This window comes from Gymnoscopelus microlampas (genome assembly GCF_963454915.1).
Source record: "Gymnoscopelus microlampas genome assembly, chromosome: 1".
NCBI classification, from domain to species: domain Eukaryota; kingdom Metazoa; phylum Chordata; class Actinopteri; order Myctophiformes; family Myctophidae; genus Gymnoscopelus; species Gymnoscopelus microlampas.
In genome coordinates, this window is record NC_139962.1 from 4,897,480 (window position 1) to 4,969,568 (window position 72,089).

A 72,089-nucleotide genomic window follows, 5' to 3' on the forward strand; every position below is an offset into this window, starting at 1 on the left:
ACGCATCTGTGTCATTTTAAGATTTCTTTGGCTCTATATAAAAATGGCTGATATACAAGCTCATAGCGCGGCACCGAGTGCCGCGCTACGAGCTTGTAGATCTGCTATTTTTTTTGTTGAAAAATCGCGATAATGTGTGCAAATCTTTAGTTTGAATATATACTGTATATATATATATGCTTTTTTAAAGCGAACGTTTTTAACTCCTCTTCCTAAAGTTCTTATTATTATTATTATTTTTTAACTTATGTTGCTATATTTTCAATGGTTTTCAAACTTTTTTCATGTCAAGGACCCCCAAAATAATATGTATTTGTCCACGGACCCCCTCCCATCTAAAAAATATTTAGTTCCAGGGACCCCCAGAAGCAAAGGTTTGAGTTAAAAATGATTTGCAAAAATGTTCAAGATTTTTCTAAAAATAGCAGATCTACAAGCTCATAGCGCGGCACTCGGTGCCGCGCTATGAGCTTGTGTATCTGCTATTTTTGAATAGCCAGAGACATCTTAAAATGACACGCATGCGTTCCCTTCCCGGCCTTAAAGGGTTAACAGCAGTACCCAAGAGGTTTTAATTATATCGTCACTGTCAGACAGATAACCTCATAATTCCATATTTTCAACTTGTGTGCGACGATTGTGAACACACCTGGCGTCCCAGTCGGGTTATAGGAACAGAACAGGAGCTCCACCGTCCCTGGGGGGGCGGGGGATGTGTGGGACCCCCTGGGGACGAGGCCATTAAGAGCCACAGATAGTCCCAACCGTGACACCCTATAGGCTGGGGACACCAACTGGAGACAGCATGGCCCTTATGTGAGGCTGTACAGTATGTTGCATCATACTGTCTGCAATGTTCTGTGTGTGTGTGTGTGTGTGTGTGTGTGTGTGTGTGTGTGTGTGTGTGTGTGTGTGTGTGTGTGTGTGTGTGTGTGTGTGTGTGTGTGTGTGTGTGTGAGTGAGACTGTGTGTGTGTGTGTGTGTGTGTGTGTGTGTGTGTGTGTGTGTGTGTGTGCGCGCAGTTTCCATACTGTAATTTTAATTGAGGTGGATATTGTTTTAACAAGAAAATGCCATTTTTATCACATTCTGTATAATGTTGTTTTAATGAAAGATTTGGTTTTAATGACAATGTATTACTTTTTAACACATGAGGTGTTATTGTAATGGTAGCTGATTTTGTGTTAACAATATCCTCTTTTTCATCACATCCACATAATGTGTTTTAATGAAAGAGGATGTCGTTTTAACCAGAACATATGTTTTTAAGACAACGTTTTAATGAGAGTGGGTGTCGTACGGTGTTAACGAGAAAATGGAGAGAGAGAGAGAGAGAGAGAGAGAGAGAGAGAGAGAGAGAGAGAGAGAGAGAGAGAGAGAGAGAGAGAGAGAGAGAGAGAGAGAGAGAGAGAGAGAGAGAGAGAGAGAGAGAGAGAGAGAGAGAGAGAGAGAGAGAGAGAGAGAGAGAGAGAGAGAGAGAGAGAGAGAGAGAGAGAGAGAGAGAGAGAGAGAGAGAGAGAGAGAGAGAGAGAGAGACGTGTCAATATGTTTCATTGGTTCAATATTTATAAAACCCACAGACAAACTTAACTTACCCATTTTCACTTTAACTTAATACAAAAGGACAGCAGATCTAAGCATTGTGAGCTTCTAGATCTGCTATGTGTGTTACTTTTGTGTGACACCGTAGAATGACAAAGTAGTACATTCATTCATTTAGAAAGAAAAGAAACAAACACAAAAAAAGTCCTTCCTGCAGCTGCATGACCCGGGTTCGAATCCGTCCGCACGTGTCTCTGCTGCTCACCTAGCAGCTCTGTGCCTCTATATACATCACACATCTGTCTGGTGCAGTGGTGGAAAGTACATTTACTCAAGTACTGTACTCAAGTACAATTTTGAGGAATTTACTGAAGTTTTGTAGACTTGTTTGATTATTATTACAAAACGTACATTAAACACTTCAGCCGTATGTACACTTTTGCTTTTTGAAAATAGACGATCTACAAGCTCACAACGTGTCGCATGGCGACACGTTGTGAGCTTGTTGATCGGCTAATTTCAAAAGCCTTTTACACATTTTAGACAGGACATTCTGCGTAACTAGTAGCCTACTTCTACTTTTGGTACTTTAAGTAGGCAGATCTACAAGCTCATAGCGAGGCACTCTGTGCCGCGCTATGAGCTTGTATATCTGCTATTTTTGAACAGCTAAAGTATGAAATATGGTTAAGGTGGTTAAAAAGACTGTAATGCTATATTAACTAGTAAGTAAGGAAGTACATTTTATTTATATAGCACTTCTCACAGAGATGGCTCACAAAGTGCTTCACATACAGTACATAGAGAGAACTAATTTTGCTGGGGATCCCCTGGTACCCAATAATTACACCTACATGAGCAAGATTAAGTTGGTAATCAGTTATTGGTTCTACATTTTGGCCTGTCAGACGGGTTCTCTCTCTTTCTTTAAATCAAAAAATATCTAGCACTGCACTGTGCATTGCCTTTATTAAAATGTAAATTCAAAATGCAAGTCAATGTGGAGACGGCTAAGACTGTGTTATTTAAAATGACATCCAGCTGCTGCTCATCTGGAACTGAACTGTCACATGACAACGTAGTGACAATGAGACATCCTCTACACCATGGAGTCTAAATGGGAATAAAATTCCTGTGTGTGTGTGTGTGTGTGTGTGTGTGTGTGTGTGTGTGTGTGTGTGTGTGCGCGCGTGTCCGTGTGTGGTAGTGAAATATATTCAAGTTTGAAATATATTCAAGTTAAAACCAATTTATGTTAATTTACTGTAGATCAGTGCTTTTCAAACATTTTCACGTGAAGAACCCTCAAATTGTTAGGCCACACACACCCATCGGAAAATATTTAATGGCAGGGAGGGATTTTATTTTGTGTCAAAAATGTCAATTAAAAAAGAAAATCAATATATTTTCAAATGTAGCTGATCTACTCACCATGCATGCGTCTCACACACACCAATTACCAGGATTTGGAATTCATGTCGCTTAAAAAAAGTTAAAGCAAAGATGAGAGAGAAGTCTCCTTAAGTAGTCCAAACAGTCATGTATTCCAGTCAGGTGTGTGTTGTCATGTCTGCTCATTATACGTGACTTTGGTCTTGTTTTTCTGTAAAGTTCTGTAAATTATTGATAGTTGCGGGTTTTTGGGCTTGTTTGTAAAATGTAGCTTGATTATTAGGGCTTTTTCCTCGAACCTTTCCACGTCAAGGACCCCCAAATGAATATACATTTGTCCGCGGACCCGCCATCTAGAAATATTTTGTGCCAGGGATGAAAAATAGTCAAAATGTTTTTCTTTTTAGCGTTGTTTCAAAATAGCAGATCTACAAGCTCACAATTCATGGTGACATTGCATCGTTTTGAGCTTGGTTTAGAACAAGAGCCCAGCATCCGCCTTTGATATTGAGTCTATATAGGAAGTGACAGTTCATATGAATGGCCTGAAAGTCTTGCTGTTTTACCCCTGCTGGTGTCAGAAGAAATAACGCTCTATTCAAGCGGATACGTTTTTGCCAAACTTTAGACTTTTCAAGCATTTTCATAAATACTATATGCTTCCAGTTGCTAGTTTTAAATCTTCTTTCAATCACCATGATATGAGTTATGGTAAATTATGGTCCCATTTATTTTATGTAAATTGATGATAAAGTAGGAGGGGCGTGGCTACCGTGTGATGCTTTAGATTGACAAGCTACACAACCCATAGCAATCATTCCCCACCCCCGCTCGGGTCCCAACCAATAGCATCCATTTCTGAGTGCATAGGATATAGAAAGATGCCGGATTTGAAATCGTTGAAAAATAGACTTCATTTACGGTCTGCAGAGTCTATGGGCGTATATTTTTCCATGCTTTGTACTGTATATGGTCTAGACCAGGGGTCTTCAACGTTTTCAGGCCAAGGACCCCCTAGCTGAGAGAGAGATGAAGCAGGGACCCCCCTCTATATTGTATACAATTGTGTTTCAGATTAAAGTTTTTTTTTTACTTTGTCTGCTCTTTTTTCCCTCTACACATATACCTCTTTGCCAAAAATAGCCGATCTACAAGCTCTCAACGCCTCACAGCGCGAGGCGTTGAGAGCTTGTAGATCGGCTATTTTTGGCTAATGTTCCCCTCAGAAAAGGAATTCTATAGTTTAAGTGTGTAAAAAACTAAATACTATCACGCAAAGATTTGGCGGACCCCCTATAGTAGGCCTGAGGACCCCCTAGGGGTCCCGGACCCCCTGTTGAAGACCCCGGCTCTAGACACACAGACACAAAGAAGGCAAAAGGAATGCCGGCCATGCCAACACATCAACACATGGAATGTCAACAAAGGTGCTACAATAATAAACTTTATTTGTATAGCACCTTTCATGACATGAAATGCAGTTCAAAGTGCTTTACAGTGCAAGAATACAATTACAGTTACAAGTAGCTCTAGTGTACAGTGAAGCACCTCTGTGGACATTCCATTCCATTGGTTGAAGTGTTGTGTTGGTACGTAAGCAGCATTGCTTTTGCCCTCGCAAAAAAAAAAAGACACATTTTATACGTTGCACCTTTTGTACCTGTTTTGTACCTCTGTTTGTGTATGTAAGCTTTGTTTTCCCTGTGTAATGTAATGTACTGTACTCTATTGTCTGCTAGTTTTCATGTTATTGTTTTTTTTGTGGGGGCTGTGTGTACTTGGACCTACTAAAGTTCTGCCACCTGTGTGTCTTAAAGGGATTCTAGGCAACTTCAGAGATGAAAAAAAAAAATGTTTTGTCAAACACCGGCCCTCCACTCCAAAAGTGGCACTCCAAAAATAATAGAGGCTCAGTTACACGTTCTTCTTTTATTGAGAACGTAAGCGAACATGTTTCGGCCTCAGCCTTCCTTCAGAGCATGTTTGAAAAGTGAAATCAAGAGGAAGTGCCCCTGCGTGTTTCTTAGCTGTATATATTATGTAGATATCTTAGAGTTTTGCCTCTCCTTGATTTTTTTCCTCTTCCTGAAAAGAACAAAAACGATGGAGCTTATTAAGTAGAAACACCTGCAAACCTGTGATGTAACAATAAAGATGATTCTGTCGCGTTACTCCACAGATCAGCAGGAACGAGTTGTTTTAACACGCGGTCTTAACCAGTGGTGTAAAGTAACTAAGGTACTCAAGTACTGTACTTACTTGGGTAAGAAAATCATTTTTTTTAAAAGTACTGTACTTACAGTAGGTACAATTCTGAGGTATTTTTTACTTTACCTTAGTATTTCCAGTGTTCAGTACTTTTACTCCTACTCCACTACATCTCGGAGGCAAATTGTGCTTTTTAGTCCACTACAATTATTTGAAAACTTTAGTTACTTTGTATATTTGAATTATTATTATTATTACAAAACATACATTAACCAATTCAGCCCTACATACATTTCGACCATTTTAAAATAGCAGATCTACAAGCTCACAATGTAGATCTGCTATTTTCATAAGCTTTGTATACAATTTATACATTTGACAACTTGTGAAACGGGACATTCTGCATAACGAGTACTTTCTACTTTTGGTACTTCAAGTACATTTTTTTTTACTAATACTTACGCACTTTTACTCAAGTAAATTTTGAATTCCAGACTTTTACTTGTAACAGTGTTTTGCTGTATTGCAGTATTGATACTTTTACTTAAGTAAAACATGTGAATACCTTTTCCACCACTGGCTTTAACATAAGGATTGAAGCATTTTCCCAGGTGATCATTGCTGTTCTGACCTCCACAGGAATCAGTGAGTGAATGGGATTTCACACACTGGCTCCATGTGGTGCAATCAAAACCTATTCATGTGAAAACCAGCAGCACGGGGTGCAGTAATCATATCATTTTGAAAATGTCAGTAGCTTAAAGAGATAGTTCACCCCCAAAATGACTTTTTTTTCCCCCATCGATTAGTCACCCCATGGAGACTTGAATTCATGTTTTTTTTTCTTTTTTTCACATTCCTAAGCCAACAATTTGATAACCAGCTCCGGGTATTAGACACAAAGAGTCTCCTTTGTGTCTAATACCAGAACCGCTGCCTACCCGTCCGCTGGTCATCCAATGATTGGCTTGCGACAAAAACAAAAAAATATCCATGAATTCAAACTTTAGTTACTAGTTACTTTATAGTTTGATTAATTTGATTATTATTACAAAACATACAGTAACCACTTCAGCTACATTTCGGCCATTTGAAAATAGCAGATCTAATGCGACGCATTGTGAACTTGTAGATCTGCTATTTTCAAAAGATTTGTATACATTTGAAAACTTGAAATGGGACATTCTGCACAATGAGTACTTTTACTTTTGGTACTTTAAAGGGTCTACACCATGAATTTTAAAAATAATAATAATATTTGATATCATATTGTTTATGTCCCTCAAACGTTTTTCAAAAGGTTTGAGCCTAAATCAAGCCTCAGATATACTCATTCCAACTAACTTCTCTCTGGCTTATAAAGCACTTTCACCTGCAATACCACATTGTCCTGTTTGGCACGGGGCGCTATTGAGACAGTTTGTATGCATGTTATCTCCTGGTTCTGTGTGGAAAAAGTAAAAAAAATAAATAAGATTTTTTTTTTTTAAAGATTTATTATTTTCCCCTGACGTGACGTAGGGTGGGGGAACAAATCTGACGGACTGTTTTCAGACCAATTTACATGAAAACCACAGATAGCCTATGAAAGCCTGCATGCTCGAAGTCGGGTATTTTTTGGAACAGAAGAGAGGTGGGGGAGACCAAAAACATGGTCAAATTCATGGTGTAGACCCTTTAAGTGCATTTTGATGCCAATACTTTTGTACTTTTACTCAAGTACATGTTTGAACAGAGTATTTCTATATTGCAGTATTGATACTTTCACTTAAGTAAAACATTTTGAATACTTTTTCCACCCACTGCAGGGACCCCTAGAAGAGAAGATTTGTGTAAACCCCAAAAAATCTAACACTTTCAAGATTTTACAATAAAAAAAATAAGATTGCAGATGTACAAGCTCAAGCTCGTGTGAGCTTGAAAGCAGAAAGTAGATCTACAAGCTCACAACACGTCGTGTTTTGCGACGTCCTGTGAGCGTGTCTATCGGCTATTTTCAGCATCTGTTCGGCAAGCAAACATGGTCATTGGTGTTCAATTAGCTTTCATAACGTAACCTTCAACATTCATTCACACATTCATGGAATTCTCAAACCTTAACGGAGTCCAGCTTGCATTTTTTATAAGGTCGTTCTCTGGACAGAAGTGGAAATGACACTGTCCACGCACACGCGCACGCACGCACGCACGCACGCACACACGCACACACACACACACACACACACACACACACACACACACACACACACACACACACACACACACACACACACACACACACACACACACACACACACACACACACACACACACACACACACACACAGGAGTCATTGACGCCAGTGACTCATGGGAGATGTGGGCCGGTTTGAAGGGAGGAGGCGTGTGTGTGTATGTGTGTGTGTGTGTGTTGCTTGCGTCACTGTGGTGAGCTGTGGCGTGCACCCCCCCCCCCCCCCTTCAGGTGGAAAGCTGAACACAGATTAGCCAACATTGCGCACGCACGCACGCACGCGCACACACACACACACACACACACACACACACACACACACACACACACACACACACACACACACACACACACACACACACACACACACACACACACACACACACACACACACACACACACACACACACACACAGACACACACACAGACACACACACAGACACACAGAGGCAAACAAGTGCTAGCAGTCATGAGCTAAAAGTAACGCTTTTAGAGGTGGGAATAGAAGGCGAAAACGTGGAAATTGTGTCTGATATATTTCATGGGCTTCATTTTTACTCGTGGCATATTTATTTATTCCGCCATGATGTTATTTGCATGTCTTCAAACAGGGGGTCCGGGACCCCTAGGGGGTCCTCAGAGCTACTGAAGGGGCGGCGCCACATCTTTGTGTGATAGGAACTTCTTTTTTTTTTTTTTACATTCATCACTTGAGCCCTAAGATCCCTAGTGTCTGTCTGTCTGTCTGTCTGTCTGTCTGTCTGTCTGTCTGTCTGTCTTCTGTGTCTTATTGTAGTGGAGTAAAAAGTACAAATTTACCTCTGAGATGTTTAGATTGATTGACTTTATTAATAGTTTGTAACAGTTTGTTAACACCGAGGTATACAAATACTAAATCTAACCCAAATAAGCCCAGGGCTTTCCATTAAGGTCCTGTGTATTCAATTCATCAAGACATTTAAAGACAAACAATAATGCACTGTAATATGCAAAAACATCATGAGTAGTAATGAAAAATAAAGATATGTAGGGGAGACACGGGGACAAAATTAACAGGGGGCAAAAGTAACACACTCAATAATTCTAATTAGAAATAAGCTAGAGGGGTGAGACTTCTTGTGCACATGCTCAGTAGGGTCCTCTCTCTGCCTATGTAAGGATAGAATGTTCAACAAAATTTGAGGTGTAAGCGTAATTTATTTTAGTGTACAGTATTTTCCTTCTGCTGTCTAAAGATAAGATGTCAGCTAATTTAAACTTAGATGAATTGTATCTCTATGTTATTGGTCACAAATTAACGTCAGCAGCCTATGCTAGTATAGGTGTTTCTAGCTAGAATTTGGGATTTTATCATGGTTGCCCCATCAATTGTGGGGGCAATTGTAACTGTTTTTTCTGTGTGTTTTCAATGCAATGCTTTTTGTCTGGGATTTCATACTTTTATGTTACCATAGACCAATTATTTGTTTACCAACATTGAGACTGGATGCACAGGTGATTGTTTCATACAATCAATTCTCAACCTGTTGTTTTGGGGTGCGCTGGTTTCAGCACACCCCAACCCCCTCTTGTGTGTTGGCTAGTGCTGCGCGTCCTAGCGAGACCTGACAGAATGGGTTTGACGCTTGCGCAGTATGACGCTTGCAACCAGTGTGACGTCGTCTGTTAAGAGGTCTATTGCCCCCAACCACTGTTACAACTGCCCTCATCACTGGGGCAATTGTAACACTGTGACTCATTGCATTCAAATTAGTATTTTAGTCTTGTCCTTATTAGTGAAAGCTTACAAATTGTATTACTAATTAGGGCATATATTTAGGTTTCTTATGGCAAAAGATGACTAGGATATTTCAAGTAGTCTGTGAATTATGAAGGCAAATACAAAAAGTGTTACTTTTGTCCCCGATCTCCCCGACACAGTAAACAGTTGAGGGGTGGGCTGGTGTCCCTATTTTGGTCACATCCTTATTAACACATTCAGTTTTATTTGTCTATTATGCTTTTCTTTTAAATGAATTTTAAATTGCATATTGGCAAGGGCCCACTTGAAAAAGAGTTTTAAATCTCAGTGTGGATTTAGCCTGCAATAAAGGATGAATTAAATGAGGAGTTCACCCAAAAAAATACTTATTTTCTATCAATTACACACCCCATGAAGCCTTGATTTCATGGATTTATTTTTGTTTTTGTAGCATTCCTAAGACAATAATTTGATCACCGTGTTTATTTTCGGTAGGAGACCCAAATAATCTACTTTGTGTCTCCTACCGGATACATTAGCCGGTAGGAGACGGGAATCAAATTATTAGCTTAGGAATGCCACAAAAACAAAAAAGAATCCATGGATTCTAGGCTTCATAGGGTGTGCAATTGATAGAAAATAAGTAATTTTTTGGGTGAACTCCTCCTTTAATACAAGAAACAATAATAATTCAGGGCTACAGCGTACGCTGTTCCATCTTGATTATCGCCTTTCAACAATGTATCGCAACGATTATTGCAAGAATGCATGGCCGATCTACAAGCTCACAGTGCATTGTGAGCTTGTGGATCTGTTATTTTGCTCATTTTGCTCATAAAATAAGACAGACCATAAGACAGACCATACAGACCATAAGACAGACCATAAGATGAACCATAAGCCAGATTTCCATTTTCTGTCATACATTATTTACTACCCAGAATACACCTCTGCCTCCTCCCTGTCCTACATAGTGACTCAAGGCTCAATGAAACAGAGGTGTTGCATGGGCTCCTCGTGTGTGTGTGTGTGTGTGTGTGTGTGTGTGTGTGTGTGTGTGTGTGTGTGTGTGTGTGTGTGTGTGTGTGTGTGTGTGTGTGTGTGTGTGTGTGTGTGTGTGTGTGTGTGTGTGTGTGTGTGTGTGTGTGTGTGTGTGTGTGTGTGTGTGTGTGTGTGTGTGTGAGCCCTCTGGCAGACTGCGCAAGAACACAGCATGATACCGCACACCACAACATCACAGCACAGCACGACACAACACAATGTGCACGTGAATACAAGCGCGCGCACACACACACACACACACACACACACACACACACACACACACACACACACACACACACACACACACACACACACACACAGCTTTTTAGTTCATATGACCAGAGGCTGCATGTGTTGGACTCATTTTTTGGAGTCCAAGAACTAGATTCTTTCATGCATTAACATTTGAGTTGCAGAACCATAAGGTTCATGTCTTTTTATAGCTATATGTATGTATTAGGGCTGTGAAAAAAAAAAAGTATTTTCTTTTTACAGCTTAACTTTCCAGTCTATCGTCTGTATTATTTGAATATCTTGTTGTCTAAAGGGTGAGGTGCATACCGTCCAAATGCATTAATATTACAACACACATACATAATGACTGGGATGGCACTTGTCAGTGGGGGATATTTAACGGGAAGACCAAACATGGAAGAAGCAGGAAAAAGGGAGTATGTATGTATATATATATATTAGAGGTGTAACGATATAGTAACTGCATCGAAAAATAGTTTTGAATTTTCTACTATATCGATATGCAAACATCAAAATATCGTATCGTTTGACTTTGTATCGAATCGTTTTGCAATGCAAATAATCAATTTTATGCAATAATAAGTACTTTTAAGAAGAAAAAAGAGAAAGAAGGGTTTATATCCAGTATCCAGGTATTTCTTTTTCACATAGAATTTTTGGGTAAATAAATAGTTACTATATCGATTTTAAATCATTGAATCGAATCGTATCGTTCTAAATTAACCTGTCCTGTATCGTTCATGTATCATATCGACTAAATCACTGAATCGAAACTTATCGTATCGTTCTAAAGTAACCTGTATCGCTCATGTATCGTATCGACAACCAAGTATCGTGATACGTATCGAATCGTTGTTAAAACGTATTGTTACACCCCTAATATATATATACACTGGGTGGTTCCAGTGGCCACTCCAGGTATAGTATAACTCTGTGCTATTATCACCTAGAAGGTTCTGATAGTTTGGCCAGGTTTGTCTTTTTCTGCTCAAACTAATTTAACCCCATAACGACTCCTTTTATTTTTCTCAACCTTTATTTATGCAAAGGAGGTTCGCTGAGGACAAACTCTCTTTTTCATGACTGCCCTGCTGCTTAATTCACACTCACACGTTCAAACCTGAGAACTGCCACGGTCTAATACCGTTGGCCACTGAGCAGCTCCACTGGAGCAGTTGGGGTGGGGGGGGTTCAGTGCCTTGCTCAAGGGCACTTCAGCGATGTTGGGAGAAGGAAGCTGGGTGGCCCTTCACTTCCCCATCACCTTCCAGTTACAACCGCGCTCCTCTATCCTTAAGGCCAGGGGTCTTCAACAGGGGGTCCGGGACCCCTAGGGGGTCCTCAGAGTTACTACAGGGGGTCCGCCGAATCTTTGTGTGATTTTTACATTAACCACTTCAACCAAGCATCCCTATTCTGAGGAGCACTTTAGCCAAAAATAGCAGATCTACAAGCACACAACGCCTCGCGCTGCGAGGCGTTGTGCGCTTGTAGATCTGCTATTTTCGGCAAAGTGGTTTGGTATAGGGGGGGGGGGAAAGAGTGAAAGTACAGAGTGAAAGGTCAGGTATACTAAGTATTGTTTAAGTGCATGGTTAAATGTCTGGAAATACACATTAACATGAATCCAACATGATAAGTGCTGTGAAACAAGTCTATGAAGCTGCCTATGAAATCTATGAAAAAAAGGAAAAAGTATACAATATATAATTGGGGTCCCTGCCTTCTCTCTCTTTCAGCCAAGGGGTCCTTGGCCTGAAAACGTTTAAGACCCCTGCTCTAACCTTTAGGCCATTGGTTCTTAAAGTGGGGTCCGGGGACCCCCAGGGGTCCTTGGGGGGGCGGGTCCCAGGGGGTCGCCCAGCAAAATGTGTTAATATAGCATCACAATAATTTTAACCACTTTCACCATTTATACTTTGGCTATTCAAACAAATAGCAGATCTACAAGCTCATAGCGCAGCACTCGGTGCCGTGCTATGAGCTTGTAGATCTGCTATTTTTGAAAAATCGTGAAAATATAATATTTTTTTAAAGCGAACATGTTGAACACAAATCTTAGCTCCTGGGGGTCCCTGGAACAAAATGTTTTGACATGGGAGGCCAAATACATAATTATGATTTCGAGTGGTCCTTGACATGAAAAGGTTTGAGGACCACTGCTTTAGGCCACCGCTTGCTCCCCATGTGCCACACAGCACATACCCCCACCCCACACCCCACCCTTAGCCCGCTTATGACTTAATATGAATAATAGCCTACTATCTACAGTTTCTCTACATCTAACGACGTGATGCAGATAAAACATAACCGCTTTCTCATTTCCTTAGCGTCCCAGGACACACTGTCAGTGTGTATAATAAAAGGTTGAAATCCACCGCCCGGCCGTCACCAGCCAGCTGTCCTCTGCCTATTTTTCATCTCTCAGAGAGCATATTTGTCAAGGTGGCTGCATTCTGGCTCACAGAGCGCTGGATTTGTGTGGAAGGAAAAGCCGGTTTACGTTCCAGGGGATTCAAAAACCTCTCGCGTGTTTGGTTGGTTTTCAGGTCACTCCTCCTGACGGTAACAGCTTGTGTGGAGGCTTGATATATTTAGAAAAGCATGACGAGGGGTGATGAAAAGCACTCTCACTGATGCGAAAGGCACGCTGCGTTTACTATAGATTATGTTCTGTGTGTGTGTGTGTGTGTGTGTGTGTGTGTGTGTGTGTGTGTGTGTGTGTGTGTGTGTGTGTGTGTGTGTGTGTGTGTGTGTGTGTGTGTGTGTGTGTGTGTGTGTGTGTGTGTGTGTGTGTGTGTGCGTGTGTGTGTGTGTGTGCCTGTGTGTGTGTGCGTGTGTGTCAGGGTGGCAGATGGGACTTGACGATCGATACACAGCAATAGGCGTGCATTACATTCAGAGACAGACACAAACGTAATCCAATATGGACGTACTGTATGAAATGTGAAAAATGATAGAAAAACAGAAGGCAGAGTCCTTCAGATGAAAGAGAATAATGTTACAGCTAAACGGACTGTGGTGTGTGTGTGTGTGTGTGTGTGTGTGTGTGTGTGTGTGTGTGTGTGTGTGTGTGTGTGTGTGTGTGTGTGTGTGTGTGTGTGTGTGTGTGTGTGTGTGTGTGTGTGTGTGTGTGTGTGTGTGTGTGTGTGTGTGTGTGTGTGAGTGTATGCGCATGTGGGTGTGTGAGGGCCAAATGTCCCCACAAGTATAGTAGTATTTGAGAAATATCCATTGTGAGGAACCATTTTCCAGGTCCTCACAACAGAAATAGTTGTGTTTATGACTCTTCCATTGCCAAAAATAAAACATTGTGTGGTAAGCCACTGCCAGCGAGTTTTTGTTTTCCTTACCTTTTCAACTAGTCACAGAATATTTATCTCTCCAGTATGATCGTTGAACACAAAGGCTATATAGTCAGTTTGGCGCGGACCCCATCGCAGCTGAATCTGATCAGATCCTTCTGACCAGCAGCGCCAACGTTGAAAAAAAGATCAACTTTGACACTGCCGCCGTGTGGCGAGAGAGAGAGTGACAACCACGTAAAAAAAAGTCCAACTCTCCCCATCTGTCTCTCTCTCTGCAAGTCCCAGCCGCACGCATGCACTCACGCACGCACGCACGCACACAGAGAACAATTAGTCCTATCAATTAGGGAATGTGGGTAGCCTATCGCGGCGGTTCTCAACCTGTGGGTCGGGACCCCGAGGGGGATTTTTTGAGGGGTCCCCAGATGACAGTGAAGTCATGAAAAAAAAGAAAGAAAAGACAAAAGACCATTACTGCATCAAAAGTAATCAACAAACTACTATAAAAACTGTTCAAACATAAAAAATAAAAAATAAAAATAAGAAAGAGGCAATTACATAGCCAATCTACTGTACAAGCTCACAACGCCTCGCGTTTGCGAGACATTGAGAGCTTATAGATCGGCTATTTTCATAATATTTATTCGTGGAGCGAGTGAAACAAAAATTATAATGCCAATTCCAAGTGCTTGTCAGGGTGGGGGGTCCCCATTTCAAATATGATTATTTTGGGGGTCCTTGGGGGGGTCCCCAGTTCAAATATGATTATTTTGGGGGGGTCAAGTCCTGAAAAGGTTGAGATCCACTGGCCTATCGGTCCTGAAGCAAAAAGAAAACTCCACATCAGCTGCAAATCAGAGAGACAGAGGATATACAGAACAATGAAGGAAGACAGAGTGGATTTGGTGTTCTCTGTTTCATGAACCATATGTTCAGCCTGAGGATACACTACCCACAACACACACACACACACACACACACACACGCACACGCACACACGCACACGCACACGCACATGCACACGCACAGGATGCAGGCTGCACACTGAGTGAGGGCAGTGGTGGAAAAAAGTACTCAAATGTTTGTATTTGAGTAAAAGTAGCAGTAGGAAGTATATCAACAAAGTATGACCCATAACGGTAGTTGCCAAACCTTTTAAATATATATTTTTGTGTTGTTTTTTGTTGTATTTTTTTGTGTGTGTGGATGTTCACTTATTTATAATAATTTAAAACATATAATAAAAACTGACATATTCACTCGCGACCCATTAAAACGGTTCATCCGCGATGCTAAAAATAGGTCTGGGGCGACACACCGCTAGAGAGCACCTATATATGGTTTAAGTGGATGTTAATGCAGTAGCACAGTAAGCAGGGTTCAGCTTAGGGTTAGCATAGCATGAACATGGAGCATCCATCCATGCTCTTAATGCGCTTGACGCGCGCCTGGTGGGTTTCAAGCATTGGGGTCTTTTTCCTCGGTAAATCCAATGAGACAAGGACCACCCAGCTGTAGCTTGCAGCAGCTGATCATGCCGCGCCGCTCTGATGTTAATCTACAGTAGGCCTATATGCACTGTTGCACATAGTACACACCGCACTACACACATGTACACACCATGTGTGTTCTGCAGCCACCTTTTGCAAAGATTCTAAGAGAAAGTCAACCGAACCAAGAACTTGCAAATAATGCACCAACAGATCACTATAACATACATACCAGTGTTGATTTCGTACCGACTACCTTTTTTTCACTGACGAAAACGAAATAAAAACTAAGCTATGATGACTAAAACTAAGACTAAATATATTGACAATTTCGTCAGCAAATAAAAACTAAACTAAAATGTTAGTGAGGGATCTAGTGGAGAAGGGATCCAGTAGAACTAAAAGACAAGTCATTTTATGTTTGGTTGTGCTCGGGCGTTGCGCTCTGAAAATAGCAGACCTACACAACGCTGCGATGCGTTGTGAGCTTGTAGATTGGCTATTTTCAGCATGCAACCAAATGTAAAATCAGCCATTACAGTGCCATCAAGGCGGCGCCAAAATACATTTTAGTCGACTAAGTCAACTGTAGATTTAGTTGACTAGAATCTTATGATATTTAGTCAACTAAAACTAGACTCATTTAGTAAGACATTTCAGATGACTAAAATATTACTAAAACTAAATGGAATTTGGAATGCTTGAATGCTGAATGTTGAATGCTTCTGATTGGTCAATCAGAATTCAGCGGCATAAATTAATGGAATATTTTCATTACCGTAAGCAAGGAAATGCTTCATTTTATTTATTTTGTTTTTTGTAATGTATTTATTATTAAGTAGCCGTGTAATAAGCCGGGATAATTGACGGCGAGCGGGTCATTAAATTCCTCCACAATCGCGCCGGGATTTAATCACCCTGCAATTATCCATTGCATAATAGACTATAAAGTCCTTATCCTTGTGCACAGGCCTTGGATTGGTATGTAATTGAATCACTGCTTTTTTTGGTTTATATTATTATTATTATTATTATTATTATTATTAGTATATACTTGACCACTTTTGCTTCATTAGATCATTGGTTCTCAAAGTGGGGCACAGGAACCCCCTCTGGGGGTCCCCAACAAAATTATAAGTAATTATAGCTTCAAAATCGGTTTAATTCTTTTTGACCCTACATTAGCTAAATAGCCAACGTGCCATTAGCTAAATAGCCAAAATAGCTAAAAATAAAACTGTGAACGATTTGGAAAAGGAGGTCAGAGTGAATGGGGGGCATGTGAGACATGATGGGAATTGGATTTGAACTACCATCCTTGTGACTCAACAAAGACTGATAATATATCTAGAGAACGGACGGCCCGCTCCAACTATTCATTTCATTGACAGTCGCTCACCAGCGTGTGAAGCACCTGGAAGTATCTCTACACTTCCTGGATAAAAGAGCAGGCGTACTATAGCGTTCTAAATGCGGAAGTCTTGCAATACCATGTTTTGGCCACCAGGCTTCTATGCATGGCTTCAATAATCCTCCGCGGTCCTGGGGACTTGGAGCAAACTGTGCTGCCCTCCTGATCGATAAAGAAAACATCTCATGCACAGTAGATCAGAGCAGTGGTTGTCAAACCTTTTCATGTCAAGGACCCCCAACACGATATGTATTTGGCCACGGAACCCCCCCCCCCCCCCCCCATCTTAAAACATTTAGTTCCATGGACCCCCAGAAGCAAGATGAGTTGATGAGTTGAGTTACAAATGTTTGCTTTTAAAAATATATATTATAAGAAATGCAAAAAAAAATCACGATTTTACAAAAATAGCAGATCTACAAGCTCATAGTGTGGCGCTCGGTGCCGCGATATGAGCTTGTAGATCTATTTAACCAAAGTATAACCAAGTATAACCAAAGTATGAAATATGGATAAAGGGGAACATGATTTTGACGCTATATTAACACATTTTGCCCGGGTACCCCCCCCCCCCCCCCATGGAGTAGAGTACAGTAGAGTACAGTAGAGTAGGCTACAGTACGCTATACGCTACATGACTCTGGTTCTACAGCGAGAGAGAGAGAGAGAGAGAGAGAGAGAGAGAGAGAGAGAGAGAGAGAGAGAGAGAGAGAGAGAGAGAGAGAGAGAGAGAGAGAGAGAGAGAGAGAGAGAGAGAGAGAGAGAGAGAGAGAGAGAGAGAAATGAGAAGGGAAGAGGGAGAGATGGGGAACAGAAGAGAAAGGAAGAGAGGGGGAGAAATCGACAGTGAAAGACACACATGTGCACACACACACACACACACACACACACACACACACACACACACACACACACACACACACACACACACACACAGAGGTAATAGAGCTGTAGCCTGCAGCTCTGCAGTGAGGAGGAGGATCAAAGGGTTGTGGTGCTGCATGTCAATGCATTTCAATAGATGTCCGTCCACTAGTCTGCAATACTGATGAGAGTCACAGTTAGCATGATGCTACATTCACCATCAATACTGATGAGAGTCACAGTTAGCATGATGCTACATTCACCATCAATACTGATGAGAGTCACAGTTAGCATGATGCTACATTCACCATCAATACTGATGAAAGTCACAGTTAGCATGATGCTACATTCACCATCAATACTGATGAGAGTCACAGTTAGCATGATGCTACATTCACCATCAATACTGATGAGAGTCACAGTTAGCATGATGCTACATTCACCATCAATACTGATGAGTCACAGTTAGCATGATGCTACATTCACCATCAATACTGATGAAAGTCACAGTTAGCATGATGCTACATTCACCATCTATAGTGCTTGCCAACGTGTCACCACAGGGGGCGTGGCATAGTAGCTGCAGACATACTGGTGGGGGGCAATGTTAAGTCAACCTGTTTATACCCCACTAAGATGTCCGCCGCTACCAAATGACTCTTGTTGACACCCCCTTCAGGATTTTTGGCACGCACTATACTGATGAGAGTCACAGTTAGCATGATGATGCTACTGTAACAGAGTGGTTCATCTACCTCAGCCTGATGGCCTGAAAGTCTAATATCTCCCCCAGGCGATGGGGATATCCCTTTGGCTTAGTGGTAAAGACTTTCCACACCGGAGACCCGGGTTCAAATTCCGGGCGTTTCACTACATTCACCATGCTGACTTTCTGATGGGTAAACACCAGGGCCAATCACTTGATGGGACAAATGAGCTCAAAATTTGATTGGAAGGGGGTATATACCCTCTGGCTAACCTGGTAGCAAGTAACGCTTGATTAGTAACCTCAACCTCCCGCGATTGTATCCCATCACGGGTACTACTTTTTTTCTCTTTCTCCGCATAGTTTTTTTTAGGTTAGGGTTAGGATTAGGTCAGGTTCAGGCATAATTATTTTTGAGGGTTAGGTTTAGGTACAGGTATATTTTTGTGAGGTTAGGTTTTGGGTTAGGTTTAGGCATAGTTTTGAGAACATGTGACGTAATTTTGTCAAAACTTGACTTTCAGGGCGTCCCGTCTTGTCAAAACTTGACTTTGAGGGCATCCCATCATGTCAAAACTTGACTCTCAGGGCGTCCCATCATGTCAAAACTTGACTCTCAGGGGGTCCCATCATGTCAAAACTTTTCGACGTTTCGGGGCTACTGACAGAGCGGCAAAATGTAACGCCTTGGGAGTGATACTGGCGGAGTCTATCCTGAGCAATCAAATTATTGGCTCAGGAATGCGACTAAAACAAAAACAAATCTCAATGAATTCAAGGCTTCATGGGGTGTGTAATTGATAGAAAATAAGACATTTTTTGGGCGCACTACTCCTTTAAGTATTATGACAGTGTCGTGCAAAAGTAGTGAAAATAACCGATTGGAACAAAAGGTCCTTTTTTTTCATTTCCTGAAAAGTAACAGCTTTGGGCATCAAATGTTTTCTGCCCCACAGCTATAGACTTTAGTTTCCACAGTTACAGTCCAGGCTCCGTTTCCCATGCTGTTCAGTTGTGTAGTTATCTGTTATGACGTGCCAAAGAGCTATTAGACAATTCCCAGAAAAAGAAAATATAATCCAAATGAAGGTTTGAAATTAAAATAAGAATGAAAAGACGAAGAGAAGGTAAGAAAACGGCAGAGTGAAGAGCAGTTTAGGGAGAGAAAAACACACTGGCATAGTTTGTGGGTGTTTTAGACCAGTGGTTCTCAAACTTGTTCAGGTCAAGTACCCCTAAATGAATGCAGATTTGGTCGCGGACCCCCACCTGAAAAGAGTTCCAGATGTGGTGTTAAAAATGTAAAAAATATTCAAACATTTTCAAAGAATAGCAAGATTTTTGGAAAATAGCTGATGTATGTAGGGCCCTGGGGGTCCCCGGACCCCACTTTGGGAACCCCTGCATTGGACCACGGACCACCATAACTCTGAGAGTGTCCCGTAAGGGTCCATTTGGTTCCATTTGTACACTCTCAGAGTTACAGCAACATAAGGGTCCATTTGGTTACTAACTATCCAACATTTATCTGGGTACCCCCTGGAACCCACACAAGGACCCCTGGGGGTCCCCGTACCCCACTTTGAGAACCATGGTTTTAGACAGACTTTAATCGACACGACAATGTAGCCATCATGATAAACACATTTCAACTCACATCTCTGAACAAGAATACAGTAGCTTCCAAATATAATCTCTTATCTCTATATTTTAAGTTTTTGTTTTATTTTGTAAATTAATGCCCTACTTCGTCATACTACAGCGTCACACAAAAGTAGCAACATTTTGCCGATCTACAAGCTCAAAACGTGTTGCGTCACCACTTGTTTTGAGCTTGTAGATCAACAATATTTTCTATTTTGGGATCTTTATCCTGAAAAGTTACAGTTTTGGATATATGAGGTTTCCGCCCGAGGGCAACGATATGAAACAATGTTTTCTCTCTCAATAATAATTGTGGAGGAAACAGTTTTTTTCAATATCAAAGCCAGGGGGAAAAAAATGTCTGTTGTGCTTCGTCAAAGTAATAGCAAAAATGTTTAACAATCTATTTATTATGAAAGTGCCAACATAATACGAGTGAATGTCATGAAAGAAATCGTTTAAAACATACTATTGAATTCCTCCTAACTGCCCACACATTTCTGTGTTGTCACTGCTGTTGTATCCTTACTGACTAACCTGCCAGTGAGGAGCCCCCACCGGGAAGACGTAGGGCCTTCGTCCTGCTCCTCCCGCCCAACACTCCCTGCTGTCAGACTCCGCCCCCCAGCCTGTAAGACTACGCGCAATAACCATTATCACCCTCCCCCCCACCCGGCTTCCCTCCCCCGAACACGGGCCAATTATGTTCGTGTCATAGACAGTCAAAAGTATGGACAATATTACGCCCATAGACCGTAAATGAAGCCTATTTTTCAACGATTTCAAATCCGCCATCTTTCTATATCCTATGCACTCGGAAATTAATGCTGTTGTTTGGGACCAGAGCGGGGTTGGGGAATGAATGCTATTGGTTGTGTATCTTGTCAATCAAATCATCACAAGGTAGCCACACCCCTCCTACAGCATACTATACTTTATCATACATTTTTTAATACATGGAACCATAATTTACCAACACGCATATCATGGTGATTGAAAGAAGACTTTAAGCTAGCGACTGGAAGCATATAGTATTTATGACAATGTTTATTAAGTTAATATAATCAAGTGTAAAGTTCGGCAAAAAAAACATCTGCTTGAATGGAGCCTATTTGCTTCTGACATCAGCAGGTGTGAAACAGCGAGACTATTCATATGGCCATTCATATGAACTGTCACTTCCTATATAGACTCAATTTACAACTGGGAAGCTGGCCTTTTGGTGCGGAGGGCCAACAAAGCCGGACCCACCACGATGGATTCAAAGGGACTGCGCCACCCGAGCACACGTAATAACTGTTTAATGTACGTTTAATTGTTCGCTAAAAATAATATGTGCAATTCTTATCATGAACATACCACAGTACATTTGTAAGATAACTACAGTATGTTCCATGCATGTTGTGAAGCCTACATAATTCACACCCACGCGCGCACACACACACACACACACACACAGACACAGACACAGACACAGACACACACACACACACACACACACACACATTTTAAACAGGGGACTAGACAAGAAAATAAGCTTTTCCCCTCCATATCCCTGCTGGTGCAGTTATAATCACTGTAATCTTCTGTTTATAGGATAAGAGGATGTAAACATTGTGCTTCAAGCCAGTGTAGCCCAGTAAGGCCGGGAACGCATAGTGTGTCATTTTAGATTTCTTTGGCAAAAAGATTTGCCCGGCCCCCTGGTAGTAACTCTGAGGACCCATGTGTTACCTTGGCTATTCAACACATTGAGTGCCAGGTATTATCATCCAAATCATCCTCAGAGTGCCAGCGTTTTTTACCCTGTCTTGGCGATGTTTAGACGGCTGCAGAAGCCACAGCGAGGACCCGGATCTAAAAAAAAAATCTGTCTATCCACTGGAACAATAACATTTCTACCGTGATCCACCATTTTCGAGATTGGCCGTCGAAAATGGAGATAGAAGTGTTTTTCTCAAGATCCTATCATTGGGGCGGATGGACGTCCGTTTTTTTGGGATGACGTCACATCCGTCCATATGTTTTTACAGTGTCCTAGGGTCATTCCTAAGTTGAGTTAGAGCGCTCTCTTGTGGAATTTCTTTTTTTTTAAATGCAAAAACGTATATATCTACATTTTTGGCCCCGAAAATAGCAGATATACAAGCTCACTGCGAGTCACTTTGTGCCACGCTGTTGAACATTTTCAGTCTTGAAACAATGTGGAAAATGTGGATATGTCTGAAAAATCTTCATTAAAAAGTTTGAGAACCACTGCCCTAAGGGTCCCAGAACCCCCGTTGAAGACCCTACGCCCATATCACTAACGACCAGGAAGTCTGGCAAAAAGATCAGCCAAGCCATCGACCCACATAAACCCAAGTGGTACGGCCACAACACCGGATCCTCAGGCCTTACAAAGACCATTGTGCAAGGCAGCGCACAAGGTGGCTGGAGACGAAAAGGAAAAGATGGGAAGATAGCGTGGGAGAATAGACTCACTGGGAACTCAGTGAGGCAGACAGAGAGCTGCAGAGGACTACTCTCGCTCGCGTCCAGTGCCGGCCCTGAGCAATTTGGTGCCCTAGGCAGGATTTTACCAGGGTTTCCACCGCGGAGGTATTCGCTCTAGAACAAGCCGATTTAGAAAAATAATTGTGGTTCCGGTTGGTGTCGCATTGTTTTTGTTCCCCACATAATGCAAATCAATCAGTTAGTCTCGCTAGTCGCGCTACGAGTTAGAATAAAACATGGACCAAACTATTATTATACCAAAAGAAAGAAAATGATTATGCCAAACTAAACAAGTTTTAAACTAGGGGAATCATTTTGGAGATGCATGGCGCTGGTGGTTCCGGTCATGGGTTCCGGCCACCTCATGACTTAACGTTATTTCCACTTTGACCGGATCAGAAACCCGAAAGTGGTATTGATGCAGGCTAGCCGAGGACAGAGAGTAGTTAGTGGTGGACAAAGTGTTCAAGTCAAATTGCTGTCGGACAGAAACCTCTCCCATATTTAAACCTTTTGTGTTTTTTCGTACATTAACGACTTACTTAATCACTTGGTCTCACACAAAAGCTCCAAAAGTAGCAGATCTACAGGCTTGAAAAACCCGTTTTGAGCTTGTAGAGCTGCTACTTTTGCTATTTTCGAATTTTTAATCCTGAAAACATGTATGAGGTTTCCACCCGACAGTCGACAGAGACGAGATCGTCAGCAAGCTTCCTCTGCCATGAGGACACGCAAATACAATTCATCTGTAACAATTCATGATTCACGATGTGACAAGGCGTATAATGTATGTAATGTGTAGGCAGTTTACCAGAAAAAATAATGTATTTCTCAGAGTTATTTCTTTATCTGAATTCATCGATTTATACATTGATAATGAGGTAATGGTTTTGAACCCTTCAAACCTCTATATACTGCACTGACCAGAGTCCCCCAGGGGTCTATTCTAGGCCCCCCTCTTTTTACCCCTATACACCAAAGCTTTTCGTCGAAAATAGCCGATCCTCAAACTCACAACCTGTCATTGCGACATTGTGAGCGACGTTGCATCGCTGCAACATATCGCAACGCTTTGTGAGCTTGTAGATCTGCTATTTATATTTCGACAAATGTTGGCCACAGAATAGGGGGCGCTAGTGTTCATGTGGCTTGTGACAGTGGTTCTCAAACAGATATTGTGCTACGGTAGGGAAGATTTGTACTGTATTTTTTTCCTTTTATCGTTAAAAAAAATTTCAATTAAAAAAAAAAAAAATTCAAAATGTTTAAAAACTAGCCTAAGGATAGGGTTAAAGTGATTAAACTGATTGTGATACCATATGAACTATGTTCAGCTGGAACCCCACTTTGAGAACCACTGGCTTATGACTAACGGGACCACGCTCGTTAGTGTGGCGTGTCCATCACAGATGATTTCAAATATATTGTATATGTATATATAACCCCTGACCCTTCCACTAGAGCAGGGGTCTTCAATGTTTTCAGGCCAAGGACCCCCTAGCTGAGAGAGATGAAGCAGGGACCCCCCTCTATATTGTATAAAATTGTGTTTCAGATTATACATTTTTTGTTTACTTGGTCTGCTCTTTTTTCGCTCTACACCTATTACCCTTTGCCAAAAAATAGCAGATCTACAAGCTCACAACGCCTCGCGCTGCGAGGCGTTGTGAGCTTGTAGATCTGCTATTTTTTGGCTAAAGTTCTCCTCAGAAAAGGGATGCTAGGGTTCAAGTGGTTAAGGTAAAAAAAAAAATCATATCAATCATATCACACAAAGATTTGGCGGACCCCCTGTAGTAACTCTGAGGACCCCCTAGGGATCCCGGACCCCCTGTTGAAGACCCCTGCACTAGAGTGGCTGTTCATCTGCTCCATTTCCCTTTGTGGTGTGATATCGCCGCTGTCAGGCAGAATCCTTGTACCTTCAAAATGTAACCTTTTTATGTTTTTTTTTGGCGTAATTTAAAGCTCTACTTTGTCATACTACTGTACTACACAAAAGTAGCTACGCAAGTTTACGTAGATCTGGGAACAAAAACATTGTAACCGCGATCGTCCGTTCTGTTGTTATCGGCAGTTGAATATGGCTTGTTTTCACCGAGAAACGCAGTCTGGGAGAAGAAATCCGAGCTAGACGTGTTTATCTAAATCTGATAACATTGGAGTGAACGGGGTGATTTTTTTTTTATGGCGTCATTTCCGCTTCCATCCTTCTCTGGAAGTCAAGACATCATTCATAGGTTGGCGAAGAGCGCCCTCTAACGTAATCACTAAAAACAAGATTCTGTTTAATGGATGCAATATTGCGTCTTTGGCAGTCAATGAGTTAAGAGCTTGTGACTGAATAATAACTACATTGCATCCATTTGGAACACAAGTTATTTTTTCCAAATTATCCCCGAAAACTGTTTTGGAAATACGAGGTTTCCACCCCCTGACTGCGATGGTGTAGCTGTCAGACACATCTCCTCTGTTCTCAGGAGGACAGAAATGCCACAGTGGTAAAGGTTCATCTGCGACATTCACTATTTATTGCACAGTAGGGCTTTACAGTCCATTGTAATCACAGGTTCTATAAAAAAACAAACTCATTCTCTGTCTGCCTGAACAGACCAACAACAGCTTTGAATGAATGTACACAAAATGGACGGAGACAGTGCCTTGTCTTGGCTCTATTTGTGGAGACGAAAACGTTTTAAAAAATCCTTCAATCAGATGTTTTGTCTTTTTTTTTTTTTTTTAAGCTCATTTGTACTTAAAAGTGTGCTATTTCTAGAACAAAATGAGAATCATCCGTTATTCCCATATGGTGCATTCAAGGATCTTTAGTTTAGTGCAAAGTTGAAGAAACAAACAAAAAAAAAAAAAATACAGAAACAATAACTGAACTAAGGAAATAAGGCAACATTTATAAATATATCAAAAATAGTCTTTTTCCCAGAACTATCTTCGTTTACAAAAAAGGTACAAAAGTTTTGTCCTGGACGAGCGAGAGGGACATGTTTTTCAGTTCCTCCGCCGATCTCACAGTTTTGTACCCCAGCTGGTGGAGCACCTTCTGACACACCACCTGTGTGTACTCCACCATGTCGTACGACAGTTTCAACCGCCAGCTCTCTGCCGTGGCCGCCGAGTCCCTCACCGTGCCGAACTTGTGTTTGGCCGACGGCTCGCTGCTGCCCCTGGTGCTCGCCTGTATCCAGTCCTCCACGTTCTTGTCCATGGGCAGCCCCAGGTAGTCGTAGATCTCCCTGGTCTTGAGGAGCGGGTTTTGCGCCAGGTCCTCGTAGCGAACCAGCATGTACTTCCCTTTGAGCCAGGGCGGGTGGCCGAGGCCGGTGGACACGGAGCTGAGGAAGTCGTCACAGACCATCGTCAGCTGGCTGAGGTCCAGGTTGTAGGGTCGGCGACCCGTGGCCCGCCAGATGCGCCACAGGCGGTACGTGTCCCTGAAGGTCTCGATCCGCGACGAGAGGATCCCGCGGGGGTCCCTGACCAGCTGGATGACCTTGAGGTTGAGCCGGGGGTCCTCCACCAGAGCGCGCAGGTCCCCGATCTCCGGCACCCGCACGATCTTGATCACCACGTGCCTAGGAATCAGAATCAGAAGAATAGACTTTATTGTCACATCACAGGTTTACAGGTGTAGAAAAGAGGGTGAAATTTGTTTTTGTGCAAAGGGTCTTCAACGTTTTTCAGGCAAAGGACCCCTTAGCTGAGAGAGAGATGAAGCAGGGACCCCCCACTACATATTGGATACATGTTCCATGTGTGTTTTCAGACATTTAACCACTTAAACCTTCAATACTTTGTAAACTTGACCTGTGGCTCGGTACTTGATCTGCTCTTTTTTCCCTCTACATCAAACCTCAGAAAATAGCCGACCTATTAGCTCTGTAGTGAGCTTGTAGATCTGCTATTTTCAGGCTAATGTTTCCCCCCAGAATTAGGATGCAAGTCCTTATCACACAAAGATGTGGAATCTCTGAGGACCACCTAGGGGTTCCGGACCCCCTGTTGAAGACCCTTGCCATAAGTGAAGAAGTAGAGGGGAGGGGGGCAAGTGGGGAAGAGAGATCAATAAAACAAATATCCACCTCTTGTCGCGGCACGCCTCGGTCGCCAGGGTCATGTTGAGCGCCGCGCACTTCTTGACACAGTCGCCCTCCTCCACGTTGACGTCGGCGGGGCCGAAGGCGTCGCACACGGGCTGCTGGCACAGCGCCCGGCTGGCGCCGCGGCGGAACAGCTTGTCCGTGGTGTGGTTGGCCGGCACCGGCTTGATGTAGCTCTCCAGGAAGTAGAGGTCGCAGTCGTACAGGCTCCGCAGCAGGTCGCGGCTGGCGCCCAGCATCACGCGGCGGTCGGCCGTGTTACGGCTGTGGGACAGGCGGGGGATCAGGGTGGTCTGGACGTGGTAGAGAGGCTCGAACAGGTAGAAGACCTACACAATACAATAGATACTTTCATTGACACAAAATCCAAAGCAATATAATCAACGGCAACTCGCTCGTCTGACGTTCTTTTGCCGCATTCCTGGAGTGTGGAAGCATAGACATATAAAGGTAGACGCCTCCTCCGGCTCTGAGGTGTCTGTATCTCGGGCGCACACCAGCTTCCGCCCTCCCGAAGTTTCCACGTTCGTCACAGAAGGGGACGTTCGGTGGGCCGATCAGAGGCCTACCGAACGTCCCCCTCTGTGACGCACACGGAAACTTCCCAGAGGGAGGGCGGAAGCAATACAAGGTATTGTGATACAGGTCGCTCTAATGAACTGCAGAGGCCAATGAGGTATCTAGGTTTCTACATCTATGTGTGGAAGAGCCCGGGACGGCACCGCATGACTGGAAGTGGGTTGACGTTTGCTCACATTTGTCCCAAGAAGTCACAATATACATTTTGGCTTCATTAACAACTTAAATGTATTCTGGGAAAATGGTGAATGGGTAAATGATGTCCCCCTGGTCCCAGTTCCCACTGCATTAGTTCCGCTCAGTCAATTATTGTCTCCGCCAGGAGACTTTGTTTTCACTTTCCCCCCCCCCCCCCCCCCCCCCCCCTCGGCCAAGCTAACATTGGTCAAGCCTCACGTGACAATACGGTGAAATAGTGTGATCTGATTGGCTAGTGACGTATAACGGCCTATAAATACATAATGTCACTTTGAAAGAGTCTTAGCCTCTTTCAAAGTGAGGTAAGACAGGAATAATCACGAAATGGCTGAGAAATGGCGGAGCAATACATTATGTAGACACACTGGTGTCATCACAATATGTAATAAATAGCTTAGACAGGATTAATCAAGAACAGTACATTCCAGTACAAACTGAGATCACAGTTAATGACACAGTGCAACTAACTCTTATTATGCAAACTGAAGAAGCTAATCAGTTTCTGCAAACCGATGAAGAACCAAAGGCGCAACGCCAACAGGAGAAGGACCAAGCTGAGAAACAAAGACGAAGAACACTCGCATCTGAAAATGACAAAGAACGAACACGAGCAGCTGACACCACAAGGAAAAGACAGGACGGATAGGACACTTATACAGACAGGACGGATAGGACACTTATACAGACAGGACGGATAGGACACTTATACAGACATTGTGTCATGTTACTATGACACAGTAACATGTTCTATTTTTTGTAAGAATTAGAACATAAGAATTAGAACATTCCCAACATTCCCAACACAAGTCTGCTGGCGGACTCTAGTTAGAGTTGATTCTACCGGGCTCAGACCAAATGTCATTCCTGCTTCAAATATCAACAATAATACGTTTTTAAATCACCTGTCTGTCGACACATGCCATGACACCCACATATCCCCTATTTCAACAATAATTGGCAATAGAAAGCATTAGCTGCCAACAGTGCCCCACCACCTTCTTAGACATGTTGTTGGACACCGCCACCTTCGCCTACTGAGTCGTGCAACACATCTTCTCCCACTGTTAAGGTAACACTGTGTATGGTTTTATAAAATGTCAGGTCCATAGTTCATAAATCATTTATCCTTAAGGACTTTTTCACCTCCCACAAACTGGACCTCATGTTCCTGACAGAGACATGATAGGTGACTCTTCATCATTCTCAGAACTCCTCCCCTCTGACTGCTCCTTCTTCAGTTCCCCTCAAACCACCAGCACTGGTGGAGGCCTAGCGTCAGATCCAACCTGATTTCAGATAAACCTCCTCTCATGTGTTCTGTGCAGTGGTTTATCGGCCTCCAAAATATCATGCAGAATGTATTCAGGATATTGTTATGGTCTAATACGATCACATCCTGATTTTGGGAGAGTTTAATGTACATGTCTGCTGTGAATCCAGACCTTTAATTATAAACTTTAACTTAAATCTTATCCACTCTCTTAACTTAACTCAATCAGTTACCGGCCCGACCCATGACAGGGGACACACCCTGGATCTTTTTTTATATCCCATGGTGTCACTGTTACGGACATTTGCACGTCATTTTGCATCTTCCCTATTTTATTCACTGCCTTAATCCCCTGTTAAATAGTTCAATCGGATGCCCCTGCCCGCCGTCGGCACATTATCACCTCTGCTACTGCCTCTCAGTTTTCCCTCAATTCCGCAAGATGTGCCCTTGACAGAATGAATTACACTTTGAATGCCGAGGAACTCCTTTTGATGACGCTTGCACTAGCACACTGGACTCCGTCGCACCTTTTAGGCTTAAAAATGAAAGCACTTTCCGAGCCATATGACTTAACAACTCCACTTGTGACCTCAGATGCGCTGGCAGGCGCGCTGAGGAAGCTGCAAAAAGACATTCATGAGACTTCATGTCTCATTAGAGATTATCCACGGCTGCTTCCGGGAGTATCAGAGAGCTGTCAAAACTGCATAAACAGATTACATTTCTAACCTAGTATCTAATAACAGCCATACAACAGCCCTGTGATACATCCCCGGTTGTGCCTTCACCTACTCTCTGCGACAATGTCCTTAGTTTTTTCACAGACAAAATAACTGCTCTTTGATCTGCCCACTCACCTACTCCCCTTGTACCCATCCCATCCATGCCAGTTGCCACCCTCGCTCAGTTTGAGGCATTGTCAAAGTTCGACCAGTCGGCCCTGAGACTGCAGCTCGAACATAACGCTGCCGCTCACCTCTTTACTGGCAAAAGGAAGCGCTATCATATCACTCCGTTCCTCGCCTCACTTCACTGGCTACCCGTCAAATTTTGAATTTATTTTAAAGATTTTATGGTTTGTTTTTAAAGCCCAAAATGGGCTGGCCCCCCAGTATCTGTCTGATCTTATAGAGCCATACACCCCAGCCAGGGCCCTGAGGTCGGCTGACCAGTTGCTCCTGATTGAGCCTACAACTAACTACGGGTCCAGAGGTGACTGAGCCTTTGCTGTAGCCGGCCCCAGCCTCTGGAACAGTTTGCCGTTACATGTCAAGTCCGCTCGCTTCTTAGCGGTCTTCAAATCCTCACTTAAATCTAATTTCTTCTCCTTGGCTTTTAACTCTGTTTGATTGCGTAACCCTGGCCCTTACGTTTGGCTTACGTCTTGGCCTATTTGTGAAATGCTGTCTTTATTCTTTTTTGTTATCTTTGTTGTTAAATTGTGTTATTTGTTTTTCTGTTTTCTTGTTTTTAATCTGACTTGTACAGCACTTTGGTTGACCACTGGTCATTGTAAATGTGCTTTAAAAATAAAGGTTGAGTTGAGTTGAGAATTTTTGGGAGTGAGAGTGTGTTGGCTGCCAACTCAAAAGGCGTTCTCTGTGGACACGCCCCCTAAAGGATAGCGTCACAATAAAGCCGAAGCGTGTTTCCTTTGGTCTATTACTCCATACCTCCTGGTGCTGGTTGAGCAGCTGGCCCACGAAGGAGGAGCCGCTGCGGGTGGTGGCCAGGACCAGGATGTGGGTCTTCCTGGCCGTGGCATTGAAGGAGACATACGGGTAGTCCTCACAGCCGCCGCCGCCACCACCGACGCCGCTCCGCTCGAAGGGCGGCTCGGTCTCCTGGGCGCCCAGGCCGCAGTTGTTGTGCGTGCTGCTGGGCAGCGGACACAGCTGGAAGGGCTTGGAGGTCAGCGTCCGAATGGCCGTGTACTGGATGGCGATGGAGACCAAGGCCAGCAGGATGACCGCCTTCCAGGAGCATTGCATGGCTGAAGCACTTCATCTAGACACAGTGGGCCATGCCAGCTTCTCCCTGGGAAAGTAAAGTAAAAAACATATACTGTCACTGTCGGTTTGGAAACATGTCTAAAAACGCTACTTTTTAGTAAATGGAACAAATGTTTTCTGAAATAGTGAGTTCCAGAATATAGCTAATCCAGGGGTTCTCAACCAGTGGTCCGGGGACCACCAGTGGTCCTTGAGGGGGTTCCAGGGGGTCCCCGGCTAAATGATAGATATTTAGGAACCAGATGGACCCTTATCATAAGGGTCTTATGTGCCTGTAACTCAGAGAGAGTACAAATGGAACCAAATGGACCCTAACGGGTCCATTTGGTTCCATTTGTACACTTTCTGAGTTAAATTAACAGTGGGGGTTCTTGAAATTAAAATGGTTGAGAATCACTGCTAGAACAAAAAAAAACGTCTCTTATGGCGGTCCCTGGTGTATCTTTTCAAATGGGTGGTCCGCAGGCTAATAAGTGTCAATTTGGGGGTCCTTGACATGAAAAGGGTTGAAAACCACTGAGCTAATCTACAAGGTCACAGTGCATCGCAGGAATGGGTTCAGTCAGGACAACTCATGAACGGATAAAATATGTTTTATTGAATATTCAATGAGCAATATATTTATTTTGGTTTGGCGATGAATTGGATCTGCTTTTAGGTACTCTGAGAACGCACATTACATCTTCTTACCAACAGGGACTCTGAAGCCCTCAGTACGTAGAAGTAGATCTAAAACGACAGGTGGCGGCTGGGGTGGTGGAGGGTGAGCAGTAAAGTTTAAAGCAGCACAGACAGCAGTAGGCAGCGGAAAACAACAAGCAGGGAATGAGCAATGCAACTTCCCCATTTAAATGCGATGCTCTGTTATGAAGTGAGTATGTGATTGGTTGAGAATAGAAGCATGGTCGGCCAGCAACAACTGCACTGATTTCCCTGACAGAACTTGCTCTTTGCATGTACCAAGTGCGACGCACGTTTGTTTTAATACCCAGGTGATCATTGCTGTTCTGACCTCCACAGGAGTCAGTGCATGAATGGGGTTTTACACACTGGCTCCAGTGGTGCAACCAAAACGTGTTCATGTGAAAACCATGTAATTTAGTCATGTCACTGCTGCACGGGGTGCAGTAATCCTATCGTTTTGAAAATGTCAGTAGTTTAACTGGAGCCCTCAAGTTGAATAGTGGTTACCTGTTCACAGACCATAACAATTTGTGTATATTTGTTAAGATATTTGGGCTTTTCTGCCTTTAATTGACAGTGTACAGTGGAGATGGACAGGAAACGGGGAGATGGGGAGAGACATGCAGTAAAGATCGTCGGGAACGGGACTCGAACCTGCGATGCAATGTCAGGCTACATTAGAGCCTAGGGGCTCTATTAAGGATGTCTTAGTTACTGCCAGGTCTCATTCCTTAATTTAAGACGTGGAGGCGTGACCAATGCCATCTTGCTATTATGGGTGCGGTAATGTGCACACTGCACCAAGGTGCTAAGCGGTAAAACCGCCCTGAATTAGTCATGGGTGTGTTTGAGCGTTACTTTAATCAATCCAATCAGAGTACCCGCTGCCATTCCCTTTAAGATCAGCGCAAGACGCAGTGCTATTGTCCGTGCATTAAAGGAGATATCCGGGCATTTTAAGTGTTTTCTTTGATGTGTCGCAAATCACTCACCACGATAGAAAAGCCCATTGAGTTCATCCATAGAATCCCCTCTTGGCCGTTCTGTCGACCCCCTCCGTTGGCATAATGGGAGCCCGTGGAAAGCAGTAATTTGCCTATTTTAACAAATGCAAAGTCTGTTTTTTTTCTCCTAGTACTCATTGTGGAGTCTCATGAGACCCTAAGAGGCGCTGAAAGTTCCCGACGAGCTAATGCTAATGCAGAACGAGCTAACGTTGGTTGCTTGTTTCTCTCCCTGGCAACACCGAGTTGCCAGGTTGTCTCCATTAAGCGGTGAGACCAAAGAGAAAGAAACCTCACATTGAAAGGAGAGATGCAGGCATGGCCATCATAGCCACTGTAGCCTCTGTCTTATTGTATGACTTTCTCATGTCCAAAACACATTGATATATCTTGACAAACCAATATTGTTATAATAATAATAATATCCACATTCTCAGTTGCCTAAGCATCACCCCCTTCTATCTCAGCGCAACAAGTGGACACATCTGTATGTTTCACACAATTGCTCAATCCTGCTACTGCTGCCCAACATATCTGATCTCCAAGCAAAAACAGTCGTTGTGTGACGCGTTGTATGCTTGTAGATCAGATCTGTTTGCGCAGCATTATGTGAAAGTGAAAGTTACAGAAGAGAGCAGTGTTGCCAGATCTTGCGAGAGAAATACGCAGCTAGGTCTATGAAAACAAGCCCAAAACTGTTTATTGGCCTATAGTCATGTGGCGACTATATATATATATATATATATATATATATATATATATATATATATATATATATATATATATATATATATATATATATATATATATATATATATATATATACATCAGAGTATGTTAGGTCGTAAGGACACCGGCAGTTTAACTAATCCGTGCTCAGTCAATTCTAAACTGATTGTTATAATTTAAAGTTCTCTATAATCTGTGAACTGTCTATTTTCATTAGGTGTATCAGTCATGATTGTATTGTCTCTCCATCAAACGGTATCAAGCAAAAAGGAAACATCGGCCGGGGACAGCCACGTATTATGCGACTTTAGCGACTTTGGACTTGTTTTTCTATGAAGTCTTTCTATGAAGACGTGTTGTGAGTTTGTAGATCGTCTGTTTTATATATATAAATATATATATATATGCAATCAAATGCTACAGCTTGGAATGTAAATGTCAGACTGCCTCTCTTCCGTGGGCAGAGAGGGTGAGTGTTTGGGGATAATCCTGCTCTTAAAGGCAATGGCGCCTGGCATGCTGATTGGTTTGATTAACGTAACACGTAAGGCTGGTGGCGCACGATAGCGACACGCCCGTGGTCACGGCCCACGCACAAAGCATTATGCCGCATCTTTTGCGGGAAGATAGCGCCCTAGGTTTGCTACACCAAATATCTTGGCTGAAAAATCTAAATGTACTTAAAGTACCAATATTAAAAGTACTCATTGTTCAGAATAATGCCCTATTTCACAAGTTCAAAATGGTTAAAATAATTGTTTGAAAATAACAGATCTACAAGCTCACAATGTGTCGCATCGCAACGAATTGTGAGCTTGTAGATCGGCTATTTTCAAATGGCCGACATGTATATAAGGCTGAAGTGGTTAATGTATGTCTTGTAATAATAATCAAAATCTACAAAGTCACTAGTAACTAAAGTTTTCAAATAATTGTAGTGGGGTAAAAGTACAATGTTTGCCTCTGAGATGTAGTGGAGTAGAGGTAAAAGAACTGAGAGAGAGAGAGAGAGAGAGAGAGAGAGAGAGAGAGAGAGAGAGAGAGAGAGAGAGAGAATATATCCCAGGTACTGAATGCACAAACGTAAATGGTAAATGGTGCATTTATATAGCGCTTCTATCCGAAGCGCTTTACATTGATTGTGCCATTAACCCATTCACACACACATTCATACACCGATGGCGGAGGAAACCATGCAAGGCACCAACCTGCTCATCGGGAGCAATTAGGCGTTCAGCGTCTTGCTCAAGGACACTTCGACACTAACTCTAGGGGAGCGCCCCAGCCCGGGATCGAACTGGGAACCTTGCGGTTTTCCAGTTCACTCTACCCAGCCACTCTACCCCTGAGCCACTGCCGCCCCAAACGTACTTGGCCAATACCCCAACAACAACTGTAACAGGGACACATGTATTATTAATTGTGTTTGGTCACATATCAGCACAAAGACATTCCCTGTCATCTGGTCCATGACAATGTGTCAGCATAGTTACACTGTAACAACAACAGTAAACTGTCACACTGTCATTCTATTCAGTGTCAAAATGTCTTCATCTTTCTGCAGCCTGTCCTGTCCTGTCCTGTCCTGTCCTGTCCTTTCATATCCGGTGCCCTCTCTATTATGTTTAACTCTATGGGACAAACGCCTCAACTTTCCTGTATTCAAATGATCAGACAATAGTCTTGAGGTCTGGAATAAAATGAAATACCTCGGTCACTTTGTTACTGATCACATGACTGATGATGATGAGGACATCTACAGTTGAACGTATGCTTAAGCAAACATTATTGCTCTTAAGCTACTAAAGTGAAAGTGTCATTGTTTAAGGCATATTGCACCCCGCTCTATGCTGCTCACCTGTGTTCACGTTATAAAAAGATCTAGTAGCCTATCCAAAGGTTGCAAGTTGCATATAATGATGCAATGAGAATACTCCTTAAAAAAAACCCAGAGGAGGCGGTGCTAGTCAGATGTTTGTCACTGCGGGAGTGAGGACTTTTAAAGCACTTCTAAGAAATGTAATGTTTAAAGGAAAATTCCAGACTACGTTTTTCTTATCTTTTATATGATATTATTATGTCCTAGGATGAGTGGTACAGTTGAAGAAAATCATAACTCCATCCCGAGTCCACCACACCTAAAAAAAAAACCGAGCGCATGGTCCATGCGCTAGATCGCATATTTGTATCGTGATGTTATATATTTTTTGGTTCATATCTGACGTTCATGTTGACATAAAACTGTCCACAGTGTTTATTTAAGATGCTCCCCTCCGGAAGACTGACAAAACGAGATTTCACCCAGCGTCAGCTTGTATACAACTACAGCGGCCCATTTGGGACAAAAAACACTGTGGACAGTGTTATGTCAAAATAAACATCACATATGAACAAAACAATATGTATAAAATCGCGATAAAAATACGTGATCTAGCTGGTTTTTAGCTGTGGTGGACTCGGGATGGAGTTATGTTTTTTTTTCTACTGTGCCACTCGTCCTATAGGACAAAATAATATCATATAAAAGGTAAGAAAAACATAGTCTGGAAATCTCCTTTAAGTTTATGCAACAGCTGGATGTATATGCAAACAGTGTCATTGTGGCCAGTGGCGTGCACAGACATTTTGAGGGGCAGGTGCTCAAGTAAATTATACTTTTTTTTGTTTACTTGGTCTGCTCTTTTTTCCCTCTACACCTATACCTCTTTGCCAAAAATAGCCGATCTACAAGCCCACAATGCCTCGCAGCGTGAGGCGTTGTGGGCTTGTATAACGTTATTATGATATCATTTACATTATAAATATATCTGTATATTTCAGTTATTTGTCATATCTGCCCAGTGCATTTTTTTGATTGCGAGGCAAACAGAAATGTATTTTTTCTTCATAAGTGCCAATATTCAACGCAGAATACACTAATTAAATTGTTAATCGCAATAGGCTCTATGCACAGCAGCCATATTTTCACTTCCTTAACAGGTGTTACCAATGATACTAATGAAGGCTCTGTTCCATTTAGTGTAGCACAGTGGTTTCCACGACTCCCATAACTCTGAGAGTGTACAAATGGAACCAAATGGACCCGTACACACCTGTAAGGGGCCATTTGGAACCCCATGAATCAGAATCAGTTTTATTGTCACATCACAGGTTTACAAGGTAAAAAGTGGGTGAAATTCGTTTTTTTTTTTACATCATTCCCATCGCAACGTTAATTTCCATAGAAAGAAGAGGGGGGGAGGGAGAAGAAGAAGAGGGGTGGGGGGTAAGTGGGAAGGAGATCAGACAAGAGAACAGCAGAAAGGCCAAACAAGTTATCTACATATTTACAAGAGTACCTGAGATAAGAAACAAACTAAGGTGCCTGAGCATAGCAGCAATGTACTATGTATACTGTGCATGATATACTTATGGACGTTAAGGTGCTTAGAGAAGAAAAGAGCACAATAAAAAAAGACAAAAGTCAGTGCGTTATACATGGGATTAAGGTGCAAAAGGTCAGTGCGTGTCCCTGAAGGTCCCTGGGCCCCAACTGTAGACCCACTGGTGTAGCAGAGTGTTTCCAGTGAGCCAACATGCAACAACATCAGCACCCTGACTCTGTTTGACCAGAATGGAACAGAGCCTTCATTAGTATCATTGATAACACCTGTGAATGTCTTCATAATATGGCTGCTGTGAATAGAGGCTATTATTTGAGTGACAATTAATCGTCAACTTAAATGTGTAATTGTCACAGCCCTGGTAGAAAGCCAGCATCATAACACTATAGCCTAAAGGGGAATTCTCCTTTGGCCAGCGGAGATATTAGGCTTTTGATCTGAACCACTAACTGCTACATACATCATGCTCACAGTGTGTAGCGTTGACACGTGAACGTGACAAACTTTCAATCATTTTAGACGTTTTATTATTTTTTCAACACAGATCTTCTATTATGGGGGGTCCCTGCATCCATCAATTATTTTCAGACGGGGGTCCGGTGGCTGGCAATTTGAAAATAGCCGATCTACAAGCTCACAACACGTTGCTTGTATCTGCTATTTTCAGAATATTTGTATACATGAAATGGGACATTCTGCATAATGAGTACTTTTACTTTTGGTACTTTAAGTATATTTTGATACCAATACTTTGGTACTTTTACTCGAGTAAAATTTGAATACCGGACTTTTACTTGTAACAGAGTATTTCTACAGTGCAGTAGGCCTATTGATACTTTTATTTACATAAATAATTGCAGTACTTTGTCCACCACTGGTGAGCAGTGAGCACAAGTAAAACCAGATGAGTACTTCATGGTCGTACGACGGTGTTGCGTGCCAAAAATAGCCGATCTGCAAGCTCACAACAATGGCGCGGTGGACGACGCATTGTGAGGTTGTAGATCTGCACGACGTCAGGGCATATGTAACAAGAGAGAAGATTAACATCAGACACCTTTATAAGAAACAGGAAGAGTGGGCACTAAGGAAGAGTGGGCACCTCCATGTAAAATTGGCTATTTGGTCCAAAATGTTAAAACGGAAAACAGTCCTAAAGGGATATTTCACTTTCCACATGTTTGGGACCGTTTTATTGTCTACTCAGGATTTTGTGTTTCAACTCAGACAGTTTTTAAGTTGCTTGATTCAGTATTTAGATGTTTGATATTAATTTGATCAGACACGCCCCCTTCCTTATAAACACATTGTAACTTCAAACTTGGATTCATTGAAAACACCCATCCTATGTTTTTGTGACTTTTTTTCATTTCTTTTTTGTAATTTTGGGGAAAACTTGAAAAAAAAAATCAATACAAAATAAAAATGAAAAAATCATAAAAATCATAACGACCCCTCACGTATTAGAAGAACAATATCAGTCACCAAAACCAAGGAGTTTGAAGTTACAATGGGTTTGTATGGGAAGGGGACGTGTCTGATAAAATTAATATGAAATATCTAAATACTGAATCAAGCAATTTAAACACTGTCTGGGGTGAAACACAGAAAAGCCTGAAATCACCCCAAACATGTTTGAAAGTGACATATCCCTTTAAGTGTAATGTAAAGTATGATTAGAACATGATTGAACATTTCACAGTTAAGGTCTAATATTTCTACAGTTGCTACAAATAGCAACAAAACCTTTATATCCAATCCTTTTGGCCAAGTCAGTAAATGTTGGAACATTTCAAGAGGTGTTAAAATGTTACAATTATATCAACATGCTCCAACCCTAACACCTTTGTACACTCTGTACTTTTTTGCCTTAGCCTCGGGGCAGTTAATACGATTAGGTATTACCTATTATTCCAATCAGCGTGCAGGATCCCTCTGTTAGTCATTTAAACTCCAGGGAAAACGTGAAACATGCAACATAACTCAAGGGATTCGCCCTCAACCATGTACTCTCAAGGGAGTCGCCCTCTCTAGTACTCAACGAAAATTTAAAAAATCCATATTTAACCCCAGAGACAATAATCAGTATAGAGTACAGAAGTCCTGACGTCACTCGTTCATCCCCAGGTTCGTAAAGTAATTTCTCTATGGAGAATAACATTGGGTCATCATAGAATCGTCTCGTATAAGAATTGTGGTCCAAAAATAAACAAACAGTCTCGGCGATATTGTCAGAGAAGCTCTGTATCGTTTATGATAGTCAGTCACTTATATTTGATACAGTCTGTTTCTGGCGAAAATGTAACTAATTCGGCGGAAGTAACAGTAGCGTTTTCTCACCGTCAGTTGATGCTTCATATCCATAGGAGTCAAACCGCCGGGTCATTTGTTTATTTTTGGAACACAGTTCTTATTTGACGCGATATTAAATACGTCTATGGGGATTCAGAATGGCGGTGGAAAAGCGCGAACCAGGTAGACAAACCTGGGATGTGTAAATTACGTCAAACTTCGGTCAAACACTCCTATGAAAGGTCCCAAAACCGAGTAAAATAAGCATTTTTTTGGCTCCCAGCCTTTTAGCTCCTAAGTCAGTCAATTTTGGAAAATTTCAAGAGGTGTTAAAATGTTACAATTATATCAACATGCTCCAACCCTAACACCTTTGTACACTCTGTACTTTTGTGCCTTAGCCTTGGGGCAGTTAATACGATTAGGTATTACCTAATTCCAATCAGCGTGCAGGATCCCTCTGTTAGTCATTTAAACTCTGAGGAATACGTGAAACATACAACGTAACTCAAGGGATTCGCCCTCAACCATGTACTCTCAAGGGAGTCGCCCTCTCTAGTACTCAACGAAAATATAAAAAATCCACATTTAACCCCAGAGACAATAAACAGTATAGAGTACAGAAGTCCTGACGTCACTTGTTCATCCCCAGGTTCGTAAAGTAATTTCTCTATGGAGAATAACATTGGGTCCTCATAGAATCGTCTCGTATAAGAATTGTGGTCCAATTATAAACAAACTGTCTCGGCGATATTGTCAGGGAGGAGGCTCTGTATCGTTTATGATAGTCAGTCACTTATATTTGATACAGTCTGTTTCTGGCGAAAATGTAACTAATTCGGCGGAAGTAACAGTAGCTTTTTCTCACCGTCAGTTGATGCTTCATATCCATAAGAGTAAAACCTCCGGGTCATTTGTTTATTTTTGGAACACAGTTCTTATTTGACGCGATATTAAATACGTCTATGGGGATTCAGAATGGCGGTGGAAAAGCGCGAAGCAGGTAGACAAACCTAGGATGTGTAAATTATGTCAAACTTCGGTCAAACACTCCTATGAAAGGTCCCAAAACCGAGTAAAATAAGCTTTTTTTTGCTCCCAGCCTTTTAGCTCCTAAGTCAGTCAATTTTGGAAAGTTTCAAGAAGTGTTAAAATGTTACAATTATATCAATATGCTCCAACCCTAACACCTTTGTACACTCTGTACTTTTGTGCCTTAGCCTTGGGGCAGTTAATACGATTAGGTATTACCTAATTCCAATCAGCGTGCAGGATCCCTCTGTTAGTCATTTAAACTCCAGGGAAAACGTGAAACATACAACATAACTCAAGGGATTCGCCCTCAACCATGTACTCTCAAGGGAGTCGCCCTCTCTAGTACTCAACAGAAAAAGAAAAAAAAAATCCACATTTAACCCCAGAGACCAGAAAGTGAAAAAACATCCTCACATAACACTGTAACTCACGGCAACCAATCGCTCCGTAGTTTATATCACCACTATCACAAAAAATACATTTGTCCTGCATTCTTCAGTCCTGTCCGATAATGTCGCTTCTCTGTAGTCTCCCTCAATGTCATTTCCTCACCTCAGCCCCGCTGCTGAGTGTTGTTCCAGGCCTCCAGCCAACAGATAGCTGCTGTTCTCACAACATTCCCCTCCACGAAGAACTTCAACATCGCAAGTCCTACGTTCTGCCGTCTTCACAGCAGAGCGCTCTAATGGCGATCGTGAGAAGATGTGTCGTGTAGCCATCTTAATTCTGGTCATGAGGTCCCCTTCTTGTAGATCGTGGAAAAGTTGTCGTGCCGATGTCCACAATGCGCCTTCGCGGTGGTCCCCCCGCGTCACAGGAATATAACATGGTCCTTCCACCCACCGCAAGGCAAAAAATCAGACTTCCCCGCCCGAGCATGTTCTTCCGACGCCTGGCTCAGCATTCCTGGCGATTGTCGTCCCCAAATTTCCAAACCAACGCGACTGTCGACTCAACGCCATGTTGTGGTATCTGAACCACTGACTTATGTTTTGGTAAAAAAAAAAAATGTTTTGGACTTTACTACTGTTTGCCAACAACGTCATATTGTACTTGGTAAAATGTTCCCGAGGTGCGTATGAATGGTTGAAGAATGGATTGAGGCGTCACTCCAGTCAGTCAGGTTACTTGCATGATCCGATTTATTTGATAACAACAGAGTAGCCTACAAACAAAGATCTATGGAGCCTCAGCTCCCACCGTCGGCTCCTCTGAGTGACACACATACACAGTTACATTTTAGTCCATCTATCCTATATTACATTGGGAAGATGAAAGGCTATCATTTTCCCATCTCATTGTTTCGCGCTAAACACAACAACAACATACCACATGTCACTAACAACACAAGCCACAACGCGCGCAATTAATTTACGGGTGGCGTGGGCTACTTTTCATTGCTCACCACACATTTGCCTCCTCGGAGCATAAGGAATTGCGGCCAGCACAAACTCACAACATTACGGGTCGACCATGTTGTTCCTTAACGTCAGCACCGACCACCGCCGAGCGAAACCAAAACACCGCAAGCCAACGCTGTGCTCCATTCACACACACACACACACACACACACACACACACACACACACACACACACACACACACACACACACACACACACACACACACACACACACACACGCTTTTGTGGGTCTTTGCGAAATCCCGAAGTGGAGTTTTGGTCATTGGAATGGTGATGCACTTCACCCCTTTGTGAAGTGGGTATTTTCAAACCCTGGAGTGGATTTAGGGGAGCGTCACAGTGTTTGTGTTGGAGCGCCTCAGTGCGGCTGAAGAGTTCATGTGCAACCTCTTGCATGCGTGGCTGTGGCTTTACAGTTTTCCACTTCCCTTCGCGTGTCTGTAGGTCTCCAGGGAACCACCAAGGGTCTCGCGAGACCCCCAAGGGCTCCGCTATTTTTCGCGGGGGTCCGAAGGGCTCCACGATGTTTCGCGGGTGTCCAAAGACTCCAAGGGGTCCGCGGAAAAAGAGGGGAGCACAGGACACTCAGCGTTGCCATGTCCTCTGATTATACGCGCATTTGCCTTATTTTTCACCACAGCGTTGCCATGTCTGAAAATAATAAGCGACTTTGCCCTACTTTCACACAATACTCTCTCACACACCGTGAGGTGGCTGTAAGGTGGATCTGCGATGCGAAGTGGACGACGCGTCATGCTAGATGTTCGGGCCGCGTAACGGCCCGAACTTCTAGTATAGTACATTTAGAAAAAGAGGGGGTACATGTGTGGCTGGGTCAGCCTTGAAATGTTAATGTCTCTATCTGGAGAGGTGATTGCATCACTCATTGACCAACTTGCTAATCTACAATTCGGTTGGGCCCGGAAGGAAGGCATGGAGACAGTGTCTTGTGGCTTTGTTGTTCCCTGTGCCATCCAGGTAAAACAAAGAGAATGCTAATTGTACCCCCCACCCAGGCTAGGGCCAACAGTCACCACTATGAATCAACTCTCCTGTCTGTACTTGTGAAGTGAATTAATCTAACATATGGCTTAGATTTGTATGTTATGTACATGAAATATACAACACTATATACTAGCCTATATACTGTTTTCAAACTGTTAATAAAGTAGGGGAGACCGGGGACAAAAGTAACACTTTTTGTATTTGCCTTCATAATTCACAGAGTACTTGAAATATCCTAGTCATCTTTTGTTATAAGAAACATATGTATATGCCCTAATTAATAATAACATGTTTAAGTTTTCACTAATAAGGACATGGCTAAAATATTAATTTGAATGCAATGAGTCACAGTGGTGCAATGCTTTTGCCCCCAGTGGTTGGGGGCAATTGTAACACTGTAAAAACACTGTCATATTAACACCCTTTATCTCAAATGAAAGCACATCACTACATAATATGTATTTTTATAATTTAACATTTTTACTTACAAATGTTTTATATACATAATTACAATTATTTTGTATTTGTATTCAAATTATTTTATTTTTCAATTTAGTTTTTTCAAATGTATGTCTATTTTTCATTTAAATGTAGTTTTACTTCGAAATGTAGTGACATTTAGTGAAATATGTTCATTTACTAACATCAAAGTATGTAATCCTAGACAAAAAATCTGCTTGCATTGAAAACACATTGTTACAATTGACCCCGGTCACTGTGTTACAATTGCCCCCGATGGGGCAACCATGATAAAATCCTATATTCTAGCTAGAAACACCTATACTAGCATAGGCTGCTGATGTTAATTTGTGACCAATAACATAGAGATACAATTCATCCAAGTTTAAATCAGCTGACATCTTATCTTTAGACAGCAGAAGGAAAATACAGTACACTCAAACATTTAAGTTTACACCTCAAAATCAGTTTTTTGTTGAAAACTTCAACTGAGATGAAATGATCATTCTATCCTTCCATAGGCAGAGAGAGGACCCTACTGAGCATGTGCACAAGAAGTCTCACCCCTCTAGCTTATTAGAATTATTGAGTGTGTTACTTTTGCCCCCTGTTACTTTTGTCCCCGGTCTATCAATCAACCATTTCATTTTTACATCTACATCCTTTGGGATTGAAGAGTGTCGTCTATAGCAGCGGTTCTCAAATGTTTTCATGTCAAGGACCCCAAAATGATATGTATTTGGCCGCGGACCCCCATCTCAAAATATTTTGTTCCAGGGACCCCCCAGAAGCAAAGATTTGAGTTACAATTGATCGTTTTAAAAATTTATTATATTCAAAGATTTACACACTTTTTCAAAAATAGCAGATCTACAAGCTCATAGCGCGGCACTCGGTACTGCCTATGAGCTTGTAGATCTGCTATTTTTCAATAGCCAAAGTATACAATAGCCTATGGTTAAAGTATACAGTTAAAATGATTGTGAAGCCAAATTAACCAATTTTTTTAGGGACCACAGGGGGATACCAGGGTGGTCCCTAGCAACATTGGTCTATAGCCTATTTGATATGGAATCATTTAAATATCTTTGATGACAATTTTGAGGGAATATTGCTGCAAGAAAATACATATCCTCATTATTATGAGTATGATTATTATTAGCTTATTATTGTTATTATTAGTATTATTAGTATTAGTATTATAATTACCACCCTCAACCTGATCCTATGTGAATGAATGCAGCCCTATATATATATTTTGGATTGAAGTGCTTATTCTCAGCATTAAACCCTGCTCTTTAAATAGCCTTTAATAACATTATAACGGGTTATTGTTATTCATTCCGACTCCGCGACGCACGATTTGTGACGCTTGCCGACGAGAACAGATCTTAAAGCTCTAAAAACTACAGAACACATCACCTACATATAAAATGAGCTCATCATCTATTAAGGGTTATAGACTGTGATTCTATAAAAACCCTCAAAAGGGACAGAATGATGCGTCAGGGTTATAATGTCTCCCTCAAGTTCATATTAAATCATGCAGATCAGTGCTATTTAAAAAACATAATAATAATAATTAGAATCATCAAAAACACACTTAGCCTTTACTCGTCAAAACTGAGAATGTATTATTTTTTTCCTCTATCTTAAACCACATGTCTGATGAGTCTAAATGTAATGCTGCTCGTCAGTTTGGAAAGAAAATAAGCCTTTCCTCCCTTTAACAGAATGCTGACTTTATTGCTGTATATGTTGGCAAGTGAGACTTGCATAATGTGCCTTATTAATAAGGACCCTATAATATAAAGGTGAATTATGCAGAATGAAGCCTAGATACTGCAGCTTCAACGCTTCTTCTGACACATTTCCCACGATGCAGACATTGAGCAACACAGTGAACCATCCATCTATCTATATATCTAATGATATACATCTATCTATATCTATATCTATACATATAACATCCATCTAATAGCCAATATGTAGAGCTGCAAGTCTTCATCATCATTCAGATCACAGTAACAATAACCCATGCATCATGCAGTGCATAACTTAAGCCCTATATATAATAACAGAGTAACAACACAACACCTGTTCTAAACCTCCACACCATCATCATTACCTTCTTATAGTTGTGGTGTTCTTCTCATGATGCCACTGTGTATCATAATGTTGTCACCGTATCAACGCACTGATACATTATAGATACATTATATCCACAGCCCAGCGGTCCTCAGTGGAACGGGGTTCCATGCGTAACGCTTTATTTCTCAGCTCCTCTTCTGGTGGTGAAACGATCATAAAGCTATAAACCTGGTCCATATAGAATGTATAGAAGACAATCCTCCAGTGGATGATGATGATGATGATGATGATGATGATGATGATATAAAGAGTGAGGGAGGAGATCCAGTAGATCCAGAGGAGATCCAGTAGGCTCCCACGCGGAGCGGAGCAGAGAGCAGCAGAGAGCCGGACAGACAGCCTCTCAGCCCCGCAGGCTCCAGTGGAATGATGCGGTATCTCCTCCTTCTCCTCCTCCTCCTCTACGGAGACACTGAGACACTGTCTGTCTGTACAGCCCCGAGTCTGGACCACCCCCCATACCCCCCCCCCCCCACCATACCATACCCCTCCCCCTAGCTCCACCTGCCCCTCTCTCTCTCTCTCTCTCTCTCTCTCTCTCTCTGCCTCTCTCTCTCTCTCTCTCTCTCTCTCTCTCTCTCTCTCTCTCTCTCTCTCTCTCTCTCTCTCTCTCTCTCTCTCTCTCTCTCTCTCTCTCTGCCTCTCTCTCTCTCTCTCGCCTCTCTCTCTCTCTCTCTGTCTCTCCCTCTCTCTGCTTCTCTCTCTCTCTCTCTCTCTCTCTCTCTCTCTCTCCTCTCTCTCTGCCTCTCTCTCTCTCTTTCTCTGCCTCTCTCTCTCTCTGTCTGTCTCTCCCTCTCTCTGCCTCTCTCTCTCTCTCTCTCTCTCTCTCTGCCTCTCTCTCTCTCTCTCTGTCTCTCCCTCTCTCTGAGTCTCTCTCTCTCTCTCTCTCTCTCTCTCTCTCCTCTCTCTCTCTCTCTCTCTCTCTCTCTCTCTCTCTCTCTCTCTCTCTCTCTCTCTCTCTCTCTCCTCTCTGCCTCTCTGTCTCTCTCGTTCTCCCGTCCCTGTGCCACTAGCGCGCGCGCACGCGCACACACACACACACACACACACACACACACACACACACACACACACACACACACACACACACACACACACACACACACACACACACACACACACACACACACACACACACACACACACACACACACACACACACACGAGAGTGTGTTTCCAGTATGAATTCACACAGTCTGCTTTCCACCATAAATTAATAATTGTGTTATGAGTTATGATGAACCCTGCATTAGGTTGAAGGTTGGATTCAGGATAAAAAATAATAGCAGTAATTGGATCCTGGTCAAATATTACTCCAATACGAGAGCTAATCTGTCAAATTTGAGTTTAAGTACTTGAATATTCAATACTTAAAGTACATGCTTTTACATATAGGCTACAAAATAATATCATCGGCAGAGGAATGCATTTTTTTAGTAGCTTGCATCACCAAGGCTTAGATGGTGGCTATTATGGAATCCTGTGGGCCAATCAAGGGGCTAGCATCAGGGTTGTAAATTGAGGCTATATAGGAAGTGACAGTTCATATGAATGGCCTGTAGTCTCGCTGTTTCACCCTGCTGGTGTCAGAAGCAATAGGCTCTATTCAATCTTCTAGTTTAAAGTCTTCTTTCGATCACTTTTAAGATCGATGATCGATCTGTAGGAGGGGCGTGGCTACCTTGTGATGATTTGATTGACAAGCTACACAACGAATAGCATTCATTTCCGTGTCCATTTTTCGGACCGGATATAGAAAGATGGCGGATTTGAAATAGCTGAAAAATAGGCTTCATTTACGGTCTGTAGAGTCTATGGGCGTCTGTCATACTTTGTTACAGGCTATGGGGCCACTGCAGCGTTGCCACTCCTCTGCACCGGCTGTTCTGCTGCAAAGTGCAAACTGGCTGGCGAGAGAGGTCAGCATCTTCAGTATATTCCCGGTAGCGCCTCGGTCTGTCTCTCTTTTAGTTTGGTTATCCCACTTCTGACTAGCCTGGTAAACCCTCCCTCCGGAAAATCTCATTTCCATTTGATTTCAGGAAGGAGTCTGGCCTGAAGGCTTGTATGGGCGTTTCCAGCGCATTACCAAAAAACACACCCTGTGTGAGGGAAGCGGTGCCTTTGGGGCGGGGCTCAACTAATTTCAGTTCGTCCCTATTGGTGGTCTGAGTCCTGAGTCCACTTACCAAATTTGTACTCCGTAGCATGCTGCGAACTTGAGTTATGGCTGTTTAAAGGCCAGCCAATGGGAAGACAGAGGGGGCGGGGCTTCAGCAATTAATGCTCGTCCCTATTGGTGGTCTAAGTCCACATACCAAATTTGGACTTGGTGGCATGCTGCAAGTTGGAGTTATAGCTGTTTAAAGCCCCGTGCTCATACGGACGGACGGACGGACATAACATACGGACGGACACACAGACACTCTGGGGTCCCTGGACCCCTCTTTGATAACCAGTGGTACGTGTGGCCAATGAGAGGACAGATGGAATAGCCGATCTCCAAGTCTGTGTGTGTGTGTGTGTGTGTGTGTGTGTGTGTGTGTGTGTGTGCGTGTGCGTGTGTTTGTATGTGTTGCTTCTTTGCCGTGCTCATACGGACGGAGGGACATAACATACAGACGGACATAACATACGGACGGACACACAGACACGGTCAAATGTAGAGCGGTTGGCACCGCTAAAAACCGAGCCTATCAGCGTCGTCGCTCATCGTTCTGTGATTGACAGCGAAAGTTGGCCAATCAGGTGGCGAGTTCAAGTGAGCCCGAATGTCACCGAGTGCAGCCTGAATGCAGCCGACAAAACACGAACGGCAGCCATCTTTTCTGTCCGCTATTATCTCTAAGTTTTAAAACTTCAAAAAGCTCTCAAACTTCTATCTTGAGCCACGGAATTTACTTATAAGATATTGTTTGGATAGAATTTAGTTGTTTAACTTCATACATGTGGTCAATTAATCATGACAGAACCTATTTAAAAATAAAAATTTAGAGAACCGGCAGGGGCGGGCAGTGACACGCATGTTTCCGAATAAGGCAACCTATTTTGGGCATGGCCGTCTCAAAAGTCCCATTGCTTCACATTAGTCTGGAAGTGGTAAAAATGCACTGAAATGTATAAAGGGCTGAAGTGGTTAATGTATATTTTGTAATAATAATCACAATCTACAAAGTAACTAGTAACTAAAGTTTTCAAATAGTAGTGGAGTAAAAAAAGTGCATTATTTGCCTATTTATAACATGAATCATAAATTAGGCCCATATAAAATCATTATCAAAATAAAATAACGAACACAATTAACACAACAATAATCTGCGGGGAAGTCTGCCACCGTCACATTTGGTACACCCTGGAACGCTACAATGTAATTTCTGTGCACAAAATCAACAACACAGATTTTGCCTCTTGTTGCATTTCTGACAGGTTATTTGAAGTGGTGTCATCGGCCTGACTGTGCCTGGAGGAAAAGAGCCAGCTTGTCTGTTTGAGGGATTTTTTAAGCACATAAAGTTTCTCATTCTGACTTTGACTTGAACTCAGCACATCAGCATTCCTGTCGGAGCTGTGATGTGTTTGATTCTGCAGAGTCCTCTCTCCAGGGCACCGTTTCCCAAACAGTGGGTCGGGACCCATGTTCGGGTCGCGAACCAAATTTTAAACGAAAAAAGTCACAACTTTTCTTCAATTAAAAACATTCCAAAAATGTTCAAAAGTATTTCATGAATAAAAAAATCAAATAATTTCCATTAAAAAACACCAGAAAAAGAAGAAAAAACGTTTAAGAAGTAGTGAAAATAGCAGATCTACAAGCTAAGCTTGTGGATTTTTCTATTTACACTAATTTGAGTCCCGGACAGACGTCTAATTTGTTTTTTGGGTCTTGTGCTAAAACATTTTGGGAACCACTGCTCTAGGGCACAGACAGCCCAGTTATTGAGATAAGGGAGGTGGGCTGTTCATGAAAATGAAGTAGATCTAATACCGCTGAGACGATGGACAATTCCTCTTCAGACAGACAAGCATTAAAAAAACATGAAAGATTCAAAATTCAAATGTGTGATTTGAATCAATTCTAATAAATGATGATGCACTCAATAGTCCAATATAGTGTTATTGTGACTATGATAAAGCAGTTGAAACTGAACTCCAACGACACTCGTGGCTTCTGTTGGACTATACTATAGGAGGCTGTTGACAGCAGAGATAAGTAGCTTCTCAATCATTCTCAGTATGCGGGGGAGAACATAGCTGAGTGGTTAAAGAGTCCACCTGGGAAACCGAAGGTCCGAGGTCCGATTCCAGCCTTCAGCGATGTGTCAAAGTGTCAAACTGAGAAAGACACTAAACTTGGTTATGGTGTTATTGTTATAGTCGACATTCCCATGAAACCTTCCATCACTGTGATGACCACTGTTGTTTTTAAATAGCACCGCTCACTTCACACTGGGTGTGATGTTTTTGAGTGGTGTAGCCGCTCCTATAAGTGGGGTTGGGACCCATGACCCATCCGTCGTGAAAATTTGTCTTTCGCTGTACTGTGATTGGCTGATAAGTATTCAGACCCTTTGTTCAGTATTGTGATTGGCTAGCGAGACGCATGATGAAATTCATAACCTGTAAATATCACCACGCACTTCAAAAAAAATACTTTTTTTTAAGTGAGCTTCCATCACTGTGATGACATTAAACAACATCGCTCACTTCACACTGGGTGTGATTTTTTTCTTTAAAACCTATAGGAGAACTGTGTTTTCATTGTGGTAAAGATAAATAGCAACTTAAATTACACTAGTGGTCATAATGTGTTGCTTTGCTGAAAATAATTCCTATATTTTTTCACCAAAGACCTGCCTTGGAATTATTTTCTTTGCAAGTCTGCAGTCCACTCCTTTTGGGAGTTAAGCAGTCCTTCTTTGAAAACCCTTTTGATATGTTCCTACCTGTATCACCAAAGAGCACCTAGTATCTATCAGAGCCACTGACTGATCCCTACAGCGCTTATTTTTTCTCTTTTTAAACCATTGGTTCTCAAAGTGGGGTCCGGGGACCCCCAGGGGTACTTGAGGGGGTTCCAGGGGGTCCCCAGCTAAATGATGGACAGGACCCAAATGGACCCTTATGGGTCTGTAACTCTGAGAGTGTACAAATGGAACCAAATGGAACCAAATGGAATCAATCAACATTGATTTTACAATATGAATTGGGGTCCCAGAGGTATACATGCCATTAAATGGGGGTCTGTAGCCCTAATGCATGTCAAACTGGGGGTCCTTGAAATTAAAATGGTCGAAATCACTGCCAGAGAGCCGTAAAAATGTTCTATTATGGGGGTAATAGAACGATAAGCCAGGGACGGCTTATCTTTTCAAATGGAGGTTCGCGGTCTAATAAGTGTCTATTTTGGGGTCCTTGGCACGAAAAAGTGTGAGAAGCACTGTTTTAAACTATACTACGTCGGTTCCATCGATCCAAAGCCGGAACACAATGGATTTGACTGATTATTAAAATGAAAACGGCTCTGAAAATGACACGCGGCGCACCTATCTGACCACTTAACGGTTAAGTGGTCACGTGGGTGGGCCGTGAACCCACCTATCTGACCACTTAACGGTTAAGTGGTCACGTGGGTGGGCCGTGAACCCACCTATCTGACCACTTAACGGTTAAGTGGTCACGTGGGTGGGCCGTGAACCCACCTATCTGACCACTTAACGGTTAAGTGGTCACGTGGGTGGGCCGTGAACGCTTTTTGAGATTTTCAAATGCGGGCCCTGATCCAGAAATAGGATGAGAACCGTTTTGGGATGTAATGGAGGATGACTGATTGAAGCAGTCACACCTGGCCTACAGCCTGCCCCGGCGCGTCTGATATCTGGCATAGAGGAGCGGATTCACCGGCTCTCAAATATAGCAGCTTGTAGATCTGTTATTTTCAACAACAAAAAAAATACATTTTAAAATTCAACATATTGAAAAAACATTCAACATATTGACTACTTTTACTTTAGGTACTTTAATTACATTTTGATGCCAATACTTTTGTACTTTTACTCAAGTACATTTTTTCCGGTCTTTTACTTCAGTAAAACATTTGAGTACTTTTTCCACCACTGCTGAGCATTACACTTGAAAAATACATCTTTTACCATCCATCCATCCATCTTCAACCGCTTATCGGGAATTGGGTCGCGGGGGTAACAGTTCCCTAATCCCCCCATCTGGTCCTTGGTCTGCCAGGGCGTCTCCTCCTCCTCCCAGAGGGACCTCCCTTATAGGGAGGCGCTCGGGAGGCATCCGTACTAGATGCCCCAAAACACCTAAAGCTGGCTCCTTTACATTTACATGTTTTACATTTCAACCAAAAATAAACCTTTAACCCATTCAATCCGGGAACGCATCTGTGTCATTTTAAGATTTATTTGGCTATTCAAAAAACAGCAGATCTACAAGCGCATAGCTATGCGCTTGTAGATCTGCTATTTTTGAAATTTTGGTGTGAAAATGTGTGCAAATCTTTGAATATATATTCTACAAATATCTTCTAAATCCTAACCGTTTTTTTTTTAAAAACACATGTTTCTATATCAGTGGTGCTCAAACCTTTTCATGTCAAGGACCCCCAAAATGATATGTATTTGGCCGCGGACCCCCATACATAGTTTGTTCCAGGGACCCCCCAGTAGCAATGATTTGAGTTACAAATGTTCACTTTAAAAAATATGTATTCAAAGATTTGCAAAATTTTTCAAAAATAACAGATCTACAAGCTTGTAGAATGCTTTGGTGCATCTCTTTGGTCTCATCAGAAACATGATGTACCCTGAGAAAAGTTATAGCTGTTGCAAACAGGAATGACACCATTAACACCGATGGCAGTTTACCCAGATATTAAAGGTAGGGTAAGTGATTTTCTTTGGTTAAAATAAGTGTTAAATAGCTCTATATTCTGATAGTACTCATTGCTATAGAGTGTTTGTTCAGTAAAAGGAGTCTCCATGTCTCTCCAGCTCTTTCTAAAACAGAAAATGCATTTTCGTTTCAGTTTCATTTCCAATTTTATCCAATCAGGACAGAGAACTCAATCAGGATATAGATTAAACAAGTGAAATTGGAAGGGATGACACTAAGAAATGAGCAGACAAAATTGGAACTGGAACACTATAAAAATGAAGCTTAAAAATGGGTACTTTGTCCTGATTGGCTGAGATTTTGACACCTACCGGAATGTATATTTTCTGTTTATTAAAGAGCTGGAGAGACGGGGAGACCCCTGTTACTGAACAAACACTCTATAGCAATGATTACTATCAGAATATAGTGCTTTAACCTTTTAACCAAATACTTTTTGTTTTAACCAAAAAATATCACTTACCCTACCTTTAAATAGCTCATCTCTACAGCGTGTTTCCATGTGTTGAGAGAGTGGTTAGAGGGGACAGTCGTTAGGCTGAAGAACCCACAGCTGTTCAGGTGGATATCATAGTTTTTTTTGTCAAACTCAAGAGCATGCTTTGAAATGGTCTCAATCAGGAGTGCCAGCTGGTAGGTGCAGGAATTTAGGATTCAATACCAAATTATATAGGAAAAGACTCAACTATACACAAATCCACGGAGCGCTGCCCTGTAGGTGGCGCCGCCATTGCTGCGGTGTCAGACTCGATCAGCTGCTGCTGCGCGGTGTCAGTCCGCTGCAGTCACTGACTGCTCACGTTACTCTTTTACCTGCTTTTTTACTAACTTTTACTAACACTAACTTTACAAAGATGTACAGAAAATCGGGATGAACCTGTGTAGTTTATGGCTGCTCCAACAGCCAGGCAGGTAAAGAGTAACGTGAACAGACGGACAGAACCGCAGCAGCAGCTGACTGAGTTTGACACCGCAGCAATGGCGGCGCCACCTACAGGGCAGCGCTCCGTGGATTCGTGTATATGCAGAGTTCAAACTGTGAAAAAAAAACGTGCAGCCAAATATATTTAATTTACGTCTCAATGGGATAATTCAGTGCGACCAGAAGTAGGTGAAAAAAGATATCGTCACCAGACATAAACATGAATGACCAGAGGAGAGGAGGGGATATCAAAAGCAGAGGCATGGATCTACAAGCTCACAATGCGTTGCGTTGTGAGCCTTCTTTTCTGCCAAACGCTCATTTTGTCGACTGTTGACAAAATTATGGTGTATTTTGGTGCTTTCCAATTACAGTGGTAAACAATGAAGGTGTTCTTGAGTTTTAGGAAGTCATTTATTGTCATTTAAAACTATGTTGTGTTTATTAAGCCTTTTTCAGCACAGAGTAGACAGAAGAAAACATCATTTCAACACATCAGATTTTTTTGTTTTTTTTCCCCCACATCCCCCCAAACAGACAGAGTAAATAAATAAGTAAATATGCAAATACAAAGTGAAAATAAGAAACTAAAGATAAATAAATACAGTAACAAATGAATAGTGACAACAGATACCCATAACTATGTGTACCTGCACATCATAAAATGCTATTTAAGCGAGTCGTTTATACTCATTTCTTACTCCAGTGATTGACTGGCCTTTGAAACACGTATTAAATAAGATAAATGGACGAGGCTGACTTGGTCTTTTTGTATATTAATAATGAATTGTATTTACCCTTGAGGATAGGGAGGGTTGTCCATCCTGTTCTTAACTGTGGTGAATTCATTGACATGCATGCTGCTGCTTCACTTCTCAAAAACATTACACACAGATGCGTTCCCGGTCTTAAAAGGTTAACACATCACTGTCTGCTATGTGCTGGATGAAGAACTACCCCCGCCCCCCCCCCCCTCAACCCCAATAGGGTAACAGCTTACATCCACACCTCATGGCTTCTCAAACCTGGTCATTATACCAGGAGGACCCCATTTTACTGGGGAAATAATTTGGCGACCCTATGCTTTGATTTATAGAGGAATTTCAACGTTGAGTTAAAGCCTACCTAAAGCTTACATTTGTAGACTTGAATAGAGTATTAATTTATGAATGTTTTAATTAATGTATTAATGTATTTACTTATTTATGAATTAATTAATTAATTCATTCATTTACACCACAGATGAATTCTGATTTTTTTTTTATCAACAGAATTTTTAAACTATACGAAAACACATTTCTATACGCTTTTCAAAAACAAATAAAACAGACTTAATGGGAAATCTCTTTTTATTTTTATTTTATGTGCGACCTGACTGTCTCCTTCCTGCGACCCCACTTGGAGACCCGACCCATATTGGACAACCTCTGTCATAGATAAATAGCCAGTATTTCTACAATATTGTACAAATATTGTAAAACTAATAACAATACTCTCAGTACCATGTGTTGGACAAAAAGATGTGTTAACCACATAACTCGAACATTTTCGGCTAAGACTTTTTTTGGGGGGGTTCCAGGGGGTCCTCAGCAAAAGTAGTTAATCTAGCATCACAATCATTTTAACCACTTCATCCATTTGTTATATGTTGGCTATTCAACAACAGCAGATCTACAAGCTCAAAGCATCTGCTATTTTTGAAAGATATTGAAAATGCTTAAAGGTTTTTGTTTTTTTGTTTTTACATACATCTTCTATTCTGGTGTCCCTGGCACAAAACCTTTTCAGATAGGGGGTCCGCGGCCAAATACATATCGATTTGGGGGTCCCCAGGCAGCTGCGTACAGCATACAGTAGGAGGGATATAGGGAAAATGAGAAATATAAATGACCGTGTGTTAATTCACAGCAAAGTGGTTTTGCTCGTCCAATCTTGTGTGCGCCTTTGCAGTAGAACATTGAAAGAAATAATTACATTTTAATCAATTAATTCCACTCCCTTTTTATATGCATGTACAGTACGTGCATTTCTGTAACTAACTGTTCACTTCTTTGGGTGAAGAATTGCTGGGTTTGTGTGAGAATAATCTGTCATGGTAATCTTTATCTTGGTCAGTGTTGGAGAAAGTATTTTTTTTTTAAACTTAATTAAAAGTATCAATACTTCAATATTTTCAGATGGGGGTCTGCGGCCAATTACATATCAATTTGGGGGTCCATTTGGTTCCATTTGCACACTCTAGTTATGGGGGACCTTGACGTTATAAAGTTTGAGAACCTGCCTTAGACCACAATCACATTATCTGTCAGAAGGATCAGCAGTGTCAGCTTCACCGTTCACTTCCATTCGGTGGGAGCAAAGGGGTGGAGCTTCCCATTGCGCCGGGTAGACAGTGTTGATGCGTGTAGCTGGTTTCCTTTTTTTTTACCAGGTTGCAAAACCTGGTCTACATCTACACTCGCTATAGTCCTGCATGACTTTCTCGTTTGTCCTGACTTTTGCTAGACTTTTTCCTCATTGGCTGGTCCTTTAGCCAATGAGGGCTCAATGTCTTCTCAGAATATGGGATCTAAAGGCTCTATGAACTGTGGCGCTGTTCCTCATTTGGCCTTTCAACGTTGCCATGTTTAGTGAGAGAAATAAGCAACCAGGTCTAGGAAAACAAGCCCAAAAGAAGCAACTATATTAGGCCACATGAGCACTTTCAACCGCCACAACCTGGTATAATATGACTGTGTCATATCTTGTTTAAATGTTTTTCTTTTTTTTTTACCCAGGGCCGGATCCCGAGTCTATGGGCCCCTGGGCCTCAAACTGCCTCAGGGCTCCCCTCACACAAATGCATGTCAATGTCAGCGCCACAGCCAGAGTCAACCTACACGGTGCATGTACGTAGAATGTAGACACACACTCCACACAAACGTCTATTTGCATTTATAGGAAACCCAACACTGCATAATTGATATGACTGAAGACATAACAGCTCTTTAAGGATTTACAAAACACTGATCATTTGCAATGGGACGATTCTAATATACTGCCAATAGCTATGGCTTATGGAAGAACACAAAACACGCACACGCACACACACACACACACACACACACACACACACACACACACACACACACACACACACACACACACACACACACACACACACACACACACACACACACACACACACACACACACACACACACACACACACATGCCTATGTTCGCTCAGCCTTATATTCCCTCAGCCTTATGTTCCCTCAATCCATAACAAAGATTGTTTCATCCACATTAGGTCCTACATAGGTAGCCAGTGACTTTGACCAGTTTCACTTTCAAAACCTGTTCCCTCAGCCCTATGCTGGCTGAGGGAACTTGAGTCCACTCCCTTTGCTAGTCTGGAACAACACGTTTCTTGCTGTATCTTTTCTCCATGAAGCACCAATTAAACATGAAGCTCTTTGATGAGAGCCTGCAATGACAGTAAAGTAGAGACAGTTTATCCTCAGGATTTATTTTAAGGCGTATAACCTCAGGAACAAAGACACTGAAGACATGGATGATTATTATTGAACGCTGAATCAATAGGAGACAGATTCACATTCATAATGGAAAACTCTGCCTGTTCTGAATCCTTTCTATCAGCACACCTTTTGTATATGTTTCAGCTTGTACCCGTATGGAAAAGTAGAGAGGTGGTAAGAGTATTTGGTGGTAATTGGTAGTGGGGATGGGGAGAAGAAGTTTTCATAATCTTTGTACCACTTCAGCAATACCACTTTTTTTCTCAAATGAACTCTTGAGCACATGAGCAGTGGTGTAAAGTGACAAAGTAAATTTACTCAAATACTACTGTACTTAAGTACAATTTTGAGGTATTTTTTACTTTACTGGAGACGCATTGTGAGCGTGTAGATCTGCTATTTTCAAAAGAATTGCATACATTTTAATACATTTGAAAACTTGTGAAATGGGACATTTTGCATAACGAGTAATTTTTTGGTACTTTAAGTCCATTTTGATGTCAATACTTACTTTACTGAATTTTGAATTCCGGACTTTTACTAATAACAGAGTATTTCTACATTACAGTATTAGACACTTTTACTTAGGTAAAACATGTGAGTACTTTTACCACCACTGCTCTCGAGCATACATGTATGAAGGAGCAACATAAAGTCAATTGACCATTTAGGATCTGTAATCACTTCGCTGTTATATATGTCACACTGTGGGAGGAAAACGTAACAAAGTGTCCACCATGGTGTGAGAGTATGATCAATGAACATTCCCGAGGAGCACACACATTTACATGGGAACCACTTTACTCACTGTACAAATCCATTTGTTTCCAAATTAATGAATTAATTCATCCGTCTATATCGTCCCCCTTGCCAGCGAAAACAGCGATTTTACTGTACCTTTGAACATACATCATGGAATTATTCTAATGGGGGTCACAACCATTTTAACCACTTTAACCATATTTAATTTATATTTCATAGCGCGGCACTCGGTGCCGTGCTATGAGCTTGAATATCTGCTATTTTTTTTTAATGTGTGCAAATCTTACACGGCCAAATACATATCAATTTAGGGGTCCTTGGCACAAAAAAGTTTAAGAACTACTGCCCATAAACCTCTTCACATGGAACCACCAGGTACACAAAGACAAACATTATAGAATGTATGCACACGCACACACACAATAGGGATGCTACGGTTCAAGTGGTCAATGTAAAAAAGAAATATTTGGTAACTCTGAGGAACCCCTCATGGGGTCCCGGACCCCCTGTTGAAGACCCATGCTCTATACCAAATCTCTTTGGCCGACAACGGGTTATCAGGCTTGTAGATCGTCTATTTTCACAGAATATTCACCTATTATGACATGCCCCAGAGGAGGGACACTAATAGGGTTCAAGTGTTTTTCTTTTAAGGGTGGGGGTAGGGTGGTCCTTTCAGGGCTGAGAGCCCCCCCCCCCCCCCCCCCCCCCCCCCATGCTGCTAAAGTTTCTTTCTTCTTCCAGTGAATTCCTCTACAGTTAGTTAGTGAGTTATAGGACCGCTTCTCCACTAGCCTCACCCTGACCCAGATATGCCAACTCACATTCCCTCCAAAGTCTCATGGAAATTAACACAATCTGACAGCTAATCCGCACCCAGCACTTTAATCTGGAGCGTCCAATCCAAGTTGAAGACACGGCGCGTTGACGAAACGGCGTGCAGACATTTGACGGGTAACATTTTTTTCTCGGTTCCAAAACTCAAGCACAAGCAGGTGTCGAACGCGACAACACGAATTATCTGCTTTGACAATGAGGATTTAATCTGTACTTTGAATTACAATAAAACCCCCTTTGTGTGCATGACGGCCATGCACTGATTTTATGCAACAAAAAAAAACGGCAGGCAGGCAGGGAGGGAGGGAGGGAGAAGAGGGGGCTGTTGAATTATCGAAAAGAACCAACCAACCAGTGGTGTAAAGTAACTAAGTACATTTACTCAAGTACTGTACTTAAGCACAATTTTGAGTTTTTTTTTTTACTATACTCGAAAAAACAACACCATGTCATCTTACAACAGTTGTTCTCAAAGTGGGGTCCGGGGACCCCCAGGGGTCCTTGGGGGAGAGGGGTTCCAGGGGGTCCCTATAGCTAAATGAGTTCATAAATAATAAATAATAAATTGCATCAAAATCGTTTTAACCACTTTAATCCCTATACATCGGATATTTGAAGAATAGGGTTAGGGTTACATACAAGCTTAGCCTGATTATCAGACTGAAGCTGCGTGGAGCTTCAGTCTGAAATTGGCTCCAGTGTCGGGGATTACAAGGGGGAGGGGATTAGAAATTCCCTAAACCAATCCTAAGGGATCCCCACGCCCACCTCCGCCTCTCATTGGACAACGCATTTTGTACCGGAGAAGTCTTAGGTTCACATTTTCAACTCCAGACCAAGAGGCAGTCCACTCAGAGAGTGGGCGGGGTCTATGGTATGAAACCAGGCTAATACAAGCTCACAATGTGCCGCATTGTGAGCTTGTAAATCTTACAATTTTTTTTTTCTAAATAAAGAAAAAAATAATTAAAACATCTGGAATAGTTTTTCTAAACATTTTAAAAATGAACTCAACTCTTGTCTGGGGGTCCCTGGCAAAAAAAATAAAGACAATTAAAAAACAAAGAAATCAGATGGGCGTCCGCAGCCGAACACATCCACCCATTAAGACTATGAGGCCAATTCTACAAAATGCCTTCTAAATCACTATAGCTCTCACACTTTCAAGATGTTCCAAAACAGCAGATTGCCATGTCAAGATTCGTTGACATGAACAAGTTTGAGAATCCTCTTACAAAGCTTACTCTGGCACACAAGAGTTGGACCCTCTCCCCCAGTCCCCCTACGCCACAGGCCACAGTGTGAACATTATAGAGACCCTCCTGAGTGAGGGACACACATCACATCATTGTCCCGCCGTCTCTTATCAGCGGTCGGTCTCTAAGAGCAGGTATGGAGGCGGGGCAGAGGATGTCAGGAAGAGGCACAAACACACACGGGACAAGGGGGGGCTGTTAACCCATTCAATCCGGGAACGTCGTCATGTGTCACTTTAAGATTTCTTTGGGCTATTTTTGAAAATAAAACTGTGTGCGCAAAACTTTGAATATATATATTTTTTGAAGCCAACATTTGTAACTCACATCCCTGAATTCACAAAATATTTGACAAATGTTTACTTTACAAAATATATTCAAAGATTTGCACAAATTTTCCACGATAAAAAAAAAAATGCAGATCTACAAGCTCATAACCCTAACCCGCGCTATATGAGCTTGTATCTGCTATTTTTGAATAGCCAAAGCTATCTATAAAATGACACAGATGCGTTCCCGGTCTGGATGAATTAACAGGTACACTGACTCAACAGGACCGATGGACCGGATAAGAGGTGTCCAATAGCTGCTGCCCCCCCCCCCCCCCCCCACCCCCCACACCCCTCTGTGTCACACAAATATGCTGCCTGGCCCCTACCCCCTCCCACCTGCACACACACCCCCTTTTTATTGAAAAGCTGCTGGCGGGGGTGAAAAGGAAAAGGGGGCTCGATAGAGGAGGAGGGAGGGGTCTGAAGAAAGACTTACATCCGATACACTGAAGCCTCTTTAAGCGATGCTTTGCCTCGAGCTATGTCCCCCCCTCGCCCCCCCCCCCCCTTCCCCCCCCAACCCCACCCCTCTCTCTGCGCTGTCTTACCCCCCGCCTCTCCCCTCTCCTCTCCTCTCCGCTGGGAGGTTCTCTCGGCTCTCTCTCCTCGCCAGCCTGCAGCAGCCTGAATGAATATAAAGTGAGTAAGCAGGAGTAACTCCCCACACACGCTATCACTTACACTCCTACATGGGGATCGATAGAGATGTATGTATGCTTCTTTTACGAGGTTAATTACTTCAGGAGTAAAAGTAAGTAAGCCTTGCCGAGCCATGTGTCCCAAAGGGGGAGGAGCCTATCTCCTGTTTACGTAGCGCGAGGCGGCTTGATGTGCACGTACACCCCCTTTGGACATGATGTACAAGTAGCGTGATATTTTTTATACAACTAGATTCTGACAGGTCCCGGAAAAGACTCGCTGTGATTGGCCAGTAGTCACTTTGAGTGGCAGTTTGGGGCAAATGCTCGCCCCATAACATGATTTACGATTCTGTGCCTATCGGTACATAACTCGGACGGCGCTGAGTCGGCTCAAAGCGAACTTCGCAACGCTCGGCACGGCGACCCGCTCGATTTAGCTCTCTCGGCGGTGCCTCTCGTGGCTCAAGTTCGCTTGAGATGGCACGCCTCCATCGCGGTTCAAACCTATACTTTGGTCTCCGTCGTTTTTGCATTCAGCCACACCCCCTGGACATGACGCTGCCACGCTAGTATGTCACGTGATGCACAAGTACACCCCCTGAACATGACGCTAGTATGTCACATGATATCAACGCATTCATTTTGAGCTTGTAGATCTGCTACTTTTGCAATTTTTGAATTTCAATTCCTGAAAAGTAACAGTTTTGGACATAATATGGTTTCCACCCGACAGAGACGATATACGGCAACGTGGTGTTTTTTTCTTCTTCTCAAAACTGTTAGGATTCACAGTAGAAGTCATGTGTAGAATCGGCCTCGGAGTTAAGTCTTAATGGGCTAAACATCCCCAAAAGGTAGCACACAAATCCAGAATTTCAAATCAGTGGAGGACAAAGTAGTCACTTTTTTTTATTGGCACACACCAATAAACAAACACTTACGCGTTTCGGCTATGAGCCTTCATCAGAGCTCTGATGAAGGCACATAGCCGAAAGGCTCATAGTAGTGGAAATGTGAGTTCTTTGTCCTGCATTGATTTGGAATTTTGGATGTGCTACCTTTTGGGGATTTTTTTAATTCCTACTTATGTATACTGGACAGGGTGCCATACCTTGGCTCCAAGAAGAAAAAAGAAAAAAATATATATATATTATAAAAATAAGAATACATATAAAATTAAAATCATGAATATAGCCTAATGCAGGTGTAAGACCATTGTGTTTGTATTATGTTGTAATGCATAGTTGTCTATGCATTTCGGGGGTTTGACCAGGATAGGTGTCCCTTATTTTAATCTCTGGGAGTTGGCGACCCTAACCTTGCCATACCTTAGCTTTTGCTGAACTGATGCGACTGATGCTGGATTTTGGATCTATACCACTCCACTGAGAAAACCCATTGTTGATGCGTAACCTCTTCTTTCTTATTTAGCTTTCACTTGTAGTTGAGTGTTATTTGACCAAGAATAGATCTATATTTTTTAACCACCACTGTTTGCACCTATAGCTGTAGAGATGCAATCAATATGTTTCAATTAGTTCCTCCTGTGTTCTGCCATCATGTCCTCTTGGATGAGCGGGTCTGTGTGATGCGTTATGCTTCGTCGAGGCCATGTTTTCACTTTCAATTACTTAACCCGTTAAAACCTCAGACACATCTGTGTGTAACCACTTAAACCATTATTTTATATTTTGGGCTATTCAAAAATAGCAGATCTGCAAGCTCATAGCGCGGCACCGAGTGCCACGCTATGAGCTTGTAGATATGCTATTTTTTTTTTACTTGAAAAGATGTGCAAATCTTTTGAATATACGTATTTTTAAAGCAAACATTTTTAACTCAAATCTTTGCGTCTGGATTCTACAAATATAACAGTTTTTTGAAAAAACGCATATTGCTATAATCATTGGTTCTCAAACTTTTTCATGTCAAGGACCACCCAAAATGATATGTATTTGGCCGCGGACCCCCATCTCAAAATATGTTGTTCCAGGGACCCCCCAGAAGCAAAGATTTGAGTTACAAATGTTCTCTTTAAAAAAAGATATATATATATATTCAAAGATTTGCACAAATCTTCACTATTTAAAAAAAAATAGCAGATCTACAGTACAAGCTTGTAGCACGGCACTCGGGCCGCACTATGAGCTTGTAGATCTGCTATTTTTGAATAGCCAAAGTGTAAAATAATGGTTAAAGTGGCTACACAGATGCGTTCCCGGTTTTAATGGGTTAAATGTCCTTTTTCCACTTATCTCAGTGAGTCTTGGCTAATTTATAAATTAAGCCCTAACAAGCTTGGCGTGTTTTATTCCATGACTTACAATTAGTATTTGAATAACTAATTGCCTATCAGATGTTGTCAAGATAACACAAACACGGTATAATTAGTGTTAATTTTGCAATGTTGCCAATTATGTTTTACCCCCTTTGTCTCCCCAATTCAGTCGTCATGCCAATTAATTCCTCCCCACACACATTTCTACAGTATGTTGTCACCAGTGGTGGAAAAAGTACTCAAATTCTTTACTTAAGTAAAAGTATGAACACTGTAATATAGAAATACTCTGTTAGGGTGCGCTCCCACCACACTTTTATTTTACTTCTGGGGCGGAATCTGCCAATGCTTTGTCAATGTAAATGTAAATGCGTGTAAACGCAAGAGCAGATCTTTCCGCCTGTCGCGCAGAGTTTGCGTTTATCCGCTCTACACGACTTGTAGTAATAGCTGAGTGGTTATAGTGAGCCCGCCTAGGGAGCCAGAAGCCCTGGTTGCCCCGGGTACGATTCCAGGCCAGGCCAGCAAATGTGTCGATGAAATGAAATTTGTCCCTGAGCAAGACTCTAGTGGAAGAGACAGATGTAGAGATCTTTATTTACTCTGACCAATGAGACCAACATCATGTTCTAATGCTCATATTATGCTGAGAGATTAAAGATATTTCTACATGCACAGATTATCCACTACTAGGCAATAACATTATAACCCATGGACTGAGTTGACATTCAGTACTTAGTGACACGCTGAGGTATTCTACGGTCACAAAGAGCCTGTGTCTAGTGGTGGAAGAAGTACTCAATTGTTTTACTTAAGTAATAGTATCAATACTGCAATGTAGAAATACTAATATACAAGTAAGAGTCCGGAATTCTAGAATTACTTGAGTTAAGGTACACAATAATTGGTATAAAAAATGACTTGAGTACCAAAAGTTAAAAGTGCTCATTGTGCAGAATGTTCCATTTCTCAAGTTTTCATATGTATAAAAGTCTTTTGAAAATAGCGTATCTACAAGCTCACAATGCGTCACATCGCGAGCTTGTAGATCGGGTTTTAAATGGTCGAAATGTATTTAGGGCTGAAGTGGTTAATCTATGTTTTGTAATTATAATCAAAATCTACAAAGTAACTAGTAACTAAAGTTTTCAAATAATTGTAGTGGAGTAAAAGTATAATATTTGCCTCTGAGATGTAGTGGAGTAGAAGTAAAAGTACTGAAAATTGGAAATACTCCAGTAAAGTAAAAAGTACCTCAAATTGTACTTAAGTACAGCACTTGAGTAAATGTACTTAGTTACAGTACTGTACTTTCCAACACTGCCTATGTGTGAGCATGAATCATCTTGTTCCCGTAGGCACGCACACGCACACACACACACACACACACACACACACACACACACACACACACACACACACAGACAGACAGACAGACAGACAGACAGACAGACAGACAGACAGACAGACAGACAGACAGACAGACAGACAGACAGACAGACAGACAGACAGACAGACAGACAGACAGACAGACAGACAGACAGACAGACAGACAGACAGACAGACAGACAGACAGACAGACAGACAGACAGACAGACAGACAGACACACCGAGGTATACTGCCTGACATTTCAAATGTGTCTGACAGTAGCCTTGTTTCCTCAGGCTGAGAGTACATGAGGAGACGACTTTAACAGCAGGGGAAATAAAACAGCAACAAACAGTTGAACGTTGATATGGTAATGAGATGCATGAGGCTCGTCTTCTGTTGTTGCCTCCCCCAAACAAACATGATGCTGTTATCTTTGATGATCTCTTATTCTGTCCGCTTAACTGATACATGGAATACTATAGGCTACTGCTCAGAAATGATGTATTTTCAGTAGAATGCTCTGAAATCCCTGAATTCCCTGCTTAAAGGGGAATTTTGCCCGAAGGTTTTCTTACCTTTTCTATGAAGTTACAGTACGGTAGCAAAATTCATAACTCCATAACGAGTCAACCACAGCTAAAAACCCAAGTGTATAGGCCCAGCCGTGTAGCGTGGAATCTAATGTTGACCGGGCCAGGATCTGTATTCCCCAGCCCACGACGCTTCGCCTCTGTATAGACGAATCCACAGACGCGCTGCCTGTAGCTGCCTGTAGGCGGCCATTGCTGCGGTGTCGCGGTGCGGAGCGTTGACACCGCAGCTATGGCTGCCTACAGGCAGCGTGTCTGTGGATTCGTCTATACACGAATCCACGGAGCGCTGCCCTGCGCGCAGCCATTGCTGCGGTGTCAACGCTCCGCGGACGCGAGACCGCAGCAATGGCCGCCTACAGGCGGCTCCATGCAGCGCGTCTGTGGATTCGTCTATAGGCCGTGTGCTAGATCGCCTATTTTAATAGCTTTTTCCCCTCTTTTTGGGTGTGATCTGAAGTTTATATCGACATAAACCATCCACAGTGTTTATGTCGGACGCACATCTCCGGAAGTCTCGCACGGCGAGATTTCACACGTGACATCATCCACGTCACTTTGTCAACAGTACGGCGGACTATTTGGGACAAATACAACGTGGAGCGTTTACTGTCCTTAAGAACGTTTAAAATATGTGATCTAGCACACAGCCTTTGTGCTCTGGTTTTTAGCTGTGGTTCACTCCTTATGGAATTATGACTTTTTCTACTGAACCACTCGTCCTAGGATATCATAATATCATAGAAAAGGTAAGAAAACCGTCGGGCAAAATTCCCCTTTAAGTTTCAAACTGATCTTACATCATGACTTAACTTAAAGGACGACTTCACCCATTTTCAACATATCTTAATTGGTCCTCACTCTTCTGTCTGTCTGTCTGTCTATATGCACATGACATTGACATTTCTATCAATAATCTCTTCCATAAACATGTGTATTTTCCACTGTAAATTATACAGCTTTACCAGACATAATTATTTACTGTCTTCAAAGGCTTGGTAGCAGTCAGTGTATTTATTATATCATCCACTCGCACTAAACACATGATCAAAGCTACAATGTTATACAGCCACAGAAACAACATCTAATATTTATTCAAACACACGGACCACAACTTTGCATATTTACCAAACACGATGATGTAAAGTACAGAGAGTTGAGTTCACTGCGGATACATGAAGTTGAAACGGTCGCAGCCAGTCGAACCCTGGGAAAAAGCTGTATTTTCTGGATACTTTATTTTATTGAATACAATTGTATTTTGTCTAATCTGTATGGCAGAGTTAATACAATATAACTCATACAATTGGGGTGGTTGTATTTGGTCCCCTTGCTCATCTATTGAGACATTTAGATCCCGTGTCTAGGTTTGACACAACCTTTGACACAATCCTGTTTCTAATTTGACACAACGTTCAACCTGAAGGTCAAAATTATATTTATCCCCTGAGCAAGCAGCTCAATGGTAAAATAAAGAAAGAAAGAAAATGAGGGTTGGACCCTCAAAGGTGGAGTCAGTACTGCTGTATGGGGCTGAGACATGGACCCTCACAGTGGAGTCAGTACCTACTGCTGTATGAGGCTGAGACATGGACCCTCACAGTGGAGTCAGTACTGCTGTATGGGGCTGAGACATGGACCCTCACAGTGGAGTCAGTACCTACTGCTGTATGAGGCTGAGACATGGACCCTCACAGTGGAGTCAGTACTGCTGTGTGGGGCTGAGACATGGACCCTCACAGTGGAGTCAGTACCTACTGCTGTATGAGGCTGAGACATGGACCCTCACAGTGGAGTCAGTACTGCTGTATGGGGCTGAGACATGGACCCTCACAGTGGAGTCAGTACCTACTGCTGTATGAGGCTGAGACATGGACCCTCACAGTGGAGTCAGTACTGCTGTATGGGGCTGAGACATGGACCCTCACAGTGGAGTCAGTACTGCTGTATGGGGCTGAGACATGGACCCTCACAGTGGAGTCAGTACCTACTGCTGTATGAGGCTGAGACATGGACCCTCACAGTGGAGTCAGTACTGCTGTGTGGGGCTGAGACATGGACCCTCACAGTGGAGTCAGTACCTACTGCTGTATGAGGCTGAGACATGGACCCTCACAGTGGAGTCAGTACTGCCGTATGGGGCCGAGACATGGACCCTCACAGTGGAGTCAGTACTGCTGTATGGGGTTGAGACATGGACCCTCAGGACCCTATTATGCACGTCTTAAATCCACGTCTTAGGCGGTAATTAGGTGATAACGCCACCATCTTATGCGCAATCCCTATTATGCAAAGTATGCTTAAGTAATAAGACTTGCCGGCATATTTTACGCATGTGGGAGTGTTCATATGTTAATTAAGGGCGCAGTGTGGTATCTGCTATTATGCACCTTGACTTAACAAGACTCACGACTTGACTTATCAAGACGTGGTCAGACCACAATACAATACAATCAAATGCCGAATAAATAAGGAACCTTGATATGAAAACGGTTGAAAACCACTGACCTGATTGATATTAGGGTGGTACGTGTCACTGTGCCTTATTGTTTTAGTTATTTAACTGTATGGTATGGTATGGTATGGTATGGTATGGTATGGTATGGTATGGTATGGTATGGTATGGTATGGTATGGTATGGTATTGTATGGTATGGTATTTCATGGTATGGTATTGTGTATGCATGTTGCTGGTCCGTGTCTCCAAGACAAATTTCTCCCAAGGGAGACAAAATAAAGTAAACCTTAAACCTTGAGAGAGCAGTGTCGTGTCATTTCTCTGATCTGCCTGATTTACATCCAATCTCCTCTCAGTCTGTCAGTAAGATTAGAATAACTCTCTAATGGATGTCTGGTGGCGGGACGGGGGACGGGGGACACATCATCATCTATCTGCCAGGCTTTTAGCTGTTACATTTGGCAGAAATGTTAAAATGCAAAGATTAGAGATTGGGGTCGTTTATCCGAATCGAATCGTTCAAGACTATTAACATTTTGGAGGGAGATGCTGCTGAATGGTGAATTTTCTCGTTGCACAGGCTGACTGATAACGTGTCATTCTTGTCACTGGGCCTCATATTTTCTCAGAAGGACAAACTGTTTTTACCACATTATGTCAAAGCTCTGCAGGGTCATCATCACGTTTATGACACAAAAAGGACAACCAATGTCTACACATCCAAAATCTTAGGCCGCCGCCTTAGTCCACGTGTTTCTCAAAGTGGGGTCCGGCGACCAAGAACGGGATTCCATGGGGGTCCCACAACAAAACGACTTTAATTCTATTTTATACTTTGGCTGCTCGAAAATAGTAGATCTACAAGCCAAGCTACACGTTGTGAGCTGGTAGATCGGCTATTTTCAAATGGCCGAAACGTATAGGTTCACCTGTCCCGCAATGGGCCTGTTTGGAGGTGGTCACCCTTAGAAACAGGCGCAACTCGCAACTACCAATATTTACAAGATACTTTATAGAAACAATGCCCAAAGTCGCTTATGATAGGCTCTATTCACAGCAGCCATAGTGTGAATAAATGCACAGGTGTTGCCAATGATACTAATGAAGGCTCTGCTCCATTCTGGTCAAACAGAGTCAGGGTGCTGATATTGTGCATGTTGGCTCACTGGAAACACTCTGCTACACCAGTGGGTCTAAAGTTGGGGTCCAGGGACCCTCATGGGCTTCCAAATGGCCCCTTATGGGTGTGTAACTCTGAGAGTGTTCAAATGGAACCAAATGGACCCGTAAGGGTCCATTTTGTTCTATTTGTACGCTCTCAGAGTTATGGGGGTCGTGGAAACCACTGTGCTACACTAAATGGAACAGAGCCTTCATTAGTATCATTGGTAACACCTGTGAAGGAAGTGTTAATATGGCTGCTGTGCATAGAGCCTATTAGCAGACATGGCAATACTGACTGTATTAGCATTAGCGTTAGCATGGCATTGATTGATTGATTGAATACTTTATTTTATTAACACTTTGCAAAAAAAGCACAGAAAGTACAGTTCTATACAAAAGGATGCTAAAAGGATTGAGCCCAAGAAAGCAATATGGCTTGTTTCCATTGGGCTCCTGTGTGTTCAATTCATCGAAACATTTAGTGACAGATAGATATACAATACTATGCAGGGGGCAGTTCTGAATAGGCTTTATGCACAGCAGCCATATTGGAAAGAAATTGGGCCCCTTCCCTGCTTCCTTCACAGGTGTTACCAAGTATACTAATTAAGGCTCTGTTCCATTCTGGTCAAACAGTCAGGGTGCTGATATTGTGCATGTTGGCTCACTGGAAATACTTGAGGGGGTTCCAAATGGCCCCTTGCGGGTGTGTAACTCTGAGAGTGTACAAATGGAACCAAATGATCAGAGTTATGGGGGTCCTTGCAATTAAAAAGGTTTGAGAACAACTGTGCTACATGAAATGGAACAGAGCCTTCATTAGTATCATTGGCAACACCTGTGAAGGAAGTAAGAAGAGGCCCAATTTCCTTCCAATATGGCTGCTGTGCATAGAGCCTATTGCAGCCACCTGTAAGTGCTCTTTTAGAGCGGTTTTGAAGGAGAGGAAGGATTCACACATTTTTACTGTTGGTGGGGCATTCCACATTCTGGTGGCATAGCAGTAGAACCAATTTAACCCCTTGTTTGAGCCAAATCTACAGTGTGGCTTCCCTCAGGGGAGTGGGGGATGGGCCACCGTCTTCTGGCTGCATGGGCCCTGGATGGAAATGTATGTCATGAAAAATGAATGCCAGGGAGCCATTGCTTTCACACTGAATGCTTGGCGCAAGGGGTGAACAGACACATTCAAAATAAAATAAATGTCGTCTATATATCTGTTTCCAACCCGGTACGGATTGTGACAATTAATACGTAACATGATTGAAGTTCAAACATATTGCACGTAAAAAATAATGCATTGTGAAAATACGTCTTTATTTTGTTTAGTGTCAGACACTGAACAATCATAGTGTTTTAAAGTTAAATTCCAATGTAAGTCTCTGCCATATATAAGAAATCCCCTGTTTTTTTTACTCCCCAATGTAGTCGTTATGCCAATTAACATGTACTGTGTACCTCCCAGGTATATGTGCAGTGACAAATATCATCCTCCCTACCGGCTTCCCTCCCCCGAACACGGGCCTATTGTGTTCGTATAGACGCTTGACAAAGCGGTGGACTCGAACCGCTGACCTCGGCGGTGGTGGGCAGGCACTTTCTAATTGGTCCTCACTGATGGTCTTTATAATATGGTACCATTTTCGTCTACCCCCCTCTGTGTCTCAGAGGAGGGCTGTGGACTAGAGCTCTACACGGGCCCCCCGATTCCGAAAATGCCCGACACAACCCGAGACCCGCACGGGTCGGATCCGCGTTTTATCAAAATCACTCGATACCGGGTCGGAATCTGTTACCTCGTAACTCTGGTCTGTCCATCATTATGTGTGATACCCGAGTGGATCCGAGAAGACCCGTAGTAGGCCTATGCCTTTTGTGTGTTTGCACGGCTGCCCTAGTCAGGAGAGAAACGCAATGAAGTCCTGTTTAAAGGGATAGTTCACCCCCAAAATGAGCTTTTCTCTATCGATTAGTCACCTCATGGAGACTTGAATTCATGGATATTTTTTTTGTTTTTGTCGCATTCCTAAGCCAACAATTTGATGAGCGGCAGCGGTTCCGGTAGCAGACACAACAGTCTCCTTTGTGTTTCTTTCGGAACCGCTGCTTACCGGTCCGCTGGTTATGAAATTACTTAGTAATGCGACAAAAACAAAAAAAAATATCCTTGAATTCAAGTCTCCATGGGGTGACTAATCGATTGTTTTTTTTTTGGGTGAACTATCCCTTGTACTTGTGAGTGATGTTTTAGACCTAGGATCATGTTAGTGCAGCAAAGACATGGCTGGTTGGCTGGTTCAAGTTAAGAGTACTGCAGCGCAACAAAAACAAGTTGGTGGTGCGCACCACCACACTGCGAGGCAAGCCAGCTGCCAGGCTGATTTGAAAACACATTCCTCTGACGAGGTGAAAGCAAAGCTTTGATCATAAAATGGTCATTGGTCAATTAGGTCTGCTATTATTTCATAAAGTCCACATTTATTTACACAGAAAACCTTTTGTCACGCCTATTAAATTAATACCTCTGCGCATATTTATTTATTTATTTTTGTAGTTTCATAGCCGTTTCTTTGAAGGGTTGTCTGTCTCGGAATCTCGGAAATAATGGGATCTCGGAACAAATTTGGACAAAATTTGACCCTCCCTTATTTTCCTCCAGGCCCCTAAATTCCAAAATTTCGACTTGTGCCTAATAAGGATTTAAATAACATGCATCTAGGGCGGGTGCATTTCTCCTTTCCGACATGTCGCCTTTCCGACGTTGACGAACCCTATACCTAACCCTAACCCTAACCCTAACCGCACGCGGAAGCCACTAGTCGGAGTGGTGAGATGTCGGAATGGAGAGTGAACACCATCTAGGGCGACGGGGTAAATAATGTAGGTTCGTTATTGGATTGTTGTCTTCTGCTTCGCTGTCAGCCCGCAGTGCAGTGAATGTGTTTTGTTGTCTTGACAGCTTTTTGATTTCCATTTGCAGCTTTTGGAACTCTGCATTCACAAGGATTTACACAAGATTTGCTTTAGTGTTATTTTGAGAGAGAGAGAGAGAGAGAGGGAGAGGGGAGAGGGAGAGAGAGAGAGAGAGAGAGAGAGAGAGAGAGAGAGAGAGAGAGAGAGAGAGAGAGAGAGAGAGAGAGAGAGAGAGAGAGAGAGAGAGAGAGAGAGAGAGAGAGAGAGAGAGAGAGAGAGAGAGAGAGAGAGAGAGAGAGAGAGAGAGAGAGAGAGAGAGAGGAGAAGTGCAAGCAACATAACAATGTTGTTTGAACACAATGAATTATCTTACTGCCTTGTCATCATCTGACAGCTATTGTTCAAAATGCATTCCGTTGTTGACTTGTGATTATAATATGTAATCTTTATTTATAAAGCACTTATCAAATCAAACATTCAAAGTGCTTTACATGAAAACGCAAACAAAAAAACGGAATCAAAATACGATGACAAAATATACTGTGAAGTGACGGGGTGAGAAAAAAAACATTAAGGGCATCAAACAATAACCTTTCAATATTTCAGTCATGAAAGGTCTTTTGATAAAAGTATGTTCAAGAAATGCTTTAACCACGTAAACCCCGGCATCCGTATTGTGGGGAAAGTTTTCACTGAAAATGTGAGCTTGTCGATTGGCTATTTTTTCTTTTTTTGGGGCGAAATTCATTAATGAATTTAGGCAAATTTAACAGATAAGTCAGACCAGTTTTTTTAAACGTTCTAAATTTCAATATAGCAACACAAAATGTTCCCGCTTTTCCTGATCTTTCCCTGTAAAGTCTCCCCTTAATTGTAGATTAATTTCATGGAAAATGTTTGAATAATTATGTATGAACATTTTTCAACATGGAAACGATTATGACGAACAATGCAAAACAATTGCGATTATCTCAAACAACTGTGATTATGTCAAATAATTGTGATTATCTCAAACAACTGTGATTATGTCAAATAATTGTGATTATCTCAAACAATTGCGATCATCTCAAATACCCTTTGTCTGTGACGATGCTTTGGACGATCCACTGATGTTCCTCTGAAGTGCCAATCAATGGCAGGCTGCTCTCTGAAACTGTGGGATTTCACATCTAGTCTGTCCACTACGCGACATACAAAGCCTATACCGCTTGTGCTATAACCACGTGCCGCTTCTGTGACGCACGCAGAACTGCCTCTGAAAAAACAACTGCGGATTTTTTTTTTGCCGATAAAATATATTTTTTGACCGTGACGGACGCGTCGCTTTAGCTCGCTCGGTGGTGCCTCTAGTGGCTCAAGTTCGCTTGAGCCGACTCAGCGCCGTTGCCACGCGTTGTGAGCTTGTAGATCTGCTATTTTCAAACGATTTTTGTACATTTGATATCAACTTGTGAC

General features: G+C 42.3%; 1 protein-coding gene across 1 annotated transcript; it reads right to left on the bottom strand.

The window, feature by feature from the left end:
- Positions 1-24,944: 24,944 nt before the first annotated feature.
- Positions 24,945-44,689, bottom strand: LOC311046751 (carbohydrate sulfotransferase 1-like). Its single transcript, XM_084059279.1, has 4 exons — positions 44,655-44,689; positions 30,174-30,537; positions 26,433-26,779; positions 24,945-25,925 (listed from the first exon to the last, which is right to left on the bottom strand). The coding sequence occupies exons 2-4, from the start codon at positions 30,489-30,491 to the stop codon at positions 25,289-25,291; spliced, it is 1,302 nt and encodes a 433-aa protein (XP_083915405.1). The 5' UTR covers positions 30,492-30,537; positions 44,655-44,689; the 3' UTR covers positions 24,945-25,288.
- Positions 44,690-72,089: the final 27,400 nt, after the last annotated feature.

Excerpts from the sequence above, each read along its gene's own strand:
- LOC311046751 (XM_084059279.1), bottom strand. The coding sequence starts at position 30,491 with ATGCAATGCTCCTGGAAGGCGGTCATCCTGCTGGCCTTGGTCTCCATC. Across the intron at positions 26,780-30,173 it reads TGCTCAACCAGCACCAGGAG|GTCTTCTACCTGTTCGAGCC; the intron begins GTATGGAGTAAT and ends TGTATTGTGTAG. Across the intron at positions 25,926-26,432 it reads GAGGCGTGCCGCGACAAGAG|GCACGTGGTGATCAAGATCG; the intron begins GTGGATATTTGT and ends TCTGATTCCTAG.